Genomic DNA, 72,089 nt, shown 5'->3' with positions numbered 1-72,089 from the left:
TTGGGATAGTGTCCTGAGAAAAAGGACAGTGGCTTTGGAGTCAGCAAACCCAGAGTTGACTCAGGTACCAGCTGTGTCACTGAAAAAGTCCTTTAAACTCTCAGAGACTTCATCTTCTCATCAGTAAAGCTGACTTCACAATTCTGTGTCCTTTGCATGATTTTTGTCAGTATCAAACCAAATGAAAATAATATATGCAGTGCTTTATGACTCACAGCACTCTATGCAAATTCTAGCTATCATTATTCTGAAGATGGCTATTACAACCAAAGTTACCCAAATTATAGAAATATAACAGAAGTAGTGCTGGAAATATTAATTTAAAAAATTTTTTAAGGCTTATTTATTTTTGAGAGAGAGACACACACACACACAGCGTGTGAGCAGGGGAAGGGAATAGAGAGAGGGACACACAGAATCCAAAGCAGGCTCTAGGCTCAAAGCTGTCAGCACAGAGCCTTATGAGGGTCTCAAACTCATGAACCATGAGATCATGACCTGAGCTGAAGTCGGATGCTTAACCAACTACTAAGCCACCCAGTAATGTTAACTTTCAGGAGCCCCTGGAAATGTTAACTTTCAATGTTGGAGTCTTAATTAGGCTAGGGCATGCCCTTTTCATATTCTTAATTTTTGCTCTGATCTTAATTAATGTATACCACTATAGGTATTTTGGATTTCTGGTAGATGGTGAAATTTGAGGTTTAACAACCCTTTTGAGCAATGGCTATCTAACCAGGGTATAGTTTTGCAAATTCCAATTTTCATTCATTCAATATTTACCTCTGAAATCTATTGCTTACAGTATTCCAAGTTTTGTGGTCACAGTAGCAAATAAAACAAAGCACCTGCTGAAATGGAGCTTACAATTTAATGGGGGGGGGGTGTTGTGGTCCATAATACAGTGGAAAATGAGTATCCAATAGGTCAGTAATGAATATAAGATAGAGCAGGAAGTGTAAGAAGTGCCATGAAGAAAAATAAAGTGGAAGAAGGGAGGTTGTCCAGGAAGCAGAAACTGGGATGGAGATTAAATGCAGAAAGTTTACTGAAAGGATCAACACTTGTCAGAGAACGGGAGGAGGTAGGATTGGTTGGGGGGAGAACTTGGGCTACAAAGTAGACACAACTAGGCCTCCACTAACACCCTGGGATCTGGGAAGCCGGGAAGGGCCTTCAGAATAGTGTTGAATTGTGGCAAAGGAGCCCAGGTCTTTATGCTCCTGCAATGACCAAAGAGTGGCTGCAAGCTGTCCCTGGGGAAGGGAGTGTGACCTTGTGAGGTGACTTTCTTCTGTGCAAGGCAATTCCCAGAGACAGCTAATAGCAGTAATCAACCAGTAGCACTGTATCCATTAGAAGGTGTGCATGGTGGGGGGTGGGGAGCAAGGGATTGCTTATTTTAAAAGATAATCAGGGGAGCTTCTCTTAAAACTTTTTTGAGAGTACATTTGAAGGATATGAAGGAGAAACCAAGTAGACATCTAGGGGAGGAGGATTCCTAGGGAAGAGAATTTTGACCTTCATTTTTAGATTTTTCTTCATGTAATTTCTATGCCCATCTGCTGCTTTTCTACTCACAGTAGAAATAATAATGCTACTCTCAGTAATAATAATAACAAAAACAAAACCAATATCCTTTTTCACTCTGTAATTGCAAGCTTTAATTTTAGAAGCTGATGTAAAACGTAAATGTTTCATAAGATTTCACTAGAGTTTTAATAAACCAATCCATTTATTCATTCAATTACACAGTGAGTATCTATAAGTGCCCAATGTATGCCCGTTACCATGTGAGGTGATATGGGTATAGTGGTGACAGGTGAATCAGTCCCTGATTTGAAAGCAATTGACTTGGGGAGACAATTGAAACAGGCTATTTGAAAACACAGCATAAAGAGTGACTTGGTGTGGTTAAGCACAGGGAATGAAGATACAAAGAGCAAGTCATTACACTAAACCATGATGAAACCAGCGTACATGATGGGGAAGGGTGGGTAACTAAAACAAAGTCAAAATGAAGCTTTCTTTGAATAGGGGAAGAATGGTGTGTTCACAACAAAGCTGGTAAAGATAGGGGAGGTAAGTTTCTTTGCAAAGGGAAACCATGTTTTGTTCACCTTTTAAGTTGTAGAATGGGTTAAATCCATAAGGGTCTACAAAGATCAAACCACCAATGCAGAAAACACACATTTCTGTAAGAAATCAGTTGTGTGAGAGGTTTTCATTGCTAAAGATGGACTTTGAGCATAAAAGAGATTTACGTAAAACATGTATCAAGGACTGAGCTGGCATCTTTTATCAGTGTGGCTGCAAGTTTGAATAGAAGTGTATTGATCAGAGGTAGGATGAGTTCCGAAAAAGTTCGTTTTGAAAAGCAACATTGAATGTGTTAAATATTTTTAGGGGATGTGATCTGCTAATTGCTCTAACAAATTTTATACATCCTAGGGAAAGGTTTGAAACTTTCCCGTCAGTCATTCCACCACCTATTTATTGAGTGACGTCTTTCTTCTACTCACTAGTCTAGGTATATAGGGACCCCTACAGTCGTTGCTCTCAAGAAACTTAAATCCTGGTGCCTGTGGGGCTGTAAGTGGCTTATGACAAACAAGGAAGCCAATGTTATAAGATGTTGTGAGATATTCCCATTCTCTCATAATAGGTATCCATGACGAGAAAGACTGAGTACCACCTGATTCTAAAGAGAACCACTGAACTGCTGCTCACTTCTGGGGCCCAGCCACCTCACAGGAGTTTCTTAGACTTTACAGAACGACTTTCTACTGGCCAGGTTCATAGAAAGTGAGCAATGTGGAGGGAAGAAACTCATCAGGGATTCCTGGTCAGTGATCTGGTAGGGAACATATGGAGGAGGAAAGAAGGGTGCTTTCTATTCCCAGAATCTAAGTGGGGAAGGGAAAGGGACTCTGAAAGAAAAGCTTATAAAGTTTGAGGACGTCTGCAAGAAAATAGGAGAGACTGACATTTTGCTTACTGTTGGAAGGCTATGTGGGCAGCATTTTGCCAATATGGCCCTATTTCTATATGAGTAGGGGAGAGACACCTGAATGGAAAAACAGGGCTTAGAGAAGGGCAGCGCTTGAGCAGCTGAACTCCATCCATTTGGTGTGTACAGATGCCAGAATATCCAACAGATCTAGTGGAAAGTGGCCAAAGAATTATGTCACTGGCATCTGGCATAAAAGGACTGCCCCCTAAGCAAAGTGACATTAACAGTAAGAGCCTTGGGACAAGAAGTTGGGGATGGGAGTTGAGCCAGAATGGAAGAGGTAGAGCTGGTATAATCCTCATGTGATGTCAAAATCCTCTGAGATTCCCCATGCCTTTGAGAGATCCAGCTTTGTACTTTGACTCCCAGAGTCCACTGGTGGCCAGTTTGTGCAAGCCAGATTAGCAGCTACAACCATCAGGCAGAGAACCACAACCTGGAACAGTTAAGTACAATGAATTTTGTACTTCACATTTTGAAATTGAAATAGCTTTAATAACAAAAGAGACCAGAAAGTTTATTAAGTTTCCAAGACGTCTGGAAGTAATAGGAAATGTATATTCCATATAGCGTAAGTGAATAAAAGATTGAATGTTTTGGGGCACCTGGGTGGCTCAGTCAGTTAAGCGTCTGACTTCAGCTCAGACCACGATCTCTGTCCATGAGCTTGAGCCCCATGTTGGGTTCTGTGCTGACAGCTCAGAGCCTGGAGCCTGCTTTGGATTCTGGGTCTCCCTCTCTCTTTGCACCTACCCCATTCTCTCTTTCACTCTCTATCTCTCAAAAATAAACATTAAAAAATTTAAAAAAAAAGATTGAATGTTTTTTTACCCAGGTGAATCGAGACTTACCAATAACCAGTTATACAAATAAAGAGGATAGTCCTAGGAACTGAGTGCTATGAAGAAAATAAAGGAAAAAAGTGAGATAGAATATAATGGAGGAAGGAGAGAGGCAGCTGCTTTACTTTGGGTAGGCAGGAGAGACCTATTTCATTCAACAAAATGTCATTGTTTTTCTGCCCACTCACTATTCCCAGCTTTGGGGATATAGTGGTAAACAAAGCAGACAAAAAGTAAAACCATCAATAACCTTTGAATGTGTGAGACAGGAATGATATGCAGGAGGCAACCAAGCAAAGATATGAGACAAAAAGGAGAAAAAGGTAGAACAAGAAAGGAAGAAGCATAGCGTGTTGGAGTTTCAGGAGAAATGGTCAGTGGCTGGGGCCTATGAATAAGGAAAGGGTTGAAGAGGGTAGGGGAGGGAGAGATAAGATCTGGCCTAAGGACGGTGAGATCCTTGAAGAGCATGCTGAAGAGTAAGGGTTTTGCTCTGGTACAATGGGAAGCCTAATGGAGATTTTTAAATAAGGGAAATAGTTTATGGGTTTAAAAAAAATTTTTTTTTAATGTTTATTTATTTATTTTTGAGAGAGAGAGAGAGAGAGAGAGAGAGAGAGAGAGAAAGAGAGAGACAGAGCATGAGCAGGGGAAGAGCAGAGAGAGAGAGAGGGAGACACAGAATCTGAAACAGGCTCCAGGCTCTGAGCTGTCAGCACAGAACCCAACGCAGGGCTCGAACTCACGAACCATGAGACCATGACCTTAGCCAAAGCTGGACACTCAACCGACTGAGCCACCCAGGTGTCCTGGGAAGTAGTTTATATTTTAATTTTTTAAGTTTTAGAAAAATTACTCGGATTGCTTTGTGGTAGAGGGATTTGTAGGAAACAAGAATAGAGTTAGGGAGATAAAATGTGGGCTGTCACTGTGTTCCAGACAATCTCATCTATTCTTTGTAGTAAGAATAAATGATGTTGGTCACTTTTCAATGCTCCCTTTTCTAAATTTCAAAATACTTAGGGATGGAGTTACTTTGATCTGAGAAAATTACAATATTCAGCACTTTTGTGCTTTAGTAGGCCTAGAAAGAATTGCATTGATTTAGGGCAAGTAAGACTTACATTAAACGGATTGCTTTTGATTTAAAGATATTATGTTTCATCAGAGAATGGAAATTATTTTCACATGGTTGGCAATATTTGAAATAATTACTCAACTTCGGTTGATAAATGGTCTAAAAATTATTTTATTAGCTTTCCTCAGAGCACATCTCATTACAAATAACACTACCCTCAGGAGAGAAGAGTCCATGAGAAGGGTCAAGGACATCCTGTGAGTAACATAAGTAGAGGCTGAAATAACATGTTTTAATATATAATGCACTGATAGCATTTGGCAAAAACATCTGGAAGAGACCCAAAATAAGACAACAATCCCAGTTAATAAGCTCCACTGAGTGATGTTCATCAACTGATAATGTGAACTCAGGCTGAACTCTAGTCATAAAACTTGGAAAGAGGGAGGTTTGAGAAATTGTATGTTCTTTATTGCGAAATGACTGGCCTGAGCATAAGATCAAATCTAGGAATGACTCTTAGGGTCATATAAGTTCAAGGCCAAGCTCAAATAAATAGAAAACACTCAGCACGTGCTGATCATCTCAAATTCCATTCCCAAACCCATCTATACTGAAGAACATTTTGGATACCCCCTGAAGGACTGAAATTCTTGTCTCTAATTTGAACTGAAGTCACAATTCTCTGTAAACCACAATTAAGCAGTCACTAGAACGTATTAGACAGGCAAGCAACACAGTCTAGGAACTCATAGATCTAGAGGACTGTTTTTATTATTTGTAAGTAAAACCCCATGTAGACTAATATAGTTTATCCATTAGAGAAGTGTGAGTTAGCAACTGTGTGGTCATGATTTTTTTTTTTTAACTTCGAAAAAGTTAGTGATTTCTATTGCAGTTTTTCTTTAAAGACGTAATACAGCTTATTATAGAAAATTTGAAAGCTAGGCAAATGTAAAAAAAAACACCCTAAAATTAGCTATAATACCATTTCTAACCACACACATGCATGTGCTCGTGTGTGCACCTGTATACACACACACACACACACACACACACACACACACACACACATACAATGAGCTCTTACTATTGGACCCCTTTGTAATCTTTTTTTTTAATTTTTAAACATTTTTAAAGTTTATTTATTTTGAAAGAGAGCAAGCAGGATAGGGGCAGAGAGAGAGAGGAGAGAGAGAAACCCAAGCAGGCTCCTCACTGTCAATGCAGAGCCTGACATGAGGCTTGAACCCACAAACTATGAGGTCATAACCTGAGCCAAAGTCAAGGGGCGGGTGTTTAACCAACTGAGACACCCAGGCACCCCCAGGTTGGTAATCTTTTAAACATGTAACAAACCACATTCCTTGTCATTAAATCTAACAGACCCAGTATAGTGTGACTGTTAAGTAATGTTCTGAGATTTCCAAAATACACTAGAACTTATACATTCTAAATTGTCACTTTGGGAGTTCATGGTATGCATTTAGGCAAACGATGCTGCTGAGCAACACAGATGTGCGACAGTCTTCTTATAGTCTATCAAGGGAAGGCATGTGACGTGTGGCCAGGGCCCTGCCATACCCTGTCTCTTAGGACAGGAGACATGAAACCTCAGACATCCCTTACCTTCACTCCTAGGGCAAGGCTGTCATGGTGCATCTGGTGTGAGTGATGGCGGGGGGAGGACTACATGTTGTGACATTAGACCCTTTGGTTTAAACTTTGGTTTAAACTTTGGTTTAAACTTTATGTCATACGCCTGAGGGGCTCATGCAGTCTGTCAGACATTTCTGCCCCAGGATCTGCCCTGTTCTTGAGATGACAGGTACTCTCCAGAGATCATCTGGATGTCTGGCCTTCTTCTGCATGTTTCTACCCTATGCTTGTCACTCTCTTTACTGTTAAACTCCAGGCAGGTGAACTATAATTGAGATCACTTCATACCAATGGAAGCCTAACAAAAACCGTGCCTTGGAGGCGAAGACTTGAATTAAACTCATTCCCTGCCCTCGAGCTGCTCACAGAATAATAAACTTGGCCTTTTGCTTCTTTTATTTATTAAAAAAATTTTTTTAATGTTTATTTATTTTTGACAGAGAGAGAGAGAAAGACAGAGCATGAGTGGGGGAGGGCCAGAAAGAGAGAGGGAGACAGAATCCGAAGCAAGCTCCAGGCTCTGAGCTGTCTGCACAGAGCCCAACACAGGGCTCGAACTCACAGTGTGTGAGATCATAACCTGAACTGAAGTCAGCTGCTCAACCGACTGAGCCACCCAGGCACCCCTGCTTGTTTTTAATCACAGTGCAGCTTTATCAGCAGGCACCTGGGGTACTTGAAAGTCTCAGTTTTTCTATTGCATTCCTTTCCCATCCCTTACATGTTATTTCATTTGTGCCCGGACAGCCACACAGTGAGAATACAGGCTGATGTCTTCCTCATGCTTCTGCACATTCTCTGCTCTTGGCTTTGTTCATACCTTCACATTTATCCTCCTGGGATGGGCTTAAAATTTTGAAAATAATAAATCATCAAGGTAATACATGTACATTTTTAAAAGTCAAATGTCTTTTCATGGGATTATAATAAAAATCATAACAGTTGATATTAATTGATCACTATTCTAAATGTTATATATATATATAAACTCATTCACTCCTCACTACAGCCCATTGAGAAGGTACTTCTGTTATTATCACCCTATTTTGCAAATAAGAGTAATGGGGCACAGAGAGGTTAAATAGCATTTTCAAGACCTCACAACTAGTACTGGTAGAACTTGGATTCAAACCCATGTGTCATGGCCATAAGAACTGTGTTTTTAACCACTATGCTATTCTGTAACAATTCTTTGTTCCAGCCTCTCCCCACTGCTCATTTTAGGCCCTAGAAACCAACACTCACACAGGTGGTCTTGTTATTCCCCAGGTAGCTTACTGTTTTTTGGAAAAAATTCTAATACACAAATCATGTTTCCTCTTCCTTTCTAATTTATCAGTTAACCCTTTAATTTCTTTTCCATTTTCCAGATCTTTACTGAAATATTCATCTGTTGTTATTATTATTTCTTCTGTTCTTTCCATTTTGCTTCTTATACCTTACTATTATTGTTAGATGATGTCTTAGAAAAGAGAAAATATATAGTCACATGTCCATTGTACCATCTTGAATGAAAAGTCTGCTTTTACATGACCTAGAGAAGTGGTATTTGTATTAGGATTCATAGGGTATAACTTGTGATCCACCTCCAGCCTGCTGTCCCAAACTTGACTTTGGGCTTACATATGCTTCTTATATATGCTTCATATTTCTCTGAGTCTGGTGTCTAACCCTTTCAGTCTTTCTTGAAACCTACAGCTGAACATGATCTTTCTCTCTCATCTCAATTCCTGGAACACTTGTGTTGTTTCTCTGGAGGCAAGATGTGCCTCATGATTTCTCTTTTATTACCATCATTCCTATGCATAATTTTATTTCCATGTTGCACAGAAGCTTCTTAGGAGTGGCTGCCAAACCCTTTTGTAGTGGAAAAACCTGGGCTTGAAATCAGGTGCAGTTCTATTCAAGCAATAATTACAAGAGTAAGAAATATTTAAATTTACAAATTCTCAATAGCTGAAGAAAAAAAGCATTTGATAGGATTCAATAACTGTTGCTGATGAAAAAAATATCCCCTAGCAATTAGGACGGAGCTTTCTTAAACTATAACGGTTGTAGACAAAAAACTTATATTATTCTTCATGGAGAAACTTCAGTTCAGACATATTCCCTTTAAGAAAAAGAGTGAGAAGGATGCCAACTATCACTGCTACTGTTTAACATATTACTGAAGATAGTGGCTAAAACAACAAGTCTTAGCTTCCATGACCTTTAGTTGTGGTTATGCAACTAAGTCTGGCCAATGGCATGTGAGTGAAGGTTACCACTTATACCACTTGCCAGTCTGGCCCAGAAAACCTCAAATGAGTGTCCTTCCCTTCTTTTTCCCTGCCACTAGGTGATTGGGAAGATGACTTTGCAGACCAAGAGGAACTATGAGCCTAGATCCCTGAATGACTTTATGGAACAGAAATCTCTTCCCTTCCCTTCCCAGATTCACACTGGACAGTTATGTGACCAAAATGACAAAATTTAATTGTGCTGAACCCTAAAATTTTCGCCTTGTTATAGCACTTAGCCTATCTAATACAGAAATAGAGATTCTACCACAACAAAAGCCTGAAATATATGTCATCGGCTTAGTATTTGGGTGTCAGGAGACAAAGATTTAGATATTACTTCCCCAAAGCAGACTATTCATGCTATGCTGAAGTAAGTAATCTGGTAAGCATTGTTTACAATAATTTGGAAGGGATACTGTGTGCCTTCTGCATCTATAGTTTAGGAGAGTGGTTAGAGCCCAAGTTTTAGGTTTGTTAATTGTTATTGCTTTTAACAATATTATAACAAAAAATGAGTTTAGTTAGGAAAGAATTGCCTGATTTTCAAGAAGAAATTAAGAATCTCAGAGTGTTGGGAAAAGCAAACACTTCTGAGCTTAAAACACTAGGACAGATAAGACTGTCAAAGACTTAGAGGGAAAAGACATCAGTGCTTCTCATTAACCAAAAGAACTCGGCCCTAGGGCTGAGATCACATCAAGAATATTGCTTTTCATCATAGCCCATTATTTAAGATGCCTCAAAGGAGCTGTCATTAAGTTAGAGTCAAGGATTAATTCCAGTCCACAAAGAAAGGAAAAGATGTAGAATTTTGTCTCAGAAATAACTTTGGGTGTAGTTACAGGCAAATGGAGCTGACTGAAAGCAAACTGACTAGAAGTCACTTAATTTTCTAGGGAATTTGTGTTGCCAGAGTTAAGTGTCAGCCTGGCTTGAAAAAGCTTTTGCCTGTTTCTCTAGCCAAACAACCCTAGCATCATTAGAAAACGTGTTACAAAATTTGTATACTCACAAGCTATACACAGGGCACACTGTTCAACACTCAGTTCAAATATGGCCATGGAATTTAATGACCAGGAAGAACTTACCAGGTACAAAACCAAATGTAAGTGCATTGCCATAGAGAATAACGGATCTTTCCATATCCTGGGCAGGAGTCTTCACAGTATTGCCCATCAGATTCTCTCATTGCTATGGACAACTGACTGATAATGTGTTTCCAATTCATCTCTCTTTTTTGCAGATATCTTAGTTCCACCTAAGATTAGGTGTAGCATTAGGTGTGTATTAGGTATAGCAGTAGGCAGAAAACTTGTCTTCTTAGTTTATTGACTGTCTGGCCATGAGAAAATACATTGCAACCTGATGAGAAGACTGTACATCCTAAGACATCCTGGGCTTTGCTGTACATGCAATAACAGAGGGAAAAAGAGAAGAGTGTGATACATGTGTGGGAATGAGGGTATACATGAGTATGTCATGACCAGAGGCCTGGGTTGTGGAAGGGACAGCCAGATGTCCAATAAAATCCATTCTACCTTTATTCCTGGACCCAGGGCTTGACTTTTCCCAGATCCCCTTGCAGTTAAGTGTGGCAACGTGACTGAATACTAGTTAATGGAATGTGAGTTGAGAAATGGCCATTCCCCATCCCTGTCCTTTTGGTTCTTAATTCATGGGAAGGACGGATGAAACCTCCCACATATGCTTCTACATACTATTTCCCTCTTCTGGAATAATGATGTCCAGGGAAACTTTGGAAACCATGTGTTGACGATGGCAAAGATGCCATCAGCTTAGATTCATGAACGACTATGTGAAGGATAATCTCTATTCCCCACTGACTTGGAATATTTCTGTATCTTTACCCGAACAAAAAACAAACTTTTTTATGTGTTAGCATCATTATATTTTGGGGCTTAAGCTGCTCTAATTAAAGCCACAGGCAATCTGGTGGGTGAGATAATGTAGCAGTAATTTCAGACAGTGACAATACTCAAACTCAAATGGATGGCAACCTGAGTAGGCTTGGAATCACCATCACATCAGGCCCTGAGGATACAGAGAAGAGGGCTATCTGGTCCGCAGCCAGATGAAAGAGGTAGGATTCAAGTCCATTTTTCAATTTGTGGAGGAATTGTGGGAAAAGCCCTTCTTAAAAATCCAAAATCAGTATCAGTCACTTGAAGAAACTACCAGGAAACACAGTACTGTTCTCATTTCCAAGTATGTCTTCAGAATACTTGAGGACAAAAAAAATACATGAACTCTTGGTCTGTCCCAGTTTTGATTTCAAGAAGTTACCAGACGCCTATGTAATAATGTATCATTGTGGTGGGCTCTATTCTGAGCACGGTGAAGGAGTTAGATGTGAAGATCCTCTGTATTGCCCTGGAAACTCTGCTGGTACACACTGGAGGTAAGAGAAGAGTAAAACACATGATACTGGAGGCAATACTATACAGCTGTATTAAGTAAGAATAAGGGAAGAAAGCTGGGAACGTGGAGCTCCCATATATTGGAAGCTTTGTGATAACCCTGAGGTAAGGAGATCAAAGCAAATAATTAAAGGTTGTTGTTGTTGTTTTTAATACTACACAGTTATCATTTCTTAGAGGGTTGAGTTTTGCTTTAGAAGTGAAAAGGAACTGTTATATGTCAGGGGAAACGGACAACATAACTCCTATGCGTTTTGTTCAAATGGTTCAGTAAGAGACATGATGGCTTCTTTTGCTTTCTTTTTGGGTTTTCTTTATAAGGCCCCTGTGGGAACCATGGTCCCTGTTCCACTGCTGCATGGGGTGGCTAGCAGATAATCTGGAAATAAACACTATTCACTAGCAGACTTATTGGGAGGGGTGGGAAACAGATGCACTATTTTCTGTCTTCTGTTGTTGGGATGATACTCTGCTATGGCTTCCTTGGGTTTCTAAGAGGGAGAAGTAGCCTGATTCTTTCAAACAAGGATTTAAATGATGTAAAATTTGTTGAGCTCACGAATTATCATATACATACGTACTCCTAACATTGCACCAAACTGATAGATGTCTGAATAGGAAAAAAAAATAGTTTTTAAGACTATAGCATGTTACAAAAATGGGATCATGTTCCTTTTAAAGTGTACAGGCCAAGTTATTTTATTGATGAATTTTTCTGTTTTTCACTTTCTTTGAAACAGTTATCCTTCAAGTTTCAAGGACGAGTTTTGCAGAGTCACAGCACGTTTTGAGCACACCCAAAAATATGTTTCATGAGATATGAACCATGGTGCAATACCAAGGTATCGCTGGTGTTCAGGTTTAAAATAGAACTCTGGCTTAGAGATATTCAGCAGGATCCTGCAATGTTGGTTTCACTAGTGCCGCTTAACAACAAGGAAAAAGAAACTATTAAGTATCGCTGAACATTTTTTCCGAACTTATTAGTTTATGTACCTGTTTTTTTTTTTTTTAGGGGAAAACATACTGTCATCTACCTTTTCAAGAATAAACTAATACCTGTCTTAGGTCTTAGGTTTTGTGGTTTTGTGAAGATCACATTAAGCATTTCAAGCAGTTTGACATATGGCAAATGCTCAATAAATGTTATGTTAAGGTATCATTATCCATGAAGTTTGTGCTTCAAATAAATTTTATTTATTTATTTATTTATTTAACGTTTATTAATTTTTGAAAGACAGAATGTGAGTGGGGGAGGGACAGAGAAAGAGAGAGTCACACAATCCGAAGCAGGCTCCAGGCTCTGAGCTGTCAGCACAGAGCCTGATATGGGGCTCGAACCCACAAACTATGAGATCATGACCTGAGCTGAAGTTGGACACTTAACCCACTGAGCCACCCAGGTGTCCTGAAAATAAACTCAAATGGTAAAATATTTATTGAATGCATAATTGTACTACGGTGTTGTGGTAAGAAAAAAGAAAAAAAAATCAATCTTGTTTCTGCTAAGACATTACAGTCTAAGATATATAATGCCAATGTTCACATTTATGCAGGCAGGAAAGTGAAACAAATCATTGTTATAATCACAACCATGTCATTTAAGGAGAAGAGACAGTTTAGGAAGGTTTATGGATCTAGAAAGCACCTGGAATTAGAAAAGAGAATTCTCCTTTCAAAGAGAATATGTCAAAATGATCAAAACTTTCTGGGTTTAAAAGTCAATAGAATGAGTAATTCTGAAAAGAATGGCTATGCTTCTGTCAGTTTAATAGTCATTTAATATCTAAAAAATAGTGACTTCTTACTTTGAGGAAATTTTTTTCCTGGTAAATTGTATGCACTGTAACTGGCACTTAAGAGTTATGCAACACTTAACTTGTAGGGTGGTTCCATTATTAGCAATTAAGTACAAATGGTAAGAATATTTTTCATAACACTCTGAATCTCCATATGCTTTCCATCTAATTCTCTAAGAAAGGAAAGAAAGCAAGTCAGAATTATAAGAGGGGAAGGCTTTTTTTCCAATTACAAAACCTACGGTGAGTGAGTGTGACGGATATCTAAAACATGAGGAAAATTAGTTGATCACTACTTCCTTTTATCATTGAGATCCAGTTTTTCTAACTCTATTGTCTTCAAAACAAACCTACTTTTTCAATTTAATCCCAAGTAACACTTCAAAGCTATTTAGGAGAACTGAAATCGTAAAAGGCAACTGATTTCGTTTTATACATCTAATCAGTGAAAACACATATTGTAACATTCCAGTGACAAAAGATAAGAAATACTACCTTTCCTGTTTTTCACAACAAAAAAACTGAGATGGCAAAAAGAAACATAGGAACAGACTTTAAAAGGTACATATTTCCACAGGGCATTTAAAGCGGATTGTCTCTAGAACTCTATGATGCTTTGTGGGTAGCAAGTAAGGAAGACTTTGTCACAGGTGATGTTAATCAGAGCTGCCTTTTTATTGAGCACCTCCTTGGTGCTGAACACACCCTACATATCTCATTTCACACAAATGTCAAGGCATTTTTGCAAGGTAGTTATTCTTTTCTTTTTTTTTTTTATGTTTATTTTTGAGAGAGAGTGCAAGCAGGGAGGGGCAGAGAGCGAGGGAGTCACAGAATCCGAAGCAGGATCCAGGCTCTGAGCTGTCAGCACAGAGCCCAATGCAGGACTCGAACCCATGAACCATGAGATTGTGACCTGAGCCAAAGTCAGACGCCCAACTGACCGAGCAACCCAGGTGCCCCTCAAGGCGGTTATTCTCATCCTCCCATTACAGGTAAGGAAACTGAAGTTATGTGAATAAACAAGCAAGGGTTCAAACTCTGGATCCAAAATTGATTCTCTTTCCATACCATGCCAGACTAAGCCTTTCTATCGCTATGAATAATGTCATTTTAAATATTAAGAAAAGCATCATGGAATAAGAGCACATTTTTTCAGGCCTCACAGGAGTTACAAAAATGAATTAAAGTCCCTGCTCCTGAGGGATCTCAGTTAAGTAGGGGATAGAATTTAGATCATAGTAAATGCAATGCAAGATGCACAGGTGCTGTGAGAATTCAGACCACATGTTTCACTCTAGAGACTGAAAGTGGGTTACCAGTTAGTTGCCAGTGCACATATTCTAGCTGAACAGAGCTGAGGGCATAAGCTTAGATAGATACCTGTTGACACAAGAACAGGTTCATGCATGATTTTGGGTAGAATTTTGTATTGATTTTTGCTTGGATGACATGTGGCTGTTAGGAGTTTCTTATGAGAAATGTGCTACATTTGATAAGACAAATTCTTAGAATAAACCAGAAGGCTCTTGCTCCACTACTGTATATGAATATCACTAAAATAGCCCTTACACCACAGCATTCCTCAGCTCCCCATGTTCTTCGCAAGTGTCTCACTTTTCTCCATTCTTTTCCCTTCGCATGGCCCCTCTGCTCACACCTACGTGGGCAAACACCCAGGCCTGGAGGATAGAATTTTCTAATCAGCATCACTCCCACCCCTGATTCTAGTCTCAATTTTAAGAAATTCAATATAAACCATTCATGTTGGCTTCCAAGGTAAGATTTCTTCACTATCATTATAGGATGGTTTAATTATAACAACATGAAGAGAGTAAAGGTAATTTCTTCCTACAAACATTAAATTGAAATGTGAAAAGTCCACAGATCAAAGTACAGAGAAATTAACTGGAAAAGTTCCAGGAGTTTAAAGCAATTCATACTTTCATTATTCTCCGAATTCTCTTGCTCTTGCTGAGATGGTACAGTCACTCTAGTCTCTTGTCTTTGATTCGTAAATTGCGTTAGCAACAAACCGAGTCTGTTCTCTCTTGGTTCAACATTTTATTTTTATTGAAAAAAGTACATTTAAAATTGCCTTCGTGCAAAAAAATGAATAAAAAAAATTGCCTTGGTGCTTGAGTCATTCATTTGATTAAATTAACCCAATAATACTGTTAAAACTACCTTAAAAAAATACACACTAACAGAAATATCCTATTCTTTTTTTCAGCTAAATGATCAATTTAACAAAGTAACACTCAGAAAAAATGTCTATGTTAAGATTTAGATTTTGTAATTTATTTTAAAAAATGTAAGCTGCCAAGCCCAAATGTGTACATAATATTATTTACTTAACTATCACAATGAAAAGCCGTATGGATTTGTAGTAATTTGGAAATAGAATATCACAGGAGGGCACTTCTTTGTTTTTATATTGCTTTTTAAATTTTACTATAAATGAGTGAGAGCTGTGTAGTTACAAAGCCTTAGTCTCATGTCTAGAAATTTCCTTTGGATTATTTAAGCTAATTTCCAAAGCTTTATTAAGAAGAGAATGTAGGACTGGATGGATTAAAGAATTCAGTTGAGAACACAGTACAAATTATTAAAATATTCACCTGCTTGTCAAATTGGCACATCTTACTGAATTTATAGGGTTATTAACTCTGCAAGGTAAAGTCATTAATTCCTTTCTTTGCCAGGACACTGTGACCTCTTACATAAATAACTCTTCCAGTGGAACACAAAGCATCTGTCAGTGCCCTGAAAGAGTTAATGCTCGACTGTCAGACAAACTCTTTTAAATAGGTCATTTACACACATGCAGCTTCTTTTTAATATGGGAGAAACTTTTTGTGTTGTTTTATTATGAGAGAAGGAATGTGAATGTCATTTTATACATCTATATCTATGTTACATATAACTCATGTTTTTATGCATGTGTGTATGGAAGGCATCTCCAAACACAAGGTTTACTCATGTGACTAAAATATCATCATCATCATCATCAGTGTAATCCCCTATCTTGCAATGAGGGAAATATTAGGATTTCAGGTCCCTTAATATATGTAAAACAATGACAAGATGCAGAAGTTTGGAATGAGAACTTAGATTTCGTCTAGATGTGACAAGCCTTTCATTCGACAGCACGATCATTAAAGTATAATAAAATAGAATAAATCACTTGTAAATAACTGCGGATGAAGCCAACCAAAGTTTGGGGATCAGAATTCCAAATCAATTAATTATAAAAATAATGCTAACACACAAAAGCAAGCATGAAAGAAAATATTTGTTCTACATTTTGAAATAGACAACTAATGAATACAGACATTTTCCATCACTGAGTCACTGGACTCATTACAATGAAATTTTCATCCTGAAGTACGTACAGCTTAGGAAGGTATACACTATATTGGAGTGTGTAATTCACACATTCATTTTTCACTTGACTGAAGTCTCGTGTCTTTGACTTCTTCCAAAATCTGGCTTGATGAGCAGATTCTCATGAATTACTCTTCTGTAGAAGGATTATAGAGGGGAAAAAAAGCAGTAGTATGGGACATAGTTATATTTAAGCACAATCGGAAATGAATACATAAAATATATTTTAGAATTCTACATTCTCACAGAGCTGTTCTTGAACATAATAATTAGGGAATGAAAGGAATTTTCTTTCAGATTAGCACTATTAGAATAATATGTAGAGAAAGACAGAATTTTTTAGAAAATCTATTCCAAAAGCCTTAGATAAGGCACAAACTTAATTACTCTGCTCCTAATTTCTACAGAGATGAGAAACTAACACAGAACTTGTGTAGGAGCCGAGTACAGTGGGAAGGCAGCAAATGATAAGTGAATTGAATTAACATATATGTCTTTGAATCTAAAGCAACCTCCCTAGTCTATAATCTCTCTTGAGAATAACTTTTTTCTTTGGACATAAACAAGAAGAAGTCTGTACAACAACTCATTGCTAGATTTCTCTCTGATACTACCACATGGGAAAAGGGTGCTGGATTGGTCTCCTTCATCAAATCTGACCCTCCACCTTTCTTGGCTAGAAAGTTGGATTTATGTTACTGCTGGAGAGTGTGTTAAATGGATGAGAAGAGTTTTGCTCTTATTAAAACAGAGTGTTTTCCACAGTTTTCTTCTATTTGGGTATAATGGGAACTGTGTATCCCAAACATTTTCCCGTGAGAAATGAGCTGATGCAGTCACATGCGCCCACCACCATGGACAGCGAACTCCGACTCACTTATTCTCCTTCCCCATCAGGCATAAACAATGTGCAAATTCAAGGGGGGTAAAGCAGTTCATACTTTACACTCTAACATTTCTAGCTCTTGTTAAGAAGGCATTGTCACTCTACTGTCTCTTACTGCCTTTGACTTGTACATTTCTTTGTAGCAGGATTCTATGAAAACAGGACTAAAACATTTTTTAATAATTGTGTGTGTTTCCCAATGTTTCCTGTGAGATGGATCAGATTTTATAACCCATTTCACTGACTTACTAAGACACATTTAATAACCTCATTTGCACAAATAGGGGGAAATAAAAGAAGCCTGAAATTTGGCTCATCTGACTTGCCACTGGTTCTTTTCACTGTCTTTCCATATATTTGAGACATGAATTGAGAACCAAAGCATTAATCTTGCTAATATAGAAATGCACATAATTCCTTGAGTACAGCATATTCTGTCTTCTTCCATGCCTTTTGTCATATTGTCCTTCAGCCTGGAACTGCCTTATCTTGCCCTGGGTAATGTTCATCTCTCTTTTTTTTTTTTTTCTATTTTTTTATTTAAAAAAAATTTTTTTTAATGTTCATTTATTTTTGAGACAGAGAGAGACAGAGCATGAATGGGGGAGGGTCAGAGAGAGAGGGAGACACAGAATCCGAAGCAGGCTCCAGGCTCTGAGCCATCAGCCCAGAGCCTGACGCGGGGCTCAAACTCACGAACCGTGAGATCGTGACCTGAGCTGAAGTCGGATGCTCAACCGACTGAGCCACCCAGGCACCCCAAGTTCATCTCTCTTTTAAGATGGGCCCCAGGTGATTCTGTCTCCAGAAGCCTCTGCTACCTGCTCCAGTCTCTTTAGATGGTATTGCCCCTAATACCTTAACATTTGTTCACTGCAATGACCACCTTTCACTAGATTCTCAGCTTCTAAAGGGTAGAGACATTCACTGGTAAATCTAATTAAGTGTGGTGCCTAGCCCACAGTAAGCATTTGGTAAATATTTGTTACACTTAAACTAACAATGGTATTTTAATGTGCTTTGGTGGATTAAATTGTCCCAAACTTTTGCAGACTATTGTACAGAGAGACTCAATATTGTATAGGAAGAAATGGCAGAGGAAATGCTAAACACTAAATTGGTCACCAAAATACATCAGTAGTTAAAAGCATATAGCAATAGAGTAGCAAACAAAATTAGGCTTTGGGTGGTAATTGCTCCATTTTAGAAATAGCATCGAAACATTTTTTTGAAACCATGCACAATGTAGATTAAAAAATACACATGTTAGTTCCACCTGCAAGTCTTATAACAAGGTAGCCTAAGTAAATTAAGTAAATCTGGCACATGACTGAAAACTTTAAGTATAGGCAGATTGGGTTTTATTAATCCTTTTAGCTGAGAACTTTGTATATGCCATTTAAAATTTTTTTTAATGTTTATTTATTTACTTTTGAAGGAGAGAGAGACAGAGCACAAACGGGGGAGACAGAGAGAGAGAGAAGGAGACACAGAATCCGAAGCAGGCTCCAGGCTCTGAACTGACAGCACAGAGCCTGATGCAGGACTTGAACTCATGAACCATGTGTGAGATCATGACCTGAGCTGAAGTTGGATGCTTAACCGACTGAGCCACCTAGGTGCCTCCTGTATATGCCATTTACTCTACATAGCATGACCTTCCTGGGACTAAGTAATTACGTGACAACCATGGTTAAGCTTTAAGAGCAATCCACAAGATAACCTGACAAGGCAAGTCCTGCTTATAGGTTATGTAGCTGGAGCGAATCTTTAAAACTTCCTTTCCTCACTCCAAAGTCTAGGAAACCTAGCAAGGCCTTTGAAGATAGGTGCTTGGTCCCAGGTTAAAACTAGAATCCAAAAATTTACAGGTCTTCAGTTCTGTCATAATTTTTTATAATTATGGAAAAACCCCAGTCAGTTTTGCAGAAGGCAGAGTCAGGTCCTCTTTGCTTGAGTCTTAAAGCCCATTTCACAGAGATTTGTTCTTGGTGGACATCTCCCAAAATAGACATCACTTGGGTTTATGCTTCAGGCAACATTTAATAGGAACTATGCACTTAATTCTAGAGGTTGTACAAGAGGCCATAATGAATAAATAAATGAAATTGGCTTGGTATTTAAACCAATAGCTCAGGCTGCAAGCACTCCTCGACTCTTATGAATTAATTGCTCTCATGCTGGTATAGACACTCCAGCATTGTTACAGTTTATATTTTTTTCTGTAAGGGAGCATTAATATTTGGATGTTTTAAAATGTACAAATCTCCCACTTTTTAAAGTTGGCAATGAATGCTCTTTTAAAAAACCACTGTGTGAGTTAATACTGTTCTATGTAGGGGTACCTGGGTGGCTCAGTCAATTTAGCATTTGACTCTTGATTTCGGCTCAGGTCGTGATCTCAGGGTCTTGGGGTCAAGCCCTGCATGGGGCTCTGGGCTGAACATGGAACCTGCTAAAGATTCTCTCTCCCTCTGCCCCTCTGTCCGGCTCAGGTGATATCTCTCTCTTAAAAAAAAAAATTACTGTTCTTTGTGAAAAAAATTGACCTGCAGTTTTCCACATGTTGTGTATCTACATAGCACTGCAAGTGGAAAAACAGGGGGCCACGTGACTAGCCAGTTGTGTAGAGGAGGTCATTTGGCCATGGAGCCTACATTACTTATTAGAGCTAACAGGCATGAGCATTTACTATGGCCAAGAACTGTTCTCAATGCTTTACTTGTTATAGCTCATTTAATCCTCATAAAATTCCATGAGGTCGACATTATCATTATGTCATTATTAAATTATCTCCACATTAACTACCATTATCTCCATATTAGTAGCTTCTTCATGGTTATGTAGTTAGTAAGTGTTGGGAGTATGGATTCAAACCCACATCTGGCTGCAGATCAGGGGTTATTAAATTGTATCCTCTATAGGGCCTCCTAGATATAACTTTGCAGTTTGTAAAATGAAAAGTATACAAAAGATCTTAAATTTTGCTTTTAGTTACAGTATTTGTTTTATCTTGTTTTTAAAAATGTTATTTATTTATTTTGAGAAAGAGAGAGAGAGCACAAGCGGAAGTGGGGGAGGGTCAAAGAGAGAGGGAGAGAGAGAGAATCCCAAGCAGGCTTCCCACCAGCAGTGCAGAGCCCAACTCGGGGCTCCACCTGAGCAACCGTGAGATTACGACCTGAGCTGAAATCAAAAGTCAGACGCTTAGCCAACCGAGCCACCCAGGTGCCCCTGTTTTACCTTTTTTTTTTTTTTTAAGATACTTTGTGCCTAAGGGATAATTTCATTATGCTGAAGACAAATGTTCACATAAAAAAATCTTACAGAAGTAGCATCGATAAAATAGAATACAAATGAATCTTACTTGGGCATACCTTTCCCAAATCAGAAGTAACTAATTTTTTTTTTTTTTCCCTCACCAAAACGCAAAAGGCATTAAGAATATTAGCACCAACCTGGATTTCTTGTTTCTATAGAACTTTCAGGATCTGCCTCCTCTGGTTGTGCAGTTTGCAGGGGAGATGGAGTTTTCTATGAATAAAAACCAGATAAATATTAATGTCACAATTTTCTAAAGTTAAGACCTTATAAAGAAAATGCCTCAAGTTAAAAATATTTTGGGGGGTGGGGCTCCTGGGTAGCTCAATCGGTTAAGCTCCTGACTTTGGCTCAGGTCATGAACTCGATGTCCATGAGTTCGAGCCTCATGTAGGGCTCTGCGTCGGGCTCTGTGCTGACAGCTCAGAGCCTGGAGCCTGCTTTGGATTCTGTGTCTCCCTCTCTCTCTGCCCCTCCTCTGCTTGCGCTTCTCTTTCTCTCTCAAAAATAAATAAACGTTAAAAAAATTTTTTTAAATATTTTTTGGGGCTGAAGTTTGTTTCCTTTTGATTAATATGTGCTTTGTAGAGGTTATTTTTGGAAGAATTTATGGTTTCATAGATATCTACAAACTTTGATTTCAATTTGTATTTGTCTTTCTAAATAGTATTTGATGTTTCCATAGGTGAATTATTACCCCAAACATTGACTCTCATATTTCCATGCTGTAATGAAAAGCTAAAATGGACATTTTTTTAAAAAAAGAGGTAAGGGAGCCCCTGGGTGGCTTAGTTGTTGAGGGTCAGACTCTTAATTTTGTCCCAGGTCATGATCCCAGGGTCGTGGGATCCAGCCCTGCATCGGGCTCTGCACAGAGTGTGGAGCTTGCTTGAGATTCTCATTCTCTCTCTCTCAGATTAAAAACAAAAAAGAAGTAAGGTCTCTTAGCATATTGGACATGATCCAATTTTTCTATATACAAATAGAATATTTTCTCTGAATTTTGCCAACTAAGTATTTTATTGATTGTTTTTAGGTTTTAGATCGCCAGCCAAGAGAGAAGACAACTCATTTTGCCATATATGCCCAAATACAAGGAGATGATTTTCTCCCAATATTTATCCTGCAGACAAGAGGAGTCATCTTGCATTCAAGTCTCTACAAAATTTCTCACATTACAACAGGCACTCTCAATTACTTTTATTAAGACAAGATACATTTACATGGAGTGTTTATAATCCATCATAGGTTTGGATCATTACAGAAGTCACCTAATAGAAGTCGTTAAAAAAGAAAAAGGCAGGGGTGCCTGGGTGGCCCAGTCAGTTAAGTGTCCAACTTGGCTCAGGTCATGAGCTTGCCATTTGTGGGTTTGAGCCCTGCGTCTGGCTCTATGCTGACAGCTCAGAGCCTGGAGCTTCAGATTCTGTGTCTCCTGCTCTTCTCTCTGCCCTTCTCCTGCTCACACTTTGGCTCTCTCACTCTCGCAGAGAAAATAAATAAATAAATAAACATTAGAAAAAAAAGAAAAAAAGAAAAACGCAAAGGAACTTAATGTGAATTTACTATCAGTCTTGTTACACCCCTGTCATAGCAATGTTGTAACCCTTCTAAATAAGCCTTTTTAAAAAATATATATAGTGGTTATGGTGTGGAGATCACAAAGAGAGATCAAGAGCAGAGGATGAATGAGAACTCAACCGTACCATTCTTTTGTGACTAGGTCTTTAATGATCTAGGATCACAGTTCTAATTATAGCAGCATAGACACACACAAATGTATCTTAAACATCTTAAATAGAAGGGGCCCCTGGGTGGCTCAGTCCTTTGGGCAGCTGACTTCTGCTCAGGTCATGATCTCATGGCTCGTGAATTCAAGCCCCGAGTCGGGCTCTGTGCTGACAGCTCAGAGCCTGGAGCCTGCTTCAGATTTTGTGTCTCCCTCTCTCTCTACCACTTCCCTGCTCACACTCTGTCTTTCTCTGTCTCAAAGGTAAATAAACATTAAAAAAATTTTTTTTAACATCTTAAATAGAAAGTTATAGTAAAGGTTATGTGCTTTGGAATGCTGTATCATATGGACATAAAGTTAGCTTTTGTGATGAAGAAAAGAAAGTCACTCATGCTGGAAAACACATAGATGGAGTTTGAAAAATTTGTATAAAGAAATATGACAATGCCTCTCACCTCAAAAAAAAAAAAAAGAAATATGACAATGAAAACCAGCAAAAGTGTTAAACATATGTAAATATATCATGTTATTTTAAATATTTTGCACACACAAGTTAAAGTATATACTACAATTAGAAATTTGACTCTTTCATCTCTACGCATCAAAGTATATTAAATCAAGTGAGACAAAACTTTATAAAATTTTTCATTGGGAAATGGAGGATAGTTTTATATTTCAGCTTCCTCTATAGGGCAAATGCAAAAAAAAAAAAAAAGTGTCCAGTTGAAAAAGATGGAATGAAATTTTGTGTCTCTTTGACTTGAATTGCACTCAGAGGAAGCGCACTTATAGCAAAATTAAAAACTGAATCTCACCTTTGTTAGTTGTTTAATACAGAAGGCAATTGAGAGGATAGTTCCGATGATACCAACCATTACTGCATACACAATCCCTGTTATCTCTATGGGAGAAAAAGAGAGCAGAAAATTGCAGAAATATGCAATAAGCTACCACAAAGCAACTGAAAAATAAAGCAGGTAAAATCATGGTAGTATTACTTTGTGTTTTTACAGAAAATTTATTAATATACTTTTAAGTATATTTTACATTTTAGAAAATTAGGTTTCCACAGTAACCATGTGGGAGACTGGAACTTTGAGTGCTAAAGTCTTTGTCCAAGGTCACACATCTAATGACAACCAAGACTCAAGAGTTCCAACTCACCTCCATTTTTCTACAGGACCTCACAGGCATAATTATGGATAAGAGCTATGTGGACATTCTACCTTGATATGGAAAAAACCCACAAACTCTTTCACAGTTTCAAAGTTATGAGAGAAAACAATGTCTAAACTATACTATATGCTAATATAATATATCATGTGCACACTGATTAGTATATTTCTAATGTAATAGACAAACTATATGACATTGTAAATATACTAAAAATATTTTTCAAATCTTTTACTTGTTGAGAATGAAACACAATTGAAGTTACAGTTTCTTGCGTATTCATTCATATTTAAACTGCTTTCAAATGAGGTAAATAGAACTGAAGGCAAGACATAGAAGTAAAATGGCATATCTATTTGGCTAATTTATACTTAAAAGACTTATTATTGATTGAAAAAAAGGTAAAAGTGTTTTTTCCTGTCCCTGGTGTTGTCCAGCTTCCTGTCTATTTAGCTTTAATTCATGAATAGGGATTCGGTTCTACTATCCATTTTTCTTGTGCAAAGTATGGATACAGGCCAAGTGTGAAGGGAGGCTGAGAAATGCAGAATAGTAAAGGAGCACATGAATCAACTAAAGCCAGGTCCACAGCAGCACCTAAGAAGTGGGGGTGACGGTCCTCCAGTCATAGAGGGTTGGGAAGATAACCCCAAAGTGGTAGCGTAGGCCCCAAAATAAATCAGGATTGAGATATAAATGGTCTATGTTTATTCTTGATGTGGTGCCAATTAATCAGATGATTTTAAGCTCCTTGCTTGCTTTACAAGTAGGAAACAAGGAAGTTCAATTGTTTTATAAGCTCTTATGAGACTTTGCTCAAGTACCCATGGTTGGTTAGAAGGCTAAAATATCTAAATTAAAAGAAAAATTAATATCAGATTATGTATTGCTAGTTCCAAAATGTTTAGGAAAATAAGAAATGCATATTTTAATTTTAAAAAGAGCATATGCTGTTTGCCTTTATAGTTTTGTATGATGAGAGTTAACAACATATGTTCTTCTGATTTAAAAATTGATGCTTTTTGGGGCACCTGGGTGGCTCAGTTGGTTGAGTGTCTGACTTCAGCTTAGGTCATGATAGCATGGTTCATGAATTTGAGCCCTGCATTGGGCTTGCTGCTTTCAGCATGGAGCCTGCTTTGGATCCTCTGTCTTCCTCTCTCTCTGCCCCTCCCCTCCTCATGTTCTTTTTCTCAAAAATGAATAAACATTTATTTTAAAAAATTGATGCTTTTTATTTTCTTAGGCAATCGCAACTAGTAATGTGTCTAGTTGATCTTAAATCAATAGTTTAAGATGAAATTATTATTATTCTATACCAACTGTTAACATACCTCCCGCAGAAAAAATGTGTTCAAGTAGTCCGTCTCCTAAAAAAAGAAAATTTCAAAATAAAGTCAGAATACATAGAGTGTGTCTTTACAATTCCATATTGGAATTAGATTGTTGAGTGGGTTTCTTTTTATTAACTGTGTTTTGCAGCCACTGTTAAATTTTTTAAAATTGTTTTTAATGTTTACTATTTTTGAGAGAGAGAGAGTGTGAGCAGAGGAGGGGCAGAGATAGAGGGAGACACAGAATCTGAAGCAGACTCCAGGCTCTGAGCTGTCAGCACAGAGCCTGATCCAGGGCTCGAATTCACGAACTGCCAGATTGTGACCTGAGCTGAAGTCCAACGCTTAACCGACTGAGCCACCCAGGGGCCCTGCTACTATTCAATCTGAAGCAGTTAGCTAGTAAAATTTATGAAGTAATGTGTCAATATTAACAGTAGTAATTTCAGTATCTACTTTCAAGCACTTATCGACTTATATCAAAAGCAGTGCATTTTCAAAAATATGTGTGTAAAAATGGTGAGGAAAAAGGAGACACAGTGAGCCATTGCCCCACACGAACTGTAGCTCATCCCCAAGAGAGGTCATGTTGCTATGAGTTTTCCAGATTTATACCACGGTCACCATCTGGATCCAAATCCTTACTGTGTCTCATTTGAGCTTTTATCAACGGTTGCACCGGATTCCCTATCTGCAGAAGTTTCTAGTGATGTTGCCTTAATGCACCACCAGAGTTAACCTGATCAGTCCACATCTTACATTTCTTTCTCTGCTGTCTCCAATGCCACTTTAAATCATGAAGCCATATGACTACTACAGTCTTACAATTTTCTTGAATTTAGTTGTTACAAATAACATTATACCTTATTGTGTCACATACTCAGGGACTTGGTTATATTTGATCATTCCTTAGAAGGTATGTTTAAAGGTTATTTGGGGCTTGTCTTCTCTTTCTTCATGATAGTTGGTAGTTGTGGTTGGTGTATGAGCTCTGGAGCAAAACAAATGGGGTTTCAGTCATAAGAATCTCTTTTACTAGTTGTGTGACCTTGGACAAGTTACTTAATTTCTTTGTGCTTTAATAATTTCTTGGGCAAAGGAAGATCATAACACCTGTCTCTCTGGATTCTGCAAAGATAAAATTCTGGATGTCTGCAAAGATAAAATTAGATAATGCATGGGAACACTTACAATCCCCCACCATGCTAGCCATTATTTTTAGGATTCAGGGCATATAGCACTGGGTGTCTATATTTGACCTTTAAATGCTTTCCGGTTTGACACCATTATGTTGGCTTCACATTGAAGTCACTTTGAAAATTAGATTGTCTCACTGAATGCAGAAGCCTAATAATTAGTTCCAAGCACTTAGCCTAATTTTCCTCTCCTGGTCTCTGTTCTTAAAATCTGCTGCTTCCATTTATCTCAGTGTTATTTTCTCAATGTTTCGATTAGCTAATGATCCTGCGACCACTCTTAAGTTTTTTCTGAGCCTTAAAAAAAAATCTAGAGTATCTTGCCTAAATCCCACCTGCAAAAGACACTTTCCCTTTCTGCATTCAGCCAGCTCTTGTGAAGTCATCTTCTTTTTCCTAGAAAAATAACTGGAGGGGTGTCTGGGTGGCTCAGTCAGTTAAACATCCAACTCTTGATCGTAAGATCGAGCCCTGGGTCAGGTTCCGTGCTGAGAGTGGAGCCTGCAAAAAAGAGAACAGAATGGAAGGGAAGGGAAGGGAAGGGAAGGGAAGGGAAGGGAAGGGAAGGGAAGGGAAGGGGAGGGGAGGGGAGAGGAGAGGAGAGGAGAGGAGAGAAGGAAAGAAAGGGAAAGAAAAAAGAAAATAGAAAAGAAAAGAAAAGAAAAGAAAAGAAAAGAAAAGAAAAGAAAAGAAAAGAAAAAAATAACCAGACATAGTGAATGCCACCTGACTACCCTTTTCTCAGCACTCAGCCTGGCATAAGAGTTCTCATTTACTAGGCAATTATGCTATGTCAGGCTTGGGATGAAGTAATTTTGCCTACATTTTCTTATTTGATCTTTAGAGAAATACTGTAAGATGAACGTTATGGGCCTATTTTAAAATTCAGGGGACAGAAACCCCTTAGGGAAATTCACTCAGGGTCAACAGCTGGGACAGCTGAACACTGCTTGGTTTGACCACAGACCATCCTCACCACTGCACCGTGAGATCCCTTTTACCTGTGTGCACCATTTTGTGGTCGCATTCAGCATTTATTCACTCTGATAGATTGTTTTAATTTTTTTTATCCCACAGTAGTATTTCTGGGAGGTATTCCAGAAGTGAGAACTCCTCTGGAATAGGGATTGCATCTACTTAGCTTCTGTTTCTCAGTGTTTGTCACAGTTTTGCCACAGTGACAAGTCTAATTAGATAGAGTTGCGTCAGAACAATGACTCCAAAGTAACTATTTTAAAATATGAACAAAGCCTGTTTTTTCGTTGTCTCTTCTTTGTTTTTGTTTGTTTCTTAAATTCCACCTATGAGTAAAATTATATGGTACTTGTTTTTCTCTGGCTGACTTATTTCACTTAGCCTTATACCTTCTAAATCCACTCATGTTGTTGTAAATGTCAAGATTTCACTCTTTTTTACGGCTGAGTAATATTTCATTGTGTATGTATACTACAACTTCTTTATCCATTCACCTATGGATGGACACTGGTTGCTTCCATTTCTTGGATGTTGTAATTAATGCTGCAATAAACATAGGGGTGCACATATATTTTCAAATTAGTGTTTTGATTTTCTTTGGGTAAATATTCAGTAGTGGAATTGCTGGATCATATGGTATTTTGATTTCTATTTTTTTGAGGAAGCTCTATGCCGTTTTTCACAGTGGCAACACCAGCTTGCATTTCCACAAACAGTGAAATAGGTGAAGGGATAAGAGTACACTTCTTGTGATCAGTAATCACTTCTTGTGATTAGTTTCAGACCTGAAACTAATATCCTACTATATGTTAATTACACCTGAATTAAAAAAAATTAATGAACAAACTTTGTTCCCCATCTGAGAGATACTGGTGTATAGTAACTAAAAATTCTTGTCTTATTTTCTTACCATGAATGTTGAACTGTAAGGCCTCTGTGGTAACCACATCTGTATAAAACAGAAGTTAAGAAAAAGATCAGAAATAAGGTAACTGAGTGGACTCCAGAACATATCATAAAATAAAAATTTATTCCATGTCTCTCCCAGTGGCAGCTCTGGAATTTCTACATCAGGGCTTTACAGCTGAGGAAAATGTATCTTTATTTCCTCATGTGTGAAATGATAAAACCTGCCTCAAAATATTATAAGGACTAAATTAGTTTAGTGTGTGTGTGTGTGTGTGTGTGTGTGTGTGTGTGTACACGCATTAACAGAGTACTTGGCACATAATGAGCTTTAAATACATGTTGGTTATTATTGTTATTATTCTTATAAAGGGGGGAAAGACTGGAAGCTGTTTTTGCACAGTATTTTCCATAACTTTGAAAAATTGTTGAAAGGGGGAGAATCGTGATGATTACATAGGATGAAAGTTCTGCCTCATGCCTCCCTGTCTCCACCTCCTTGGTCCAATTCTACTTTCCTGGTAAAAATTAAAACAAAGGCATGACCGAATTCAGTTTTCTTCTTGTTGATAGAGGGTGAGTCAATTCTTTTTTCTCTTTCAAAAGTAGCATTTCAGAGTTGTAATAGAATTGTAGGAAATGCTGGCTCCAGTCTGAGGTGACTGGCTGAGGATGTGGATAACCAAGTGATGTAATAAATTCTAGGCCATGGTTATTCTTTAGAATAAACATAAGCACGCAAATATATTCTCATATATCCTTTTAAAATCTCATGAAATGCATTATAAATTGTTTTTTAACATTAAACAATTATACTTTTAAACTTTATAAATGTAAAATTATGAATTGTTTTATCAAGCTTGATAAATTAAATAGGATTTTTTATTGCAAAAATAATCTAGGTTCAATGAAGAAAAGTTGGGAAATGTGAGGAAAGCAAGAACAATATAAAAATCATCCATTATCAAACCACCTAGAGATGGGCACTTTAAACATTTTGGTATATAGCCATTTGAACTTTTAGCTACTGCATCTAAATATAGGATCGTTGTGTTTTAAGTATGTATAAATATGTACATAGTGTTTAAAATATTATACCACAGACACGCACCATATGCCACAGATTATTCTTCTATGACAAGATTTTTAATGGCTGTATAGAATTCCATTGTATGAATGTACCATTGTTCAGTCATCAATCACTGACTTTGAGCATTTCTGTTATTTATGCTTATGAGACTTATAAATCATTCTTAGATAAATATCAGTGAACTAAACTCTGTGGATGTATCTCTGCTTATACCTTTGAAACATTCTAGTGAGAGAAATGGGGCCCAACCACAATGAAGAGTGAGTGGAAAAGTGCCTCCAGACGTTCCCCAGAGAGAGTGTCACTTTGGCGCTTCAGCTAAATGCTCAAGGTTTCCTCGGGAATCTACAAAGAATTGAAAATGTCTGACATTTCTGGTCAGTCTACTCAAGGTCAGAGTACCAAGACCTCCCTCTTCCTACCAGCTGCCAGCTAATCCTTACCCCCAAATTGTGCAGGCAGGAAACATTATCCCCAAACTGTTTTCTGCAATGTTTTCCCCTCTTTTATAAATCCTATTTTCACCATGTTCTTCAACTTGGTCCAACCACCTGATTCATCACATGTATTTAAAAAAACTGCTGTACAGATTCACTACATATGATAAATGAAATACACCTCTAAGTTAATCTTCAACACTCAGGTGTGATGACTTAAAAGATAATATAAGAAAAAACATTTTTAAACAATAACCTGGTGATGGTATTTGAAGTTCCAGCAAATATTAAGATCAAAATTATGGAAAGAAATATTTTTATTGAGGATCAATGAAAGTGTGTAAAAATTATAAAAAAGGATAACTAATGAACAAACTTATCTATAGCTCTTAGTTAATGTTACATCTCCTTTATACCCTTCAGTTCAGTATAATTATTTACATGTAGGGCATTAATTTATAATTGCTTTAGGATACCAAATAGATTCTTTTGAGATGTAAAACTTGTTTCCAGGGCTGCTAGTTCCCAGGGCTAGCTCATTTTGAATTCCCTCAGCATTAGAAGAGTGCTTTGTACATAATAGGTATTCAGTGAAATACTAATAGTTATACAGTTTTTGGCCAATTTCTTATAGAGAAACAACTAGGTGAGTTTCCAGATTGCATCTAAAATGAACATAACAAGGAAGTAAATAAGCCCTACTCAAAGTGGCAGGTACAGAATGAGTGCAAGAATATTTGAAAAACACACATTCACAGAAGACCAACAAAATACTTTAAACATTTCAATAACATTCACATATTTTAAGCCCAAGAAAAAAAATCTAAAAGTGAGAAAGAAAACAAACCACACCCAAATTTTTAAGGGTTAAAAGTGTTAAAATGCTAAAAACTTTAACTGAAGCCAGTGAGGAGTTTTCACTGTGAGCACAAATACGCCCCTCCTCCAGGCTTCCTAAGTCTTCCACAGGACATCAGGGACTGCAGGAGTCTGGGGCCAGTGAGGGAGGTGTGCTCAGTCTAAGGGCCGCGGACCCCCTCCTCTTTATGCACACCTATAAGGCCTTGTGTGATCCAGCCACCCCCCCCCTTTTCTCCACACCTCATTGCTTGCCCCCAACCTTCTCTCTTCAGGTGCAAGCCACACTAAGACGCCTCTTGGTTCCTGAAATGTCCTGTACTCTTTCGATGCCCACACCTTTGTGCTTCCTCTTCCCTTTGCCAGAAATATCCCTTCCCAGCCTCATCTTGCCTAGCTATCTGCTTTTCAGGTCTCAGTTTAATACCATTTCCTTTTGGAGGTCCTTTCTTATTTTCCCTACCTAGACCACAAACTCTACCAACTCTCCAGGGTTTGGCATGGTGTGGTAGAGTCCCAGTGAAACGTTATGATTGACTATTTGTAATCCAAGTCTGTCTTACCAGGGCCTTCATGGTTACAGGGAACCTTGGGTATTCATTCATTTATACATTAATTTACAAAAGTGTTTTAGCATGTTTACAAAGAACACAACAAACAAACCAACAAACGAATAATTCACGGTCTTCACAGCAAGGAAATTCCAGTTTAGTAAAGAAACCCAAAGATTTAACCCATGTATAATAAGGTGTCTTAAGGTGGCGGGGAAGTGGGGGCACAAAGGAGACTATGGTCAATTCTCTGGGAAGGAGCAGAAGGTGGAAAGGAACACCTCCATGAGGTGTTCTCCTCTTGAGAGAACTCTAGGATTTCGACTGTGTGGCTATTTAGGTATAGAGTCAGTAGTGTCAGCAGTGTGTTGGAATTTGATACTATTAAGGGAACTGCAAGTATCTATGCAACTGCAGCACAAGATGTGAAGAGACCAATGCAGCAAACAAGGGAAACAGCTGAAGAGGTAGTGAAGTGCGATGTGGTGTGGGCTGTGGTAGGGAATTTGGACTATATCCTTAAAGCAGTGGAAAGACCATAAAGGGTTTGAACCAAATTTTCATTTGGGGAAGACCACTGTCAATAGCAGGCTGGATGATGTGGGAAAAAAGCATGCCCAGAACTCATCTTAAGAGTATCCCACCTTGTGTTCAGTAGTGGCCAAGATAAGCAGTCCCCTGGGAACCCAGCCACACCTCCTCACAGAGCTTCCTTATCACTACTTTGCATTGCTTTTGGTGGAGAAGGCCTGTAGTCTAAAGGCTTAAAGGAGGAGAAAATTACAGCAACTTGTAAAAAAATATGGCAAAGACCCAACAATAGTATCTAACATTTCTTAAAACTGGTACATTAGTGCTCTGAATTTTAAACAAAGTCAGAGGAGGAGAAAAAAGTATTTTAAATGTATAAGCAAAGTACATGTAACTTTTAAAAAATTTTTGATATTGAAATGAGAAGATGCTTAGGGAAAGAGACCTCATCAAAATAAGTCTTGAACTTTATCAAAACCATTTTAATTCTCTAGCAAATAGACTTTTTTTCTTTTCCAACAGCTATTTCTCAGAGGAAAGGAGAGTTTAGTGGAAATTTTGTTCCGAAGAAGTAGAAGCTGAAGCCCAAAGCTCCAAGTTGTAGTCAGAGCTCAGGAATATCTAACATCAAAGGCAATACATTGTTTAGAGGAACAAAGTCCTTGAGGCAATTTCCAAAAATTGCATATACTTTATTCAAGTCCCAATTGTGAATGTTGTGTTTTACTTGCACCCTTACAAAACCTGAATGGTGGCCAAATTGATATGAGGCTAAAATTTTCCAGTTATGTTCTTAGAAATACCTGCTTTAATTCTCCAGATTTAGTTGTTTTGATGCAATTTCTTACCACAGTCACCTAAAGTCACCAACACAGTAAGTAAATACTTACAGTAAATAAATAAACAAATGTCTTAAGAGCAACTTAATAAAAAATGCTTTTAAACTTCTTTTGCTCAATAATCAAATATCTGGAGCTGATCTATAAAATGATCTTTGTCATGGTTTTCCTTCCATTTTCAGAAAGAAAAACAGATAATCTTGTAAATATTTCAATAGAAGTTAATACTTGTGCTTGCTCAGCAGTATGAAGAGGACTCAGATATCTGTTGCTAAAATACATAGTTTGCAAAAAAAAAAATGTCAGCTTGAAAGAAAAATAGCTCTACTCACTCACATAAATTTTTATATTTTCTAGTACTTAGTTAAAAGATAGATTCACATGGGACAAATTGAATAATTTTATCAAACACTTCAAATTAAATACACTAGCCCCTGGTTGAAAAATGTCACCTAGGAGAAACAAAAGAAGTATCTCTTTGTACATTCCCAGGTGCTTAAGCTACTTTCAAAATTCAAGGTAAGGAAACCAAAATCCATAATATATACCTGTAACAACCATTGGGAGTATTTTGATGTTTACATTTGACAGCAATAGCTCTCCAGTCTATCTCGCTCTCCCACGTTCCTTGGCCCTAATCAGCTAATGGACATCTGAGGACACATGCAGTTATGCAAAGCAGCAAAATTTCTGTGAATAAGGGGATACACAGGGCTTTTTACAATAGAATCTTCAGTTAGATTGATTAGGTAGAAAGCATCCAAGCAAATCTGCAACCATTGAACAACAGATGTGGTTTGCCTAAAACTCTTAGGGATGGGCTTATGAGAAAGGCCTCTCTCTCTCTCTCTCTCTTTTTCTCTTGTGCTCTGGGCCCCCAGATTTCTGTAAATAAATTGGCTTTCAACAAATCTGATTGCATCATTCGCTAATGAAAGGTCAATTTAAATACTGTCCTTTTTAACTCAGAAGGTACTTTTACATTTTATATTACAAGGTCTCTTGGAACAACAATCCAACTTCTTTACACATAAGAAATTTGATATCATAAAAATTAAATGATAAGCTCAGTTTAACACAGCTGGGAAGGAATAGAACCAAGACCTAATTCTGCTGGTTCCAATAATGTTTCCATTTCCAGATCTGTGACTGGTCAAAATCTTGTCAGCAAGATTTCTTGGATGTATTAGCATATTAGCTGGTGAACATTAGGGTGCATTGTACACACACACACAAAAGACAATTAAATTCTGGGATCTTAGGGCCAAGGAGTTTTAAAATAGTCATGTATTATTCATTTTGACTTTTTCACACCAATTTATTGTACTAATTACATTACATCTCTTAGCCCTCAGTGTCCTCTTGCTATAGCCTCTTGCTACAACCATTACTGTTCTAGTAATTTTGACACGAGGGTCATTTTTTAAATCTGTTCAATTTTCCTAGGAAGAGCACAGCCAGACTATTCCTGAAAAATCCCACTGCCATATATATGTGTACATATATTGAATATATATATATTGAATATATATATTGAATATATATATATAGAATATATATTGAATATATATAGAATATATATATATTGAATATATGTATATTCTATATATTGAATATATATAGAATATATATATATTGAATATATATATATTCTATATATTGAATATATATAGAATATATATATAGAACATATATATAGAATATATATAGAATATATATATGTAGAATATATATATATTGAATATATATGTAGAATATATATATATTGAATATATATGTAGAATATATATATATTGAATATATATATATAGAATATATATATATTGAATATATATGTAGAATATATATATATTGAATATATATATATAGAATATATATATTGAATATATATAGAATATATATATTCAATATATATATAGTATATATATATAGAGAATATATATATTCAATATATATATAGTATATATATATATAGAATATATATATTCAATATATATATAGTATATATATATATAGAATATATATATTCAATATATATATAGTATATATATATATAGAATATATATATTCAATATATATAGTATATATATATATAGAATATATATATTCAATATATATATATAGTATATATATATATAGAATATATATATTCAATATATATATATAGTATATATATATATAGAATATATATATTCAATATATATATATATAGTATATATATATATATATATATATATATATATATGAGGTATTATGGAAGGTGTGTCAGCATTTGGCTACCCAACATTACACATTTCCTTAGTTCCTCTAAAAAGTATACTCTGCAGTCCTTACCCCATGCTTACTTACAATGACTCGCTGGTCGAAACTGGAAGGATGGGAAGAACTTTAGGTAGAAATGTGGAAAAGGAGGAATGAAGGTAAAGAAATAGCATGAGCTAAAATGTGAAGACAAGGACATTGCAGTGTGCATTTGTGTGGAGACCAGGAGACAGGTGGCAGGCAAAGGCTGGCAAACTTCTCAGATTGACAAGAATTTAAAGTTTAAGTAGAAAATTAGTGCAAAACAAAACACAAGGGTAGCTTCAGCAAGGCCTCAAATTCCTCATTTAAAATTTTGTTTCAGTCCCCAAATACTGAAATGGCATTTGCTATGGCACTTTGTACAAAGTACATTACAGAGACTGGAACTGAATCACATAGTTTTAGGTTCTGGAAGGGTGTAATGAATGAATTAATATACCACCCAGAATATTAAAGATTCCAAATTTTCATGACTGTATCATCTCACACTTAAAATATCTGAATTGTTCCAGAACATTCACCTCCTTTCTTTCTTACCCTCACAGCTCTGCCCTCACAGTTGTGCAGTAAAACAGACTGAGACATCTGTATATTGAGGCAGGGAACATGAGAAGGTCCCTGTCACTATTCCCAGGGTACCAAGAAGGAGGGGCAACTTGTGGGCCCAGGACACATTTAGGGATACAATGGGGAATAGAGGTCCAGTCTCCTAACACCATCCTCTGTGCTCTATCCACCAAATCACACGGCTCTCCCAAATAGTTGACATTCTAACATGAAATGTTATTAGAAGGAATAAAAATAAAGTGCAATATTGGACAAATAGCCTACAAGTTTGCTTTATGCCAAAACTTCCAGTAGCCGAGCTCCTGTCATGATGTGATAAAGTCAGCTCTTACAGCTGTTGGTTTGGGTTTGGTTCCCTCCTGACTTACAGTTGATAGAAGTCTTATCTTAAGAGAGCAAACTCTTACAAGGACACATCCTGCATATGAAATGCCTTAAATAGTTTCCAACTCAGAAAACTAAATTTTCTAAGTGCTATAGGTTTGTTTGTTTGTTTGTTTGTTTTTTTGGCACTGGATGACCATGAATGTTGGTTGATACATTTATTTGTGGAAGTTTTACATAGCTAATCTGTGGTAAAATAGTGACAAAAACTCACATCTGCTGACTTCCAACCCAGTGTCTTTTCTGCCAGGCCCTATTATTTTATACAGAATGAATGTATAAATAGGGATCTTGCCTGCCCCCCCCCCCCCAAAAAAAAAATGTTTGGAGAAAGCTTTGGCTGTTAAGCAATAATATACTCAATTTTGCTCTTGAACCAAAGGATTGACAAACTCAATCTGGGTCAAGTTGTCATTCATTTTTCTTTTTTGGAAGGGTTTTAGTAAGCCAAAATAGCCAGTTACAATTCAGAAAAAATGAGCCTGCTAAAGAACAGAGTGGTTGTTGTGATAATATTTGAGCCTAGTGTTTTGAATAGCTCTCAATATTCTGTTTGAACTTTCTGATCCCTAGCTCTTAAGGAAGGGAACAGCCTGTTAACTGGTGCATTTAGCAGGTGAGGTGTCAAACGCAATGACCCAGCTTCTGTTCGTCTATAGAGTGACATGCTCTGGCAGTTCCCTTGAAGCGAGGTAGTCACACTTCTGCCTTTCCTTAACTTGACAGAATAATAGCTCCTCATTGAGTCTGACTTGAAGCTGCTGTGGACTAGAATGACAACAGCTTCCCGCAGGAACCTTGAACTTTATAGCCTGGTTCTGTACTACCCAGCTGCTGGCCATTTTCGTTGGTTCAAATCATTGTTGAGGCAGCAGGGTTAGAGAGATAAATCAGCCTATAATCTCGGCCACTGTATGTTCTTCAGCCCAGACAGAAGGAAAGCAAGGGATGTTCATCTACATTGTCCCAGTGAGAAAAGAGGTCAGAGTTCCAGTCCAGTCCAAGCTTTGCCACTCACTGGCTGAGGATCTGAGTAAGTCACTAAACTTATCTGAGCCTCAGTTTCTTGCTTCTAATATGAGAGTAATGGAACAGATATCCTGTAAAGAATGTCACTACTCCAGAATGATGGAAATTTATATGGCTGAGATAATAATATTCATATTTAACACATTATGTATTCATTACATGCTGGGTATCCTCTCTTGCCACCTTCAAAACCTGAGAGCGTATTATTATACATTAACCATTATTTGTAGAGGAGAAAAACAAAGATCAGAAACATTGCCTAACTTGCCTAAGAGATTCAGTTGATAAATGGCAGAGCTGGGTTTTAAATTCAGATCTATTTGACTGCAGAGCTGTCTCCAAAGGTCTACTATGATCTATGCAGAATAAAAAGAATGAGAGCTCCAAGTAAGTTGCTTTGAGAGATTAAATTCTCAACAAATTATGTAACTACTCTCAAACAAGTCTTCACTTATGGCAAAGTAGGGCTAAGTGAAAAGATACAAAAATAATAACTCACCTTGTGTGTAACCTGAGGTGGGAGGGGGGTACCTCTAACACAGAAGGGCAGGGTGACATGTAGTGTCACAGCCATGTTATGGAAAGACAGATGTTTCTGGTTAGTAACAATTTGTTAGCTGAAACCTCCCTTTTTTTGAGGCAAGCATCTTTCAATCCACTTACTATGCCTATCCCAAATCCTCAGAACAAAAGAGGATCACGTACTTTAGGTGTGCCAGCTTTATTTAAAATATTGGCATTTTGGCAGCTGAACTTCCTGCACACATTAGGTTTGAACTTAAGGAGTTAGGCTGGATGAGAAAAATTCTAATTAAAAGTGAAGGGGCGCCTGGGTGGCTCAGTCAGTTAAGCTTCCGACTCTTGATTTTGACTCAGGTCATGATCTCAACGATTGTGAGATGAAGCCCTGCATCGGGTGTGGAGCCTGCTTGGGAGCCACTTTCCTTCTGCCCCTCCCCCAATGGTGCACTTGCTTGGCAAAATGAAAAAAAAAAAAAAGAAAGAAAACCTTATCCCAAGGTTCTCATACCACTGATACTTTCTGCCACTGGTTGAACAATGACAAATAGCAACAATAGAAACTAGATCAACATTCTCAATCCTGACTGCATATTAGAACAATCTGTGGTGCACAGGCATGAGATTCCAGTGTGCTGCCAGTGGCGAGAGTCATTGCTCCAGACTAAATCCACATGTAGAAGCTTCATTTTCCAGGGCTTTGAGAGCTACTCTTAAATTTTCTGAGGTTCTTATGGCACCCTTATCTAGAGCTTGAACAAATTCAGAAGACAATTGGATAGTAGCCTGATTTGCTTGAGAAATACTAACATTCACAATTTTCCATATTACATGATGGTACTTCTTGTGGTTTTGTCTTAGAAAAGCCCCTCTTCCCCTGCAGTTGATTTAACTACATGCAGTTTGCAAGGGTAAGCTCCTGAGTGTGTGAAGCAGACGACAGGTGGAATGGCTCTACTGGGAAGGTGGGCAGTAAGCCTGGAGCCTCACACCCTGTGCCCACTGCCAGCTAGAGGCAGCTCCAAGGAGCTCTGCGAGAATTTAGCTAAGAAATCCTCAGTCTCAAACTGACTTTTCAAATTGCAGAATGAAATCCCTTGTGCAGGAGTTGGCAGACTTTCTGTAAAGGGACAAAGAATAAATATCTGAGGTTTTGTGGGCCACATGTTGGTCTCTGTTACAGCTCTTGTCATTACAGTGCAAAAGTAGCTATAGGCAACGTGTAAGCCAAAGCATAAATAAATAAGTATGGCTTTGTTCCAATAATTATTGATAGACACTAACATTTTATTGATTTTATAGATTTTATTAATTTTTTTTAACTTTCATTTATTATTGAGAGGCAGAGAGAGACAGAGCATGAGCAGGGGAAGGCCAGAGAAAGGGGGAGACGCAGAATCCGAAGCAGGCTCCAGGCTCTGAGCTGTCAGCACAGAACTCGACATGGGGCTCGAACCTATGGACCATGAGATCATGACCTGACCTGAAGTCGTTCGCTTAACAGACTGAGCCACCCAGGCACCCCGATAGACACTAACATTTTAATTTTACATAATATTCACATGTCACAAAGTATTATTATTCTTCTGATTTTTTAAAGCACTTAAAAAAGTAAAAGGCATTGTTAACTTGCAAGCTATCCAAGACCAGTGGTGGTCAGGGTTTGGCTCCCAGGCTGTAGTTTGCTGGCTCCTGCATTACTGTATTTAGAATCTCTGGCTATGGAACTCAGTTGTCAGTATCTTATAGAGACAGTCCCTCAGATAATTCCAACATGTAGTCAAGGTAGTGAATTCCTTCATTAATGGGCCTTGAAATCAATTCACTGTGTCATTACTGGCATTAAAATAGTAAATTGTACAAAATAGAAGAGACTGCATCACACATAATAAGGACACTTATTATTTTGTGGAATTTTGTTTCATATATGTTTATATACTTGTGCACAATGACTTACAGTATACATTCACTACGTCCTAATCACATGTGAATGTGTCCTAACGTTGATATACCTTGCTGTACCCTACCTGAAGACCTGGCCTCCGGAGGGGCTGAGGGAATTGACATCCCATGACACAACTGAAATCCATTCAAGGCACCCATGAGCTGTTGCCGAGTTGGCTCCACCCTAGAACAATCTTATCCAGCTTTTATAGGGTCCCTAAAAGCAGTTACAGTTTCTAAGTGTACTGCATCATTAAACTGATTTAAGAGTTCTGAGAGAGAATTCTTAAGAACATAAAGTTAACCACTGGGATAATTACAAATAGGTTATATACATTCAAAACAGGAGGAGGATAAAAGCAAACTGACCATAGTGTGTATGTCAAAACATCAGAAATAAATCATTAAAAAAATAAAAGTGTGGAATAAAGGCAACAAAAGATACTACATGTCACTTGTGAGCCCATAAATGTACATAAATTGAATTTCCATATTAAAATACAAAGACCTTTAGATTGAGTCAAAATAGGAAAAAAGGCCCCAACAAATGTATGCTAGATCACAAGGAGCACAAACAAAACTAAAGAATGCAAAATGTGTAAAAAAAAAAAAGTGCGAAGGTATGTTAGACAAATAAAAATAAATAAAAACAGGAATCAAAAATTTAAGATTAGACAAAGTAGAATTAAAGGCAAAGACACTTACAAAGACATGGAGGATTAATTTATACTGTTAAAGGATCTATTACACAATGATTCTTAGGTAAATATGGGCCATTATATCCCCAAAACAGAGCAACAAGAAATATAAAGCAAAAGAAGAAACTGACAGAATTACAATGGTTGTGGAACAATTTTAACAGTGATAGATCAATGAAGCAAAAACAAAACAAAACGAAATACTGACAGGACCTGAAAAATATCCGACTTGCAATCACAAGTGATTGATGTTGACTTTTCTGGAGTAATAAATCAATGAGAATAAACTTTACGGTGTGTCCCTACATTCCTATAGACTCATTTTGAAGTGACGTTGCTGAATTGCCTGACAAGATGGCTTTGAGATCTGTACGTGACAGAATAGCTCAGAGGACACCAAGAGGCATATTTGTGCAGTGTCTCTCCTAGCAAGATGCAATTTCACTGCCATGGTTCATCTTTCCAGTTGGCTTTAATAGATGGACTATACTCACTTTTCGTACTTTAGGATTATTTTCTTTCATTTGATTTTTAAGTGCAATCATGACTGAGAAATAAGTGGTAATCATCAAAGGTATGATCCTTAGATTAAAAGGTACCTAGCCCAGATTAAAAGGAGCAAAAGGCTAACATCATAGTCCCCCAATTGGGGTTCATTAAGTGCAGCAGCAGAAGACAGACCATCAGCTTTCATTATAGGCTCCACTTTAGTGAAAGCATAAGCAGAACACTGACAATGTTGCAAGTCAGAAGAGCCAAGCCTGAAACAAGCCCATATGACAAACGAGGTAGTTTAATGTATTGATTAAGTGCATAGATTCTAGAGCCAGCCTTTATGGGTTCAAACTAATTTCCCTACTAGTTGAGGCCTTGGGCAGGTTGGGTAATTTCTCGGTACCCTTGTTTCATCTTTTGTAAAATGGGGATAATAATTGTTGCTTACCTTATAAATTACTGACTTAGTAAAATGAGTTAAAATATGTGTAAATTTTTGCACAAATAGAAAAGCTGTTCTTAAAATTCCTATGGAATTTCTAGAACCACAAATAACCAAATTAATCTTGAAAAAGAACAAAGGTGGAGGACTTACACTTCAAAATTTCAAAACTTATTACAAAGCAACAGTAATCTAAACAGTGTGCTGCTAAACTTCATACTCAACACACCTCTGGAGGCAAGGGAAACAAAAGTAAAAATGAACTACTGGGACCTCATCAAAATAAAAAGCTTCTGCACAACAAAGGAAACAATCAGCAAAACTAAAGGCAACTGACAGAATGGGAGAAGATATTTGCAAATGACATATCAGATAAAGGGTTAGTATCCAAAATCTATAAAGAACTTATCAAACTCAACACCAAAAAAACAAAGAATCCAGTGAAGAAATGGGCAAAAGACATGAATAGACACTTCTCCAAAGAAGACATCCAGATGGCCAACTGACATATGAAAAAATGCTCAATGTCACTCATCATCAGGGAAATGCAAATCAAAACCACCATGAGATACCACCTCACACCCATCAGAATGGCTAACATTAGCAACTCAGGCAACAACAGATGTTGGCGAGGATGCAGAGAAAGAGGATCTCTTTTGCATTGTTGGTGGGAATACAAGCTGGTGAAGCCACTCTGGAAAACAGTATGGAGGTTCCTCAAAAAACTAAAAATAGAACTACCCTACCACCCAGCAATTGCACTACTAGGCATTTATCCACAGGATACAGGTGTGCTGTTTCGAAGGGACACGTGCACCCCCATGTTTATAGCAGCACTATCAACAGTAGCCAAAGTATGGAAAGAGCCCAAATGTCCATCGATGGATGAATGGATAAAGAAGACGTGGTATATATATACAATGGAGTATTACTCGGCAATCAAAAAGAATGAAATCTTGCCATTTGCAACCACATGGATGGAACTGGAGAGTATTATGCTAAGTGAAATTAGTCACTCAGAGAAAGACAAAAATCATACGACTTCGCTCATATGATGGCTTTAAGAGACAAAACAAATGAACATAAGGGAAGGGAAACAAAAATAATATAAAAACAGGGAGGGGGACAAAACAGAAGAGACTCATAAATATAGAGAACAAACTGAGGGTTCCTGGAGGGGTTGGGGGAGGGGGGATGGGCTAAATGGGTAAGGGGCATCAAGGATTCTACTCCTGAAATTATTGCTGCACTGTATGCTAACTAATTTGGATGTAAATTTTAAAAAATAAAAAATAAAATTAAAAAATAAATAAATAAAAAATAAACTCTGAGGACCAAAAAAAAACAAAAAAAAAAACCCAAAAAAACAAAACAACAACAACAACAACAAAAATCCCACAACAAAACAAAACAAAACAAAACAAAACAAAACAAAAAAACAATGTGCTGCTGCTCAAAGAATCAAAGGAATAGAATTGGGAGTCTAGAAATAAACCCACATTTTTATTAATCAATTTTCAACAAGGGTTCCAAGACCATTAAATAGTGAAAGAACAGTCTCTTCAACAAATTGTGCGAGACAACTAGTATCCTAATGCAAAAGAATGAAGTTGGATTCTTATCTCACATCATCTAAAAATATCAGATCAAAAAAAGGACCAAAGACATAAATATGAGTTAAAATTATAAAACCCTTAGAAGGAAACATGGGAGTAAATCTTTATGTTCTTGGATTTGCAGTGGTTTTCTTTTGCAATATAGGACACCTAAGGCACATGCAACAAAATTTTAAAAAATAGATAAATTGGACTTCATCAAAATTATAAACTTTTTGTGTTATCAAAGGATGTTCTCAAGAGAGTAAAAACATGATCCACAGGATGGGAGAAAATATTTACAAATCATCTATCTGATAAGGGTCTTGTATACAGAGTATATAAAGAACTGTTATAATGTAACAAAACCACAAACAACCCAATTTAAAAATGGGCAAAGAATTGAGTAGACATTTCTCCAAAGAAGATACACAAATGGCCAACAACCACATGAAAAGATGCTCAACACCATTAGTCACTAAGGAAATGGAAATCAAAACCACAATGAAATATGACTTCACACCTACTAGAAAATAACAAGTGTTGCTGAAGATGTGGAGATATTGGAATCTCATACACTCCTGGAGGGGCTGTAAAATAGTGAAGCTTCTGTGGAAAAAGTATGGCATTTTCTCAATAAGTTATACATAACATACCATATGACTCAGAATTTCTACCCCTAGATACACTCAAAAGAGAATTGAAAACAGGTGTTAAAAAAAAAAACTTGTACAAGAATTTTTATAACCACACTATTTCCAAAAGCCAAAAATGTACACAAGACCAGTCTATCAACCGATGAATGAATAAATAAGATGTGGTACATCCATGCAATAGAATATTATTCATTCATAAAATAGAATAAAATACTAACACTTGCTACATGCTAAGTGAATGAAGCCAGACATAAAGACCATGTATTTACGATTACATGTATATGAAATATTCAGAACAGGGAAACAGAAACAGAAAGCAAATTAGCTGTTGCCAAGGCTGGTGGGGGTGGGAGGTGGGGAATAAGAGTTTAATGCATTTGGTACTTCCTTTTAAGCTTATGAAAACGTTCTGAAACTAGATAACAGCTACAGGAGTACAGCATTGTGAATGTATTAAATACCACCACTGCGTTGCACATTTAAAAATGGTTAAAATGGTGAATTTTATTACATGTATGTCTCCACACACAAAAAATTAAATATATGTACCTGGCTTAGAGTAGTGCTTGGCAGTAGGTAAATGCTCTATGAATGCTGGCTATTAATCTTTGGAATGTAACTGTATACAGAACCTAATCTATACTATACCCATCTAGAGATGGATGTACCAAAGTTGATTAGCTATACATAGAATTTTGTACACTAAAAATAAATATGGCACCTTCTTTTCTGGTGCTTACATATAATAATTTGTATACAAAGAAACTCTTAACAAAAATCCCCAAATAGAGAGGCACCTGGGTGGCTCAGTCGGTTAAGCATCTGACTTCGGCTCAGGTCATGATCTCGCAGTTTGTGACTTTGATCCCCACGTCAGGCTCTGTGCTGACAGCTCAGAGCCTGGAGCCTGCTTCAGATTCTGTGTCTCCCTCTCTCTCTGGCACCCTCCCCTGCTCATACTCTGTCTCTCTCTCTCTCTCAAAAATAAAGATTAAAAAAAAAATTAAAAAAAATCCTCTACTATAATTGGAAGAGATGATTCTCCTTCAAAATATCTCTCACTTAAAACTTGTACATAGTGATTAATGAATTATTTTTAAATAAAATGGGCAAAAATTCTTTCACTTTTTGATAGCAAATGCATGTGTATTCACAAAGGTATTTCAAAAAAAATTATATATGACAAATGTAGGTAAAATGATCCTAAGACAAATATTAAATTCAGCACGATATTAAAAGAATACAATAGCCAAGTGATTAATACTAGGATGTGAGGTATAGGGCAATGTGATAATATCCATTGATATAATTCATCATTCAACATATTGAAGAATAAAAATACTGTGAAATAAATAGAAACTAATAAGATGAACAGACATTCTTAAAGAAAACCAAACAAAAGTTTAAAAAGTATTTCTGTTATGTTAGGTATAACAGATACTTTCTTTCTTGTGACAACTGTCAGGAAATTTATTATTTTACCATTAAGCTATGGAAGTCAACTTTCAAAGTTTCAACAATGATGCATAAAAGCCATTTTATAGAATTTAAGATCTTTTCTTTTTCTTGATTAAAGCTCTTTGTTTAACGCTAGCAAGAAATTTCTTAACATAGGATTATTTGCTGAAAGCCGCAGACATCATAATTAATGGTGAGACATTCATATTATAGACAGTCTCAAGACAAGGATGACTATCACGACCATTGTACAGCATTAACTAACATAAATAACATTTAGAAGTTCTAACAAATGCAATATCATAAGAAAAGCAGCTATGAACATTTATTTCAAGTGAAGAAGAAACAAAATTTCACTTTTATAAGGAATATGATTCTTAATTTTGGAAATTGAAGAGAGTCAACTATTTTAACCAAATAAGGTTAGCCATGTCACTTATAAAATGAACGTATACAAAGTGATAAATTCATCTTAGGCCATTGATAAACAATTTGAAAATGTAATGAAATATATTTTAGTTAAAACAATAAAAGGACATGTAAAATATCTCTTCAAAAGGAAATACATAAAATTTATCTAAAGTTTTTTTCAGAATTTTTTTCCGAATTTTTTTCAAACTCTTCAGAGGACATGAGATAGGGCCCAGTGAAAAAACATGATATATTCCCAATTCAAAGATTTACTATTACAAAATGTTTTATTTGCTCTGAGCCAATTTATTCATTTAATTCTATCATTCATTCCGTTCTAGCCAAATAACCCTGGGAATATTTTTATGTTGCACAAGGGATAACTTTCCCAAATGATTCTGAAACTCATCTGGAGGAATAAACTAAAACTTCTAGCTTCCAGTCAAGGCAAACTAGCTTCTTGCAGATCAAGCCTCCTGTCCACAACAAGTAGAAAAGCTGAGCAAATTTAACACATCTAGAGAGGGCATCAGAGCCTACCAAGACAGCAGGCTCTGAAGGTGGAGAGGAAGTACAGAGAGGTGAGCTTGCCATTGGCTTTCCCCTGAAGACATTTGTCTATTTTCAAGTGAGACCTGAGAGGCCCTGAAACTTGTGAGAGATTTTAATGGTCTCACAGAACTAGGGGTTCAGGGCCCACTGAGGAGGAGTGGGAGTCGTGACAAACTCAACACGTGTAAAAAAAATTTTTTTAAGTTTATTTATTCAAGTACTCTCCATACCCAACATGGCACTCAAAACTCACGACCCTGAGATCAAGAGCCATATGCCCTACCAACTGAGCCAGCCAGGTACCTCTTATTCTAAAAAAAACTTTTTAAAATAAACGCCATGAGATTTTTAAGTTGGGGCCCCCAAAGTGCTATTCCCTAGAAGTGCGTGTGGGTGGGGGGGGGGGGGACAGAAAGTGAGCTTTCAAAAAGATGGATTGCTAGTTGCAACTCAGTTGCTCAGTTGCTGAGTGGATTAAGATGTTTCTTCTCAGTAACTGCCCACTGGAAGCCAAGATCTGACCTGGCACTGGTTTGCCTCACCTCACTCACCTCACCTCAGACCTGACTCTGATGGATCCCAGCTACGTTTAAAATTCTGACATGTTATTCATGATTGATTTTTTGAATTAATTTTGAGTTTTTAAAAAATACTTTATGAAAGTATTTATCTTGATGACTAAGGTTTTGGTGCCCCCTTAAATTTGGTCCTGAGGTGAGTACCTCACTTGTCCCATTCTAATCTTCAGTCCCGAGTCCTACACTTGAAATTAGTGAATTTCACTGCATGCAAATTATAACTTGGTAAAGCTGTTAAACACACACACACACACACACACACACACACACACACAGAGAGAGAGAAATGGTTTGTTTTCATTAGCAATCAAGGAAATAAAAGTCAAAACATAAATACACCATATTTTTCACTTAACCTTAATTTCAGATACAGATTTCTGGGACACAATTTGGGAAGAAGGTACTGAGACAAGATGCTTTCAAAATTTACTGATGGGTATATACTTCGGCATAACTTTTGGGGAAGCAAATTTAGCAATATTCATCAAAATCTTTAAAAAGTACATATTCTGACACAGAAAGATGAATCTACAAGGATGTCCATCATAGTGTTGTTTAGGTATTAAGGAAGGCACTTGTGATGAACACTGAGTGTTGTATGTAAGTGATGAATCACTAAATTCTACTCCTGAAACCAATATTACCCTATATGTTAACTAATTACAGTTTAAATAAAAACTTGAAACAAACAAACAAAAACAGACTGTAAAGTAGAAACAACCTAAATATTTGAAACATGGCATAGGTTAAACAAACCATAGTTAGGCATCAGATGTAATATTGTGGAGCCGTTAAAATGTTTTGTAAGTGTACTCACTAATATGGAATAGATGCTTTTTAAGTGAGGAAAAGTCAGGTTTCAGAATATTATATACAGTAATTTAAAAAAAAATTTTTAACATTTATTTATTTTTGAGAGACAGAAAGAGACAGAGAGCTAGCAGGGGAGGAACAGAGAGAGAGGGAGACACAGAATCTGAAGCAGGCTCCAGGCTCTGAGCTGTCAGCAAAGAGCCCGACGCGGGTCTCAAACCCATGAACCGTGAGATCATGACCTCAGCCGAAGTCAGTTGCTTAACTAACTGAGCCACCCAGGAGCCCCTACAGTAATTTTTGAAGTACATATTTATAAACATGCCTAGAAAAAAACATCTGGAATATTTGTACCAAAATATCAACAGTGCTTATTTCTGGATAGCAGATCAGGAATGATGCTCTCCTCTCTTGAGGAAGGAAGTAGAATATGTTGGGTAAGGCTGAGGGTTCTATGGTCAAACCTCCTGGATTTGTATCCAGCTTTCCTGCTCACTGACTGCTCACTTGCTCCTCAGGCAAGTTTTTAAAACATTCTGAACCTCTTTTTTTCATCTGCACGATGGGAATAATACCTATTCCATAGAGTTATTGTCAGAATAAAATAACTGAGGCTTAAAATAATAGGGGGCTTAAAATAATAGAGGGCTTAGCATAGTGCCTGATATACAGAAAGTGTTCAGTTTGAACTAATACTTTTCTCATTTTTCTTGAAAGAATACATGAAAAGTTAAATATATGCCATGACCCTTGTTCCCTCTTTATATATGGTTTTTGTAAAGGTGACAGTTCATTGTCTCTATCACTGGATAATTGCTTAAGTTTAACACTTCTGTCAGTTATGTCGGTTTCTTGGAACGAAACCCAGGCCTTTTGCTTGTATCTTTAAAGCAAATTGCTAAATTTGAGTCTGATTCCAAAATATCAGAGGAGATGAAGCTTTAGCTGAGATGATGTCAGGAATCTCCTCCAGCACCTTTGCTCTGGCAGTTGGTATGATGCCTGGGGACAGAGAGAAGAATGTATGGTATTTTATGATTTGGGGCCTACAATGGTTTTAGAGTCATTTAATTTTCTGAGACAGACATGGGCCTGGCTCCCATGATGTTACAGAAGTCTCTTAGTGAACAGTGTCCCAAGGTTCTATGCACCTGACACTTTTCTGATACTCTTAGCTGCTGGAGTATGGCTGTTGGCGGCTTGGAGTTATGTATCACAATAGAGTTGTGTGTCATAACAGATATGTATGAGCTGTGTATTGTAACAGATGTGGACAAGTTGTGTATATACATAACAGAAACAAGCCCTATTAAAAATTGAAAATGGGAAAATTAGTAATGATGGTGTATCTCCTCTGTTTACTGACAATTCTTGCTTTTTTCTCTATCAGATTCCTGAAATAAGAGTCAGCAGACATTCTAACCAAGTTTATTTGAGTAACCACAATGAAATGCATCTGCCAGTATCTTGGTTTTCCTGTTCATATTTGTCAGCATTGCTTAATGACAGAGGCCTCTTAGAAAGCAAAGATTATTTGTTCAGTTTACCTTTTACATTTTTTTTACCTTTTCCTAATTATGGTTTTTTTTTTTACCTTTTCCTAATTAAATATGCAGAAATGATGATAATGGCTGGAAATCTATTACCCATCTGCTTTTGTTGGTAACTTACGTGGTGATTGAACAGTCGTGGCCCTTACTGGTGATTCGTGAGTCACTGAGACACTTTCAGTAGCTAGTTGAGAGGAACTATAGCCTATAAAGACAATTTGAGGAAATTACTTAAAATGTGCTTCCCCAAAAGGTTCATAGATGTTTTCAATAATCTTCTAGAAACCAAAGTAAAAAGAAATCCATCACAGGAATGCTAAATCTGGTTTACCAATTTAAAATTAGTGGGTGTCAGTCTTGAGGTACTCTTTTTTCCCTTCTTTGAGGGATCCTTCCCCAGGCATTCATAGTGAGGTGTCTAAAAACCCAATTTTACCCCAAGATCATGAGATTTATAGGTTTGGGAACAAGGCTACAGGTCATCTCAGGCTGACCTTTGGGAACTCATAGAAGTTAAGCGATGGAAGGGATTTTAGATACTATCTATTCTGTGTTTTATTCAATAGGGACAAGGAAACTGATGCCCATGAGGATGAATGGATTTTCCACAGTGAAACTAGTCTGCTGCAAAATTCTGGTCATTTCTTATTTCTGCAACTATTATTTATTGAGTGCTTACTATGTGCCTAGCAATGTATGGGATGCATAAATAAAGACACAGGTTTTACTAGTAAGAAATTCAAGTAGTCCCTGAAACCCAGCTCAGAACTCTTCCCTACAACATTTACATGGACAGAAAGGCTCTCTTTTTGGATTGCTGAGAAAACGGAGATCCCTGTTTCTTTACTTACTCCTTCTAAGCATGTGCTTTTCAAACTGATGTACCTGCTGACATATGGAATAAGATGTCCAGGGTATCATGGTCTACCTACACGGAGCTCTCATTTTGCCTAAACAAATAAAAACAAATATTCTTTCCTTCCTTCTCCTCCCTCCCTTCCCCTTTTTCTCCCTCCCTTTACTTGCTTCCTTGCTGATTCACCCGATATCCTACGACATGTCAAGAGCTGTGCGAGATTCTGGAGATACACTAACGAATAAAACCTGTGATAACACCTGTTCCTTGGGATCTTCCAATTAAATCAGTAAATTATGGCCTAGAATGCAAATTTTGCACAAATTTTAAAGTAAAACCAGGAAACTGAGGGTTTACTTTAGAGGGTCCTGGTTTATGAATTTCCTGGTTGAAGTGTTACAATAGTGCATTCTCAAATTCCTTCTTAGTGTCCGAATCTGATTTTCAAATAAAAGCATTGAACACACTCTTGTCCAGTGTCAGAAATGTTGCCTTTGTCCTTCCCCCAGCTTTTGTGAGGTCAGCTTCTTCCAGTCATTCACCTCCCTTCATAAATGTCACTTACTCCAAGAAAAATTCCCTGCTACCCTTTTGTAAATCAGCCTTCTGCATTATGTTTATCACCTTTCCCGTCTTAATTTTATTGGTGTTCTTTATCATCGTTCTTATGTTAGTGATTTACTTATTCAGTTTAGGGCTGGTGCTCCCTCTCACTGCCCTGACTGTGTGCTCCACAGGAGCTCACTGCTCCTACTGGCGTGGCCTCCGTGTCCAGCACCTGACACACAAGCGCCAAACGAACAAATGAGTAAATGAATTCAGGGATTGGGAATCAAATAATTTCAAGAGAACTTACTCTCCATTTGGAAAATGTCATCTGATAAATTTAGAATTAGGAATAGTGGCTTTACCCTCAAGATCTCCAGGGAAACAAATATCATATTTTCTTTATTTTTTCCCCTAGCCAAAGATGTTTAAACCACTTTCCAGGTTCTCTACTTAAACTAATGAGTAAGGGGGTGCTCAAACACCTTTCCATTATTCCATTATTCCAGAGAATGTCTTTGGATGGTTTCAGAAAACGCAAAGATGATGGCAGCATTTGCAATGAAGGCCGCGGGGGGCCTTTGGGGTCGCATGGCCTTGATGACCTCTCATGAACTGTCATTGAAGACCTTAGTACACTATCCACTTGAGCAGTTGTAGACATGAAGCATTTATTTCTTCTCCAGGAACCCTTTCCAAATATCCCCCACCCCCCGCCACAAAAAACTGGGTAATGTATCTAGTTCGATTGAGTAGGCCTTCTTTGCCCTCTGAACAGCACAGTACCTCTTTTCTTTTCTGTGTAATAGCTCTAGAAGTATTGGAATATATTTAAATAATATACTACATCCCTTCTGCTTGTTTTCTTTTCTTCAAGCTAAATGTTTTCACATTTTGCTACTTAAAAAAAAAGAGAGTAATTTTGTTAGTCTCCTGTTTTCCTGTAATTGTCCCATTTTCCCTGACTTCTCAGAAATCATCCTCACACACCCAGATTTGTTCCCTAGTCAGTAATTACTATCATATTATTTATTTACTAATATCATTTACTAATTTACTATTGAAATTTATTATTTCATTAGTAGGAGGCAGGTACCAACACTGTAGGCATTTTACAGATGAAGACAGGGAGGTGAAAAGAGGATAATTTGCCTTAATGTCCCCCAGCCTTTCAGATGTCAAACCAGGTTTGAGCTTAGTGCTGTCTCTTCCTCATCCTTATGCTTTAACCATTACACTTTTTTATTGGCTAATATATCTTAGAAAATGCTGGCTCCCTTCTCTATCTCCTAGAGAGTGTCCAGTAGATCCTTAGTATGTGCTCCAATTTGAGTTAGAGCCACGTCTGAGGGCTCCATACATTTCAAGTAACTGCCTGTTCCTTATCTATGTATTTCCAACACGTAGACAATGCATTTGAGAAGACATTAACCATCACATTCTCAGAAAAAGGCCCCAGATATTGCTGATTTAATACAACTTAGTAATAGTCCACATTATTTCTTTATCTTAATGAATTGATTTTGATTTCTCCCCAAACCACCTAACACTTAAGCCAATAAGCTGCTTTTTCTTCTTCCTCCATCATACCTCATAAAAGACCAAAGAATGGGAAACAGCTCCCCCACGGATGCAGACTTCATGCTTGTAGCTTGTACTTTTTTGGCGGGTGAAGGAGATTATAATTTTTCACAAAACGTTTTGAAAACTGAGGATCACATATCCACCATCACTTTCACTAATGACCGTTTAATTTAGAAGTTAACCTCATTAAGCACAAATAAGGCAATAAATTTATTCACACAGAGACATTTCTCATTATATTTGGTACAATTCTTTTCACTGTGGCGAGGCTTTGAACTGAAGCATGCTACTGGAAAATTGTGATCCAGCCACAATTACAGAACTCCTTAACCCAATTCCCTCCACCTTACCAGCTGAGTCCCAATAGAAATCCATCCACCAGACTGGGCTCTGAGATACTACTCATTTATTTATTCATTTAAGTAAGATAGAACTAAAATCAGGTAGTTTACATTTTAACCTAGAATCTGATATCCACTATAACAGCATCATGCTACAAAAAGAAATGTACTTACCTGAGAGTAGTAATACAGTTAGTATTATTGTTTTTTCATACATCCTGAGATCATGAGCTGGCTCTCAAAAGTCAGTACCAGAAAACCACCAAAGACAACTGGAGTGCAGTCTGTGGCCCCAGCTGGGACTCTGTTATCTTTCCGACACACCTTTCTGAGGCATCAGTTGATAGGCCTGGGAGGCATTTTAAATTATGCAAATTTGTGAAACATCTGTCAATAAAGATACATGGATAGCGGCTTCACCGATTAAAGTGTTAAGTAAAATCTTCACTTCAGGGAACTGGCTGTTACATGTTAAGTCTACTTTGCATAAATTAAGTGGGCGTTGCAAGGCAGTGGTCTCCAGAAGCTGCCCGTTTGAACGAAGAGGAATTGGACCTTGATGGCCTGAGACTGGGGCCCTGAGCAAGGCTGGGGTAGCTATCAGGGAGCTAGAGACCTTCTCGGTTTTTATGTAGGTGTTCTCCTGGGCCAGGACGACAATGACTTCTTACACGTGAAATAAATGTATTTGAGAGGTTGCCTTACCACTGAGTGCTCTGGGGTTTGAAAGAACTCTCCAACTCACGACAAGCCACACAGCGATATGAAAGTACATGAAACACAGGAAAATTTGAATTCAAAACAGGATTTCAATTCAACAGCTAGTGCCCACATGGCTGCGGTCAGTGAATCATCTCTCTCCAAAATATGCCTCACTAAGTAAGCGTGAGTGAATGCCAAGGCAATAAATGCAAACGCTCAAAACCAAAAATAGACAACCCAAAAATCTTGTTGTAAAGCAGGTTAAAATGTGGGTTATGGAAGGCTGAGGCATATCCATTTTAAAGGGAGGCATAAAAAAACAATCATATGAATTAAATCTGAAACAGCTCAAAGAAGGTGATCTCCTTCCTGTGAGAGCCGTGAATATCTTTCCTGTTTGACCCAGAAAATCAATTTGCTATGTCAGCAATTTGTCAAATAAATTATATGTACATTTTTACCCAAAATGTGGTTAAGAAACTATTTAGGAAACTAGTGGTTTGCAGCCTCAGGATATGGCGCCACAGACAAAAAAAATAATCATTTACTGGGGAAAATATGGAGATAAATGTTAGCTAACATCCCAGAGAGGGGTTCTGAGGGGATAGAGAAGGCACTGAGATGCAGACCTGAGGGGGAACTAAGACTGAGGGACACAGAGGGGTCTCTGAGAGACAGCTCAAGAATGTGAAAGCCCCAGAATCCTGAAGCCCCTCTGAAGCCTGTGCCAATTCATGCAAAAACAATTACAGCAAAATTTACAAATCATTAAATGTAACTAATATTCAGTAAATGAATAACTTGCTTAATTTAGTATTTGCTATGGCTGGATATCAGATTGGGTTGCAGAAATTGTTTTCAACAGATACTCAAATAAAGGAGATTTATTTTGGATATTATTATGATCAATAAAGATTATGTCACATGATTTCATATTTTTAAGGAGAGAACAATTATCATGAGCCTTAAAAATGCTATTGCCCTTTGAAAATAGGTAAACAAGGGGCTCAGTCGGTTGAGCGTCCAACTTCTGCTCAGGTCATGATATCACAGTTCATGGGTTTGAGCACTGCATCTGGCTCTGTGCTGACAGCTCAGAGCCTGGAGCCTGCTTCAGATTCTGTCTCTCTCTCTTTCTTTCTCTCTCTCTCTGCCTGTCCCACACTCATGCTCTATCTCTCAAAAATGCATAAACATTAAAAAAAAAGAAAATAGGTAAATAAATTAGTCACTATCCTCACAATGGATTACTATGCAGCTATTAAAATCATGTTTTCAAAAAATAAAATCAAATAATATTTTCAAAAACAGTTGATATGGAGACTCAGGATAAAAAAAGTAAGCGGAAAATGGCAAGATCCAAAACTGCATATACAAAAATAAAATCCTGTTTGATTCTTTTTTTTTTTCTTCTTCTGTGCTTATTACCTCTATTTGGAACACACTTACTGTCTTCTTACATGATCTACTTCTATTATGCTTAGGATCTCAATTTCAGAGTACTTCCTCCGGGAAGGTTTCCCTAACTTCCTGTCTGCATCAGAGGCCCCGGTTCTGTACCCATATTGCACTCTGCTCTTCTCTTATCATAGGACTTAACATATTGCACTGCAGTCATCTTTGTGTCCTCACTGGACTATGAATTCTAAGTGTGCATGCCCTGCCTGTGACTATCTTATTTACCACTGAGTGCTTGGGGCACAGTTGACAATAAAGATTTGTCAAATCAATCAATCAATAAATATTGCACTGCAGAGAAAAGAAATTTCTTTCAGGCAATCTTGAGGAACAGAGGTGGATCTTTCATCTATCTATTATCTATCTATCCATCTATCTATCTGTCTATCATCTGTCTCCTAAATTATATCTTAGTTTCAGGCTACCCCCAGCATGGAAGTCTCTTTCTAAGGCAGGAGAAAAGGAAAATCAGTCTAAAATCCAGCCTTCATACCTTCTTCCACCTGGACTGTTTGGCCGTTGAGAACACTTTTCTTCATGTGACCTCCTGCTTTCCTAGCGGATCACTTCATTAACCACTCTCAGAACTCCTATAGCACTTAGGCTGGTTCATTTGTTTTCCTGCATGGTCCTTTTCATTATATTTGTAAGTCTTATCTCCCTTGTTCTACCTTCAGCATCTGGCAGAATACCCTACAGAGGCTGAAGGGCAGTCAGTAAATTGTCATCAGTGCTGGCCACCAGATGACATAGGTAGTCACCTACATGAACATGAAGCCACAGGAAAGAAATGGGTGCTTTGCTCTCTGTCACTTGGAAGGACTAGTTAGCTCTTAATAATGTGGGGAGTGGGAATTGACCTTGGGTCAAGTATGGGTTTGTAGCTTCCTTCAGGCAGATATGTTGACACTAGCTTAGTTTGATTAAAGACAGGCAAAACCTGTAAGGGTCTCAGTGTAGAAACTGGAGGTCATACCCAGCATTACTTACACGCAGCGTGCGCGGAAGACTGTACAGTGACCTCTAGTGGCATGTCTATGTAATGGAAGGAAAAATGTGAGATCTCGAGATGCAAGGGAAAAAATATACATCAGATTAATACTTCTCCCTTGCACGCATTTCCACAATCTTCTTAACATTCTTACTGAAACACATATTCAGAATCACCATGAAACCCTACTTGTAAGATACATCATGCAAAAGGGTCAGACAAATTTACATATCTTTTGAGAATTTTGAGTCTATGCCTAAAGTAAAAAAACAAATACTTTTAAGACATTTAATCACACATAGAAACCGTATCTCAATTTCTTGCTACTGGATGTCTTTAGGCTATTTTTTTCTTGAGTGTCACTGGCCCAGACGAAGGATGAAGTATAATTTGGCAAAGTAGGAAAGTCAATCTGGATCTATCAACTTAGCTCGAACTTGTTTCATTCACCATGGGGGATTATCCCTTTTTGCCAATTACTTATGTCCCAACTATTTCAGGGTCACACTGTCCTGATTCACAATGATTTCATGCTAGTCTGATCTTCCTGTGGAGAAGTCTACTTTTTATGTTCTGCATGGAGAACTGAAGAGGAGGGGAGGGACAGGAAAATTGAGACAGAGTGGCTTCAACTGCGGGCCTCCTTGGGAGCCTGTTGGCTTGAGGAAACTTAAACCACTCTGCTTTGCCAGAGTGGTTTCACTTCTTTCCTCGACCTTCTTTTGTTATCTTACCATTGCAAAATTAAAATAAATACAAATTTAGACCAATCCGATGTTCAAAATCACCCAATTAGGGAGGCAGAACAGATACAGGTTTTCCCTGCCATCGGAAAGTAGAGCGTTCTCATGAAACTTTTCATAGGCTAAAATGGCATTAAGCAAAGAAGCAGTTGCTATCTATATGGAAACATACCTGAGCGTTTCCAGAACCGCGCCCCTCCAAAAACCTCCCTTAGGCTTTTCTAATACCTTAGGACACATCTTGTTAACGGATGCACAAAATAAATCGAGATAAAGCACAGGTGCTCACGGGTGCAGTTCAAGGCTGGGGTGGCTGTGTGTGGGAGATGCTGAGAGGAGTTCCAGCGGAAGGAGCTGGGCTGGGCCGCTCTCCTTGCTCTCCCTGCTCAGGCTGCCTCCACTGCTGTCAGCTGTCCGACAAACACTGGATGCTATTTTCACTTTTTGTCTTTTTCCCTAAAAGCGAGAATCCTCTTCGGATTTCTTTCGTTACTGAAAACAGGCTCTTATGTAGGTAGGTCTTTCGTGAAAGCAAAGTGGCACAAGAAAATTTCAAAAAGCAAGGGATACCTGTATTATTCTTATTCTACACATGAGAAAATTGAGGGGTAGAGAAGAGATTGCAAATGTATTCCTTAATTTGATTTGGCGTTGTCTTTCCAAACATACTGATTTAGTTGTCAATATTTAGAAGGTGTTATATTTTAATTAAAATCAGGAGGGGATTTATTTTTTCTTTCTTTTTTTAGAATGAAGAGAAGGTATGTATTGTTCATACTAGGCATTTATTAGGAGAGGATTTAATTAAAAATCTGGCCCCTCTTAAACATCGGGAAGATTTGCCAAGAGTGAGCTTGCATCCCTGCCCGGTGAGGATCCACCGGGGCCGAGAGAGGATTGGCTGTCCCTTAGGACAGATAGGCTTTCTTGAGTTAGCCAAGTCCTTCACCTGATGCTTGTAGCAGTCAGCTTAGACTACCTGATAATCTGGAAAAACCTCAAGGCCTCAGTGTCTTCAGCAGCATCGGCTCATTTCCCGATCCTGTTACATTTTGTCTGTGGAAGGACTAGGGCTTCCAGGATCCGGACTGAAGGAACAACCCCATTTCGAATATGCTGTTCTTGGTGCAGAGGGACAAGAAAAATGGTCAAATGGAGCAATGGCTTTTAATGCTTCTGCTCAGACTTGGTACATGCCATTTTTGCTCACATTTTATTGGCCAAAGTGAATCACAGGCCAAGCTGACCTCAGTGGGGCAAGGAAGTATACTTCCTCTAAAGGGAGGTCCTGAAAGTCATACGGCAATGGTGAAGTTATATAAAACACAGGAAGAGCAGCGAATAATTGTGAACAATAATTGGCCATATCCATTTATACTCTCTGCCTAGCTCCTTTCTGCATTTGGGTTTGTAAATCCAATTTAGATAGTTAGGATACCTATTTAAGGCTTTTTAGAGCTGAGATGTAACCCAGGTCCCCATTCCCTTTCTTTACATCCATAAGGTGATATTTTGTGTGTTGGAGGTGTGCTCAGTAACACCCAAGAAGTCAGAAACTCTCATAGACATGAGGAGTAGGCGTGAACAAGTGCTCTGCGTTGTCTCGAATTCCATTGAGCTATCCTATTGGAATCAGGTACCAGGCATGGTCTCTCCATGGATGATTAACAGGTCCAGTTTGTTCTGCATCCATTCAGTCATTCAACAAATGATTAGTGAATACCTACCAGGCACTGTGTCAAGTATCAGAGATACAACCTTCAGTAACTCAGCTTCCTCTTCAGGAACTTACAGGTCACCTGGGGGGACAAACAAGAAGGGAACTGCACTATGGAGTGCCAGGGATGTATAATAGTGAGAAAAGAGCCCATGGGAGCACAGAGTGAGGCTCTGAACTCAAAAGGAAGGGGATTAAGGTGTACAAATATCCAGTTATAAAGTAAGCAAGTCACAGAGATGAAAAGTACAGCTTAGAAAATATAGTCAATAATATGGTAATAATGTATGGTGACATGGTGACTACACTTGTCATGGTGAGTACTGAGTAATGTACTGAGTTGTACACCTGAATATCAATATGTTGTACACCTGAAACTAATATAGCACTGTATGTCAATTATCCTTCAATTATAAAATTTTTAAAGGGAGTCTCCTAATTCAGACATAGGGTTCTGGAAAGATTTTCCAGAGCAAGCAAATAGACATAGAGGATGAGTAAGCAGGTCAAGGGAGAATAAAGCACATTTCAGGCAGAGAAAACAGCATAAATGATGGTCTGGTATTGAGAGACAGCATGGTAGTGGTTTGTAAAACTGAAATTCTGAGGATACGCATGCAAATGTGCATGTTTGTGCTTTGCAGTGTCTAGGTTGTCAGTTCATTCTGCCCTTTACCTTTGTGTGCATGAATTTGGCCCTCGTTCTCTACATAAAAAAATACTGCAAGGAGGGTATCAGCAAGATAAAGGACAAATATATAGAATTTCTGGTTTTTTATTGAGATGAAACATACAAATTTTTAGTGTGCAATTTGATGGATCAGTTATATATATATATACACGCATACATACGTGTGTGTGTGTGTGTGTGTGTGTGTGTGTGTGTGAAACCACCTCTCAGGTGGTGAAACAGAACATTTCCAACATTCCCAGTGATTTATCTTACTCCTTCCAGTCAACAGACATCCTGCTGCACTTAGGTAACCACTGCTGATTTCTAACACCATTGATTAGTTTTGTCTTTTCTTGAATTTCATATAAATTGGATTACCTGTTATGAACTCTTTCATGTCTGGATTTTTCCCTGCTTATCATAAAATCCAAAAGACTTATTCAGGTTGCTTTTTCATGGATAAGGAGATCTTTCTTTTACATTACTGTGACTATTCAACTGACTCTGCTCTCCTTACTGAAAAGATCATCTGTTTCCATCTTATTGTCCCTTTATTGAGGGAAATGTGTGTTTTTGTCTCTTGGCTGCTTTTAAGATTTTCCTTTTGTCTTAGATTTTTTAGGATTTTGGTTATGATATGTCTGCATATAATTGAGGGAAGGGGAATCTGGGCTTCTTAAGTTTGTGAACTGATATTTTTAGCAGTTTTGGAAAATCTTGACCATTATCCCTTCAAATATTTTCAAATATTGTCTTTCAGTTTCCTCTCTGCCATTTCAATTATGGATACATTAAACTTTTTAACTATTACTCACCTTATATATTTTTTAATATATATTACTGTGCTTTAGTTTGGATATTATTTAGTGACCTTTAATAATCCTGTCATCTGCTGTATCTTGTCTGCTGTTAAACCTATATCATGAGTTCTTTGATTCTGACACTGCATTTTTAATTCAGAATGCACATTTGATTCTCTTTATACATTCCAATTCACAGTTAAAATTTTACTTATTTTCTTTTTTCTGTGTACCTTTTACTTTGATTTCTTGAACATAACTAATCATAGATATTCTAATGTTCTTGTCTGCTGACTCCAAAATCTGAACAGCTGCAGTTCAGCTTTTATTTTATTTATTTATTTGCATTATGGCAAAATATGTATAACATAAAATTTACCATTAATTTTTTTTAACGTTTATTTATTTTTGAGAGAGACACACACACACACACACACAGAGTGCAAGCAGGGGAGGGGCAGAGAGAGACAGAGACACAGAATCAGAAGCAAGCTCCAGGCTCTGAGCTGTCAGCACAAAGCCCGATGTGGGGCTCAAACTCACGAACTGTGACATCATGACCTTAGCCAAAGTCAAATGTCGGATGCTTGACTGACTGAACCACCCAGGTGCCCCCCATTTTAACAACTTTTAAGCTGCCATTTGAAAGGCATACTTAAGTGCATTCACATTGTTGTACCACCATCAGCTTTTATTTTAAAAATCATAATTTTTGCTACATTTTCCTACCTTTTTTGCATGCCTAATAATTTTATTTTACTTTAAAAATTTTTTTTAACGTTTATTTATTTTTGAGACAGAGAGAGACAGAGCATGAACGGGGGAGGGGCAGAGAGAGAGGGAGACACAGAATTGGAAGCAGTCTCCAGGCTCTGAGCCATCAGCACAGAGCCCAACGCGGGTCTCGGACTCAGGGACCGCAAGATCGTGACCTGAGCTGAAGTCGGACGCTCAACCGACTGAGCCACCCAGGAGCCCCAATAATTTTATTTTTAATGTAGGATATGGACCTTAGCTTTCTAGCTTCCCATCCATATAGTTGCAGTGAAGATGCTCTAAGGAAGAAACTCATTATGGTTTGTTGCAGGCTTCCCCCCTGCCAGGATTTTGTTCTGTTTTTCCAATTTAGCTCACAGACTACTATGCCATTCTAGAATTCAGCAAGTTTCCTGCAGGAGAAACAGGCTTTGTGGTTGGCCTCTAGTTGCCAATCTGTTATGCCAGCCCTGATTAACCATCAAAAGCTCTGACAGTTCCCCTCCGACCCCATAGTGTCTTGCTTACAACCTATTAATGTCCCCATGGAAGAAATCGACAAACAGTCAAATTCCCCCAAGGAAAGAAAAGATTCCCTCAGTGTGACTATGTAACTCCCGATTACCTCTCATATCTGCACATGACTATGATGCCAATAACAGAATTTTCCTGATGATGTTCTCATCATTTTCCCCAATAGGCCAAATTTGGAGGAGTAGCCAGATCACATGTTTCAAATGTCAATGAGCAAATATCCGGGAGCATTTTTAGTGATAGACTTCTAATATTTTAAAAACTTAAAACCGAACCCAAAGAACCTGCTGGTATTTTATAAAATTCTGGGATTATTCATCCCTATTTCTCTCTTTTTGTCTTTCTTGGCTGCACTCTTGGGGGTCAGAGGAGAGAAACTGGGGGACTTGCTGTATTAATAAATATAGGTGAGCTTCTATAGATCCAGACAGTAAGCCAAGCCCAAAATAATACATTTATTTTCAAGTCGTAATACCAAAGGATACCTATTACACTGTTACTCTCTTGACTTTGTCTGACAAATCCATGGCATTAATGAAAAATTATTGAATACTAACCAAGGATCAGGCATTATACTAATTACTTGTTGTAGGTAATATATTAATCCTCATCATGATTCTATGAATTAATGACCATTCCCCTAGCATGTGATAGAGACAGGATTTGAATCTAAGCAGTCTGTCACCAAAGCCCACCCAGGTTTATATTCTGTAAACTATACTTCCTTCTCTTATACTAGACTATGTAATGAAGTGTCAACTAGCACAGTCTGGAAGGACAGGGGCAGATCAAATATTAAAATCAGGACATTGTCCTCTATTTGCATGCAGGGGTAGGTAAAGAAGCTTTAAATAGAGACTTCTCTGTGCCCGGAGACAGGTACATACTGTTCAGAGGAGTGAACCTGACTCCTTATGGCTGGAGAATAGAGAGTGAGAGCTGAGAATGGCAGGAGGTATGGCTAAAGACTGTGGACAGTGAGATCATAAACCCTATCAGGACTTGGAGTTTCATACCATGGACAATTGGTAAGTCATGGCAGGCTGTGCAGCAGCATGGTGCCATACTGTCCCCAGGATGGGGAACAGATGCTAGGGAGGTAACTCTGCTGACAAGGAGAGCAAAAATGCTTTAGCAGAAATTGAAGCACCGGGGCACCTAGGTGGCTCAGTCTGTTGAGCTCCCAGCTCTTTGTTTCAGTTCAGGTCATGATCTCATGGTTCATGAGATCGAGCCCTGCATTGGGCTCTGCACTGACAGTGTGTATTCAGATTCTCTCTCTCTCTCTCTCTCTGCCCCTCCCTTGCTCTCTCTCTCTCTCTCTCTCTCTCCCCCCTCTGTCTCACAATAAATAAACTTAAAAAAAAGAAATTGAAGTACATAAAAGTCAGGTGTTTGAGGCAACTGTTGAGGAGTTAGTTGAATTGATTCAACAACTATTTCAAACTTAATATTGAATGGTCTTGTGTTTGACTGGATAAGGACAATGAGAGGCAGACCACAAGTTGCTTCCAAGCTTCCCAGCTTGCATGACTGGGTAAAGTGTGGTCCCACTTAAAGAGAGGAGATTCTGCAAGCAAACCAGCTCTGTGAAGGAAGATCATGAGTTTCATTTGGGATACGTTGAATTTGAGATTTCTCTAGAAGATCCTAGTGGAGAGGACAAGTAGGAAGTGGATGACTTAATCTGGCACTCAGAAGAGGAATCTGGACTGGAGACAGAGGTGCAGAATTGTCAGCCTATACACAGAGAGAAGGGAGCCACTGCTGGGCAGGGGACAAGGGGAAGTTTGTACTGTCTTTAGACTGAGTGCACAGAATGTCTCTAAACCTACCCTTGGGAACTGGAGACATGAAGGTGGACTAAGCCATATCGTTTCAAGGAGATTCCAGGTTCCTGTAACGTCCAGCTGAAACCTTATTAAAGATATTAAAGACATTTTTTTTTACCAGAATTCACCCCTTTCTTGGGGTACCTTTCTATCCTTCAGAGGTGGGCAGATGACATATATCTTATTATGTGACCATTAATTTTGACCACAGTTGATTAGTTCACACATGGACACCTGATTCAACTTGAGCCCATCTGATTCCCTTCTGGAGTCTGGAGAATATTTTATTGAGAAGCACAGAAGACTGGAAGTTAGAGGTTAAGCTGTATTAATGATGGAGTTCTCGGGTGATTATCAACAAAAATTTCCTGAGCATCATTGAACTGCCTGGGTTCCCACCCTTTCTGACACCTGGAGTCTATGAGGTAGCCCATGTCCTTGCAATAAATCCTCTCATCCTAGGAAGCTATTTTGGAGTGGGTTTGAGATACTTGTAACCAAGAGAGTCTTAATGAGGGCAGGCCTTCATATGTCTAATTAGGGAATCATTACCAGAATGAAGCAAAGCTGAGGCTGAGCTGAACCGGCAGGGACCAAAAGAGGCGGCTTCACAAGCTTCCACGACAGGAGTGAAGACTGAAGTCATTGCAGATCATTTGGCTTCAAATGACTAAAGGGCCCTTTTATGCATGGCTAATCCTGTGGGACGTTTAGCACAATCCAAATATGCCCCCTGAGTCCTGCCACGACACTCCCGTGAGATGTGAGCCTGCACTGTCTCTTCCAGACAAACCCTGCTGGTTTTTTTTTTTTTTTTTTTTTTTTTTAACTATCTGTCTAGTGTAGAAGGGATTCAATTACCCTTTAGCCTTAAAAATATGCCAAAGGATGGTGCTGGCCTTCTGTGGCTTGGAGCAAACTCATATTGCACAAATCTGTTTCTCATTTATGTGGTTCAGCCAAAGAGCCAGGGCTGTGTTTTTCCTTCATAGAATGGGGCAGTCTAGAAGGCCGGCATCCTTTTTATTCAGACATTCTATTCAGATCCTGAACATAGGAGGGAAGGAGAAGAAATTACCGGAAAATTTGCATGTCTATCTTTATAAGACTAAAGTTCTCAGAATAAGAGATGATAGGAGAAGCCATTTTCAAATACATAGTTAATTACTATGTTACTAGACTCATGTTCTATTAGCTGGTATGATTTAATAAACGAGTCATATGGTAGTGTTTCTAACACACTGCCTTCAATACAAAACTTGTGACTACTCCTAGATATAGTTTAAAGGAATATGCAAGAAAATACTATGCCATTAGAAAGAAAACAAGATTGTGGTAATGTGATCCTTCAATAGCTTCGGTAGTGGTTTAAGGATTTATCTGTTTAAATTTTATACATTATAATGATTCTGCAAAATGCCGTAGCTAATAAAAAATTAGAACCTACAAATAACTTAAAAGGCACAAGACTGTCAATGAGACACATAATGGACATCATTACTTATCTGGGGAGAACGTTAAAGTACACAATAAATGTCTCACTATGATGCTATGTACCATTCAGTAAAGAAAAATTACTTTGGCTGTATATAGTCTGCCTTGGGTGAGCAAGGTTCAGGAACTACATGTGTATGTATATTTCACAGGGTTTTTGAGTGGAGGGACTCAAACACAGAATGTTGTTTGAGCTGGTTTTTCCTAACCAGGCCCAGGAGAAACTGTCCTTTATACTTTTTTCCTGGACCCCCTCAGCTACTCTTTTTAGTTTTTTTTTTTTTTTTCATTTTTATTTTTTGGCTTCCATCACTAGCCAGCATTGATTTACACTAGAAAGCACAAACAGTCAGAGAGAAGTAGCCTGAAATTCAGAATCTGAAGCAGTGCCACGCCTGGGGACCAGGACGTTCAGATACAGCGGGTCTTCTAATCAAAGCATCAGCATCTTTGTGGCATTTGCATCTTCGTGTGGAGAGAAGGTTGAGAAGCCAGCCCAGGAGGCCCTAGTCTCTGTGGAGGTCCTGTTTCTGCTTTTGTTATTCGATCTTGGGGGAAAAAGCCAACATGGCTATTTGTAATTAGTGGGAGGCCAGCAGTGCCTGGAGAGCATGGCTTGAAAGCAAGGGCACATTGGCTGGCCCCTGGTACACGTCCTTCAACACCACCAAATGATGCTCCTACCACCAGTAGGAGAACCAGTATATATACGTTGCTCCGAAGCAGTGTCTCGCAATCTTTTTAGGTCATGCCACTCATCCCTTCTATCCTTCCTCCATTTTAATCAATGCAGGAGGTTTTATTGATTTTTACTTTCTGTAATTGTTTTTGAGAGACAAGAGTATATGAACATGGGTTTTAAAAATGACCCAGTCCTGTCATATTCTAATACATCCTCCTGGGAGGGAAGGGCATACGTAGAGTGGTTGCTGAACATAGTACATCTCTTTGACAGGGTAAACTCATAAAGCAGTGTAGCCAGGAAATTTAATTTATACTTTCAGAAAGTATTTCAGAATGTGCTACCCTTACCCAGATAATTGTGAAAACAGATGTCCAGAATTTCTCTTCTCCCTGCTTCTGCTTCTGTTGCAAACTTTACCTGGGCATTATTTATCTTATGAAGAGGCAACAAGGAGAACTGTGTATTTACCCTGTGAGCGCAGAAACCATTAAAAAAAATTAAGCCGTTAGCATCAACATTCCATGTGTAGCCTTCGGTTGATAGCTAGTAAATAAATACCTTATGTAAGATGAGAGGTTTTCGCTGATGTGGGAATCATCGGTCTATATGTGTTTACAAAACAGAGTTCCTCAGAACCTGGTAACTCTCTGCATATTCCTTTTTTCAAGTGGCATAAGCTTGCACTAAGGAACAAGTGCTATTATGCAGTTCACATAGCAGCATTCTTGATTATTCTTGGTTCCCTCTTCAGCCCTAGGCCTTTCCCGGCATGCTTATATGGTAGCTGTGTAAGAAGACTGCCAGGGAGCTTCCAATTTACCACATGTTTCCTTTGGATGGCACTTTAATTGTGTAGGTGACTGTTTCTTTCTTAGAATTATCTGGCAGTTTGATACTATGTATTGAAAACCGTTCCCTGTTGCACATTTTTTGGAACCAGAAATGTCAGTTCTAAGACTTTATTTTGATGCTAAAGTGCTGGCAGAGTTCAGAGAACTAGCTTCGAGGATAGGAGAAAAAGAATTCAAAACCACCTAGACAGCTGATAGTGCAGAAATGTTTAAATAAATTACTATGAAATATTAAGTGGGCAGTAAAAACAAATTGTCATAGGAGGGTATTTAATGGCAGGGAAAGATATTCACAATATACTGTTAAAAATATAAGTTGCCAAACAAATGTCTTGTGTGATCCTTTGTGGAAAATTACCTACTTGTGTACGTTGCTAAGGTTCCTAGCATATAAATGCATAGAAACAAGATTGAAAAGAATATAATCTCAAATAATGAGATTTTTCCTTCCTTGGTGCTTTTGAGGTATTCTACTGTGAGAATAAATTGCTGTGTGCTAATGAGAAAGATTACACAGTTAAATTCTTTAAAGAGTGGTTACAAAAATCACAAAACAAATATATGATTTCTGATTTTGGAAGATCCCTCTTTTCTGGAAAGAAAAAAAAAAAAAACCTGTTAAGTTTGTTCTCTGTTTTGATCACTAGAGGTCACCAAAGTCATAAAGATTATTAGTAATAGTTTTTTTTTTTCTTTCCGTTTTGATTTTGAGTCACAGAGGGATGTTTCTGGCCTCTCCTGTTATGCAGTTTTTGAAGCATTTACTGGAAGACCTCTTGCCGCTTAGTCTTAAGGAGAGTAAACTGTTTGGACTAGTTTTTTCTAACATTAAATATTCCCTGAAACAGAGAGACATCTATCTATGGGACTATTCAAAACAGATGGGTGTTTCTGTAGAATGTGATTTATTTCCTCCTCTGATACCAAAGGGCCTATTGGCTGATACCTGCTGAATGTGAGTTCTGAGCAATGTTGTTGAGACAGAACCACAGAACACCCAGCAGCAGCACACATCGTTTCAAATGAAACAGCATGGACCATTTCAAGGAAAAAACGTCGTACCTTTACTGGTAACATGTGTGGCGTACGAGGGCTTCAATGAAGCAGAACATTCAAGAACACCCATCGCACCTTTTGAATTACAGACCACACCACCTTTTCGCATGTTAATGATTCTGCCTTTTTTGAATCCAACAGAAGCCCAAATCACCAGACCCTAAAATTAAGGAGAACCAAGGAAGGTTTAAAAGCTAGAATGGAATCCTGCAAGCATTCAAAGAAACTGTCTCATTCACCAAAGGGTGCAGCAAGAGGCAGAAGATGCAGTCGCTAATTTCAGTGTTGTTAGCGTGTTCCCATAACTCATATTTAACAGCGAGGTTTCTGTAATTAAACAAGATGCAGCATGTGGAAGCTGTATATTTGTCAGGAGTTATAAACAGTGGACAAAATGCAATAGGTGAGAAGTGGCTCACATTTTCAATGTCTGTCACCCACAGCTCAGTTACCTGGTCATGTTGATGAGTCTGTTTGAATCAGTCTCCCAGAGAAACGAAGCAAACTGTTCTTTTCTATAAGAACTCCCAGTGCTCAGATACCTGACGTATCCAAGGTTAAGGCTTTGGTACAACCATAAACTAAGAGACTTCAAGCCAATATCAACGTGATACATTTTGCATTGGAGCTTGTTCCTTATTCAGCGGACCTCATTTGCCTTTGATCTTGGTTAACTTTGAAGTATCCAAGGTTCCCACTTTCCATAAGTGTTTTTTTTTTCTTTTAAGTTAAATCAGACAGTCAGGCAAGGGAACTCTAAACCTTAAAAGAAGTGAAAGCAACTAGACACAGTCAGTTATATATTTTCACCACTTTGTTTAAAGTAGCACATCGCTGTACTTAAAACACTTCACATCACTGAATTATTTATTAAGTTGTAAATAAAAGTCACATTTTCCACTGTATCTTCAGAGACACATTGGAAAGAAAACATGTTGTTGGGAACCTGTTGTAGCTTTCATGTGAAAATGTAGTTAAATGCAAAACTATAGAGAGTAGTTAATGATGTCTCAAAAACCATTACCATGAAATAGCTGTTAACTTAAAGGAAATATTTATATAGGAATTCTAATATTTCAGATCTTATATCTGAAAGCTGGCTCCTTTACGGAATTTCACAGACTATGTATTCTAAAGTCTACTAGACATCCAGGTTTGCATTTGTATTTATAAAGTGATTCAGACCCATATCTCAAACACTCATTCATTTTATTTTACTCTTATGTTTCAGATTTATGGGACTATTTTTTCTTACTATGATAATGGCAATTTTATTTAATAATGAGGTACATATATAAATCACACATATATACATGCATGTGTGTGTGTATGAATCTATCATTGGGCACAAAAGTAGACTCAGTTATGTATTGTTTACAAAGTTTGTCTGAGAAGGTATTAAGAGAGGACATTTCTTTTTAGAGAGATTTTAAAATTCAGCCCACCCAGGTATCATTTATCTCTTCTGTGATAACTCACTCACCTAGTCATTCTCCTTTGTCTAAGTCTGCAAAGTGGAACTTTCCTCTATTAAAGAAAACCAACAAATTTATGTTATCCCAGATCATTAGCAGTGTCCTGGGGGTAGTTTGCGTTACTATTTTGGTGCTTTTCCAGCAAGGAGCAAAAAGTGCAAGTTATCATTCAGGTCATCTGGAAGGGCTAAATTCTCTTTTGGCTAAGCCTGATCCTGTCAAAATACAAGCTAAATATAGTTATTGGACATGTGATCTGAACAGTGATGCACATAAGAGCTTGGCACAATTGAATTACCCATGGGCTTGACGAACATTTGAGAGTGAAATCAGCTCTTCATATATCTGGAGACAAGAGGTCTAATTCCTAAAGCAGCTCTTTACCTTCCCATGAACAGCTGGAGGAAAACCAGAAAGGAATCTATTCACCTGCCTATAATTAGGAAGTTTAGGGAAAAAACTTTGAAGAAGGGAATTTATAGATACAATCGTGGTGCAGATAAAAATGTGTAAACCTCTCTACTCATTTTTGCTACCCAATGAGATGTATGGTAAATGCTGAGGCTTCCATGGCTTTGACTGTGTTCTTTGGGATGAGTCCGGGACCCACTTTAGCAGGCTGGATCCACCTTAGCAGGCTGTCCAAATAGCATAGGACCAGGCACTGGATTTTAGGTCTCAGGACTCTCAGCTTGAATCCTAATGCTCTGGGTTACTAGACATGTTCTTTAACTTCTTCAAATATCAGTTTATCTGTAAAATGGAAAAAAATACATGCCTTGGAGGACTGTAGTGATGATTCAGGGAGAATCTAAATGTAAAGCACTAACATAATGTCTAGCTTGTATTAAATGTTTAATAAAAGTTTGTTTCCTTCCACAGAAAGTTGTTGTAGGATTAAATAACCTAATATTTGTAAAAGTGCTTTGTAAACTACAAAATGCCATCAAATATAGGTCATTATTAATGTTCTTTTTAAGCTGTATTTTATATGCACTTGGTTCTTTTGGAGAACTTTAGGCAATATATATACGGCCTGGAACTCACATAGGAATTCTAACAGATAAGCCAAAACCAAATTTTAGAGAGTCTACATTTCCTCCCAGTAAAAATCGTACGATGATTTAATAAAGACTAACTTTATTATTTGGAATGACAATCATCTTTCTTCTGAACATCACAATGCTTCAAAGATAAGTAAGAAAATACATAGGGGGAGCGATGGGGAAGGTAAAAGAAAGAACAAAAAGAATGAAAACAGGAGCAGCAGAACAATCTACCCTGTTGATGATTGAATGTGGCCTATGCTCCTAATTACTTTAAAGAGTTGAAAACCATTTTGTAAACATTTATTTATTTATTTTGAAAGAGAAAGAGAGAGAGAGGGAGAGGGAGAGGGAGTGGATGAGCAGGGGAGGGGCAGAGAGAGAGGGAGAGAATCCCAAGCAGGCTCCATGCTGTCAGCACAGAGCCCAATGCAGGGCTCGAACCCATGAACCAGGGGATCATGACCTGAGCTGAAATCAAGAATTGATGCTCAACCAACTGAGCCACCCAGGTGCTCCAGAGTGCAAAACCATTTTATAATGTAGTTTATTTTGAAAGAAACATCTACTTTGACACCTACAAGTATACAAATATCACCAAAAAGGTCTGGAAAAGGTTGAAGTTATACTTTTAAGGAGCAGGAGGCTATTCTTGAAGTTCCCACTTGCATATAGGAAAAGTTTAAATTGTGTAGATGAAATCATTAAGTCCATCCTGGCAAAAGCTGATGCCACTTGAGGATGAGACCCAGAGAATTTAGTGCCCTGGGAAATATGTTATTGTGTACCCCTGAGGGGACACTAAAAATACAAGTGGAGTGTGTAAGTCACCAGAGCACCAGAGCACAGCTTATATATAGACTTCTCTCCTCTGAGCAGGAAGCAATTGGAATTCGTTAAATCCAGGTTAATTCTCTGTGGGGATGTTTCTTCATAAATCAAGGTCCTAATGTACAGTGACTTGTTCAAAGTCTTAGAAGATATCTTAGAAGAATCAAGGTCATAAGTCAATCTGGTATGGAATTACCAGGCAATGAGTCACAAGAGAAGAAATAGCATCAAGGCTGAGAGAACTTGCTTTGGTGTTAAACTAGCCTGTTCCTGCCCCTTACTTTGTGACTTTGGTCAACTTGCTCAAACTACAAGGTTCAATTTCTTCATCTAGAAGATGAAGATAATGATGATACATTGCAGCATTGGCTTGCAGATTAAATGAGAAAGTGTATGTAAAACTTTTAGCATCGTGTCCAATAAATAATAAGTAGCTATTACTATGAATAATAGTATTAATAAAATACAAAAATACTGCATCATGAGGATAGGGGTCTTCAACCAAGGGCCTTTTGTGGAAATATGTTAGGAATGCAGGGGCTGTCCTGAAGAATGTTCTGTGCTAATTTTAACTGATAGTGAAAAATGACTGCTTAGATAACAAGTACCAAACAAAATGGGAATCATATTCTAATATGTTCTTTAAACGTCTCTTCAAATAATAGTGACATTAAACTAAGTAGAAACAGCCTCAACCTAGAAGATGCATCTCTCGAACTGTGGAAATTGTCTTTGTGCCCAGAGAATTGAAAACATACTATTTGCTTTTAACTTTGGCTAAAATCAGGCATCATTTAAAAATATTTTTGATTATGGGTGAAGGGCATTAAGGAGGACACTTGTTAAGATGAGCACGGTGTTATATGTAAGTGATGAATCACTAAATTCTATTCCTGAATTCATTATTACACTATATGTTAACTCACTTGGACTTAAATTTACAAATATATATATTTTTAATTTTATTATATACTAATCAACTAGAGGAGCTATGCTAAAAATGCCATATTCCTATAGATATCTATAAAATACATTTAAACACATACTTGACTGATATTTAGTGTTTTTGGTAACCTCAGCCAACAAAATTGATGGCCCAAAATTAAAATGGGAAATTTACCAGATAATCCAAAGCCACATTTAAGAGCGCTTCCATTTTTTTTCCAAAGAAAAACTGCATAATTAGCAAAATTAACTTTACTATTTGGAACAACTACCATCTTTTTTCCCTCTGAATACCAAAATGCTCCGGAGTAGGTAACTGTTGAAAGATATGGAGAAAATGATGCATCATCTTCACTGTTATTTTTCCTCATTGTCTACACTTTATTCTGGGGCTGCCTGAATTTACTTCCAGTCCCACAGCCTGTGCCAAGTCTATTGTGAAATCTACCTGGAAGGGTGAGGGGATTTCCTAAAGGAAGGCCAAACAAAATCTCAACTAAGGTGAATGTTTTGAGAGAGGTAGAAGAAAGAATGATTTTTCCCTCGGGGCAGATTTTGTTCTGACGATGCCAAGATTTGCATCTGCAATCCCCAAATCCTCTTGGATGGTTTGTTGACATGGTCATTGAAAGCCATGTCTTGCCAGAATGGGTAGGTATAATTTGTCCAGGTGTTTGTTTGTCTCATGAAAACAGTTATAGTCATTGTCCATAAAATATTAGCATTTCAGTGTTCACTAATGCAGTCATAGAAGATAAAAGTAAGTCGTTACAGCTGAATAAAATCAAACTATCATTAGTGTTTCCAAGAGTAACAAATCCATTATGGCAACAGAGAGTCATGGGTAAGAGAAGATTGAAAATCGAGATGGGGAACAGTCTGGGAGATTGAACAAGATTTGCACTAAGGCAGTAGGATTGGGGCTGGAAAGGAGAGGGGAGTGTAAAGATCAGAGGTAGAGTGCTTGTATGGGGTGAGATGGAAAAGTCTTAAGATGACTCTCAGGTTTCTGGATTGATAGACTGCAAGAGTGCTGGAGCTAGGCCCTGGGATGAAAAAAGAGAGAGAGAGAGAGAGAGAGAACAAGTATGGAGGGAAAGCAAATATGTTTGCAATGGATAATTGAATCACCAGATATAACCAATAAGCAAATGGATATTAAGGTCTAATTCTTTAGAAGAGCATTTAAAATAAAAGGCAATCCAATATAGAGCAGTGTACATCAAGAACATTCAGTGCTGTAACAGATACAGTTTGCTCATGGCACAGACTTACCATCCGTGAGTCAAAATTTAAATTCACTAGTACAATAAATTTGGAGAACTATAAATATATATATATTTCAAAAGCCTTGAAAATATTAATATTTTTATTTAATAATTTTACCTCTAAGAGTCTGTTCTAAGGAACTAACCACAGATATAGACAATGTGCAAAAAAAAAAAAAAAGATATATACTGCAATCAAGTCAAGATCAACCTGAAAACCCAGTAATAAGGTAGCAAAGTAAATCATGATAAATCTATAAGACAGAATCTTAGGCAACCACTAAAAATAGTTTTCTTGAATAATCTTTAAAAATGTGGATGCATTAGTTTTCTTTTGCTACATGACAAATTACACCAAAACATTATTATCTTAAAACAACAAACATGTATTATCTCACCCAGTTTCTCAGCACTGGGAATCTGGTAGTGGCTTATCTGGTGCTTCTGGCTCAGGGTGCCTCATAAGATTTAAGCTGGGCTCTTGGCCAGGGCTGTAGTCTTCTTAAGGCTTGACTGGAGCTGGAGAAGCCATTTCCAAGCTCATGCACGTGGTTATTAGAGGCTTTCTGGCTTTTGGCTGGAG

The 72,089-nt window shown here is 37.8% G+C and overlaps 1 protein-coding gene across 1 annotated transcript; it reads right to left on the bottom strand.

Annotated features, from left to right (window-relative positions):
• Nucleotides 1-14,878: 14,878 nt before the first annotated feature.
• GYPA (glycophorin A (MNS blood group)) lies at nucleotides 14,879-51,991 on the bottom strand. The gene is made up of 7 exons (XM_019420483.2): nucleotides 51,824-51,991; nucleotides 48,444-48,527; nucleotides 28,026-28,064; nucleotides 24,945-24,980; nucleotides 23,253-23,338; nucleotides 20,843-20,918; nucleotides 14,879-16,634 (listed from the first exon to the last, which is right to left on the bottom strand). Exons 1-7 carry the CDS (start codon nucleotides 51,864-51,866, stop codon nucleotides 16,627-16,629), a joined length of 372 nt encoding a protein of 123 aa, XP_019276028.1. The 5' UTR covers nucleotides 51,867-51,991; the 3' UTR covers nucleotides 14,879-16,626.
• Nucleotides 51,992-72,089: the final 20,098 nt, after the last annotated feature.

The sequence above is a fragment of the Panthera pardus genome, unplaced genomic scaffold (assembly GCF_024362965.1).
Source record: "Panthera pardus isolate Hobbes unplaced genomic scaffold, ASM2436296v1 HiC_scaffold_13, whole genome shotgun sequence".
Taxonomy (NCBI): domain Eukaryota; kingdom Metazoa; phylum Chordata; class Mammalia; order Carnivora; family Felidae; genus Panthera; species Panthera pardus.
This window is presented reverse-complemented; position numbering and strand designations above follow the sequence as displayed.

Coding starts and splice junctions, on each gene's coding strand:
- GYPA (XM_019420483.2), bottom strand. CDS start 51,866: ATGTATGAAAAAACAATAATACTAACTGTATTACTACTCTCAG. Junction 24,981..28,025: donor CTTACAGTTCAACATTCATG/GTAAGAAAATAA, acceptor TTCTTTTTTTAG/GAGACGGACTACTTGAACAC. Junction 20,919..23,252: donor GTATTAAACAACTAACAAAG/GTGAGATTCAGT, acceptor TTTTATTCATAG/AAAACTCCATCTCCCCTGCA.